The 65,106-nt window shown below is 42.8% G+C and overlaps 2 protein-coding genes across 2 annotated transcripts; both read left to right on the top strand.

Annotated features, from left to right (window-relative positions):
- Window positions 1–15,801: 15,801 nt before the first annotated feature.
- On the top strand, window positions 15,802–18,042 carry tmem97 (transmembrane protein 97). The gene is made up of 3 exons (XM_079246779.1): window positions 15,802–15,922; window positions 15,991–16,135; window positions 17,718–18,042. The coding sequence occupies exons 1-3, from the start codon at window positions 15,809–15,811 to the stop codon at window positions 17,990–17,992; spliced, it is 534 nt and encodes a 177-aa protein (XP_079102905.1). The 5' UTR covers window positions 15,802–15,808; the 3' UTR covers window positions 17,993–18,042.
- Window positions 18,043–22,869: 4,827 nt separating this feature from the next.
- ulk2 (unc-51 like autophagy activating kinase 2) lies at window positions 22,870–60,677 on the top strand. The gene is made up of 27 exons (XM_079246334.1): window positions 22,870–23,878; window positions 26,749–26,841; window positions 27,221–27,262; window positions 36,784–36,816; window positions 39,019–39,055; window positions 40,992–41,165; window positions 42,279–42,352; window positions 42,436–42,537; window positions 42,613–42,671; window positions 44,167–44,249; window positions 44,347–44,397; window positions 44,486–44,574; window positions 45,333–45,501; window positions 48,257–48,314; window positions 50,450–50,599; window positions 52,845–52,990; window positions 53,066–53,146; window positions 53,552–53,823; window positions 53,891–54,069; window positions 54,246–54,355; window positions 55,058–55,186; window positions 55,272–55,513; window positions 55,598–55,776; window positions 55,868–55,986; window positions 56,804–56,961; window positions 57,039–57,174; window positions 58,544–60,677. The coding sequence occupies exons 1-27, from the start codon at window positions 23,789–23,791 to the stop codon at window positions 58,606–58,608; spliced, it is 3,120 nt and encodes a 1,039-aa protein (XP_079102460.1). The 5' UTR covers window positions 22,870–23,788; the 3' UTR covers window positions 58,609–60,677.
- Window positions 60,678–65,106: the final 4,429 nt, after the last annotated feature.

Below are 65,106 nucleotides of genomic sequence, written 5' to 3' on the forward strand. Positions count from 1 at the left end.
ACTAACAGGAAGCCAGTGCAGAGAGGGATGAGATCATGTCGTCTCCTCCGTGTAAGCAGCCGAGCAGCTGCATTCTGAGCTGCAGCTCATCTTCCAGGTGGAGTTTTATCTCGCCAAGCAGCCACTAATCAAGATACGAGCTGACCTGCTGATGGATGTTAAAAGAGCCAACAATCACACCAGGATTTATTAGATGATGGTGTGATGGAAGCAGACCTGCAGCATCGTTCATTCATTAACCTAACCGCTTAGTCCACCAAAGGGTCACGGGGAAGCTGGAGCCTATCTCAACAGTCTTTGGGCGAAAGGCAGGGTACACCCTGGACAGCTCGCCAGTCCATTGCAGGGCCACACGGAGATGAACAACCACTCACGCTCACACTCACTCCTATGGGCAATTTTAGTGTAACCAATCAACCTAACATGCATGTCTTTGGATGGTGGGAGGAAGCCGGAGTACCCAGAGAGAACCCACACATAGATGGGTAGAACATGCAAACTCCACACAGAAAGGCCACTGACCAAGCCTCGCCCCAGTCATGGATTGAACCAGCGACCTTCTTGCTGGGAGAACAAAGTTCCATGCCACCGTGCAGCCCCACAGCATCATTCAGTTTTAGCTTTTTCCTCATTTGAAAGGACAAAGTTTTATTCCTGCAAAGCAATGACGGGAAACTTTATCCTTTTTAAACATGGACGCTAAAGCAGCACACAAGGAGAAGAGTAGTGGATCTGAAATGGATCCTTGTGGGACACCACAACTGAGACAGGCTGCAGTCGAGAAATACATATCAAGAGGTCCCAAAATGTTGTTTTCTTTTTAAAACATGAATATTAGCCTAAATTATTTCACATAGACACTGTTTGGAGTAATGTTTTGATCCTTTAGTCCCAATTTTTGCTGTAAAACTTGTTTTAAAACCTCCAAACTCACACACAGTGTAGAAACAAGCTGTTAATGGAAGAAACTAAACCTAACTTGAGATTATTCAGAGTAAAATCCAGTGAAAAAATCTGCCAGTACAGGAAGACAATGACGCTTGGTAAGATTTCCTGAAGTATGAAACAATATCTCATCTTTTGACAAGTTATAAAAGATGAAACTCTCATTTCAAGTCTTTTCTGAAGAAAAATCAAACCTCATAACCATTCCGCCATGAATATTTCTGGTTTCGCTGTTTCTCACTTCAAGGGAAAAGATCTTAAAACATGAGAAACTAAGAGTTCAAGAACTGATTCAAGAAAACCGTTCAGTCAGAGTAGTTTAGTAACTGGAGGGTTGGTGGTCCGTCTGCGAGAAACTTCACCCACCGGGCCAACGTTTGGGTGTATTAATGATGGTCCACGATCAGAGGTCTGCAGCCCAGGCCCGCTCCGGACCCTCCACAACTGCTGTCGATAACGCTGGTTACAAAGATGTAGAACCATCAATTGATACCTAAATGTTGATATAAAAACACAAGCAGGTTTTTACCAGTTTCTCTGTTTTGTTTGGTTTCTATGGAATAATTTAATTGAATTTTCAACAACATAAGCACACTAAGATCGAAAATAGAAATAAAATTGCGGTTCTGAATATAGAAAATAATAAGATATTAATCAAAAATGATCAGCTGTGCTTTTTTTAAAGGCCATTTGCAGTTTTAAACAAGTTTTATTTAGCTGGGCTATGGGCAAAATGACTGCATTGTAAAGGCTGCAGATGCCTGTCCATGGTGGGCTGGACTGGTACTTCACCACTACCACCATTTATGGTGGGCTGGACTGGTACTTCACCAACACTACCAGACTGGTACTTCATGACTACCACCGTTTATGGTGGGCCGAACTGGTACTTCACCACTACCACCATGAAGAGCAGTGAATATATGATGGATTTCATTTAGAACACATTCGGTGCCTTTGGTGTCTTTTCTGTACGTGTCCTCCTGCAGACGGTGTCTTTTCTGTACGTGTCCTACTGCAGATATCGCTCCTTGGTGAGGATTGTCCAGGACCTGAGGAGGAGTAGGTTCATTTATCCTCAGGAAGCTCCCATCCAGACCAGGCCGGCTCCAGTGGCCGAAGCAGAACAGGTGGAGGTGGAGGAACCATCTCCACAAACTCCTCTGCAGCACAACATCATGCTCAGATCCTCCTCCAAGAAGCTGTGGAAAGGCCAGCAGCAGGTACTGCAGAGCCACCTGACCATGCACAAGTTAGAGCTAAAGCAGCTTCCTGGTGTTTCCACTTCTGCTGTTCATATTTCAGTCTGAGAGTCGTCGTTTCAGCAAGTCAGACCTGAACCTGCTGCAGCTGATCAAAGCGGGGAAGGAAGGGGTTTTCTACAAGGCCAGGATGACCAGAGGCACCTGCAAGGGTCACAGCATGCTCACCTGCAAAATCTGCAAGAAAGGTACAGTACACGTTTCTGCTGCTTTAAAGAGGAAATATGATGCAAAATGCATCTTTCTGCTGCGGTTCTCAGTCTGCCAGGAGATCTCCTCATTCATCTTTTCTACTGAAAAGACTATTTATTATTTTCCTTGGAACAGCAGCTTCTAACTAGATTATAAAGTTATTATAAACACAGTGATGCAAAATCTGAAATAAGAAGTTTTACTCTAGAATCTGTTTCTAGCTCAGTTCAGGTGATCCTTGATTGGTCGAAACAATCTTGTCTTAATTTAAATGTTAATAAAACACTAAGTTTGTTCTTTTATAAAACCAGAGATCAGGTTTTAACACCATTTTATAACATTAAGATTACAAACTTAATCTACTGATACACATTTAAATATACAGAGAAATATACTCAGTTCAGAAACACATCAGTAAAATACATAAAAAAATATGTCTTTCTTATCTCAGATGGAAATGATGATGATTTGGGTTTTATTTGTTGAATATAATTATTCATATATAGAATAAAATAAATTTTATAAAGATTTAAATAATTGAACACTTAATAAAAAGTAATAAGATAAATAAGTAAATAAAATAAAATAATTTAATATAAATTTGTAATTTGTTTTTTGCTTTTTTTTAAAACTACATATCCGACATGATGCATTTTACTGTTTTGTGATGTTTTGTTTAGTTATTACTCCTTGGTTTTCATGTTTTGTGTGTCTACCTCGAGGTGTGCGGCTCAAGCATGTCGACATGGAGGTTTCCATCATGAGGAAATTGGTGCACCACAAGAACATCCTCCAGTTACTGGACTGTAACACCAGTGAAGGTGAGAGACTGCTGCTACTCTTCATCCTTTCATAAATACAATCGTCTCAGGCTGGATCAGGACACAGACTGAACTACAACACATATAAATATGAAATATCTCTCCTGATTCAGTTTTGTCTTTTAGATTTGCTTTATTTCTACAAACAAGCTCTAAATATGTGCCCAGATCCACCAGGTTGTGAATAAGTTTGGCAAAATATTTTATTAACAGAGGTTTCCGAGGAACTGATACTCATCAGAACAAGGCAAAAAACATTGTCAGGGAGTCTGAACAGAAACTTTAGGCACAAAAAGAGGGAATTCACCATGTTTCCTGGGACTAAAAGAAAAAATGGTGAATTCAGAATGAATAAGAGTGACATCCATAAGTCCACAAGCAGGAAAACGCTGCAACTCAGTAAGAACATTGCTGCCTTTTTTAATGTTTAAACTGGGTGGAAGATTGAATTATTAAATAATTTGTGGGTGAGTGAGTTCAAAAATAAAAGTTTTAATATGAATTAGAAAAATAATTTAAGGAGAAATTAAACGTCTGATGCAGGAATTATAAAAAAGAAAAAAAAAAAACAATGCCACATTTTTTTACATGCGATATTTTACTCCTGCAGACAAGTACAGAAACACTTTCATTTGTCTTTCAGATTATTTCACTTTTAATTAGTTTGTATCATCTATTCTGTAGAAATGTTTATAAAATAACATATAGTCACATTTATATAATATTCTATAAAAATAGACTGGTATCATTTTCTCATCCTGTTCATCACTCAGGTAACGTTATTAATTACATGTACACATATATAGGAAATGTTATACTAAAGTAGTTTATTCTGCTGTGAGGGGCAGTGTGTTGAGTGACTCTATAATGTCCAATGAAGTGATAAGATTGCAAATATACCATCCTGACTTATACGAGAAACAGCAAATCAAAGAATTTAAATACTTTCCAGCTAAGTACGATGACGGTTTGGGTCTGGATGTGGTAATCAAATAAATGTTATGAAAACTAGCAGGTCATACCCACAGATATCAGCAGAAAGTTGTTCATGCAGTATAGATGTTTACATCATGTGACCAGAAAATGGTTAAAGAAAAGGATAAATGAATATTTGGGTAGAAGCTCTGACATTTATCATACAGAGATGATGTTAGAGACGTAAATCTGGCAGTTTTACAAGCGTCTTCACCGTATTCTAATGAGTTGTAGTTACTCCAAGCAATGAGGATGGCACCAGATCCTGAACTCCCATGCTATGTTGTTCTTAGTAAATAAATGACTACATGCAACATTTAGTTATTTCTATCAAAGTAAATGTAGAATATCAACAAGCAGACCAGCCAGCAGAGCATCATATCTTTTCCTCAAACTTATTTAACCGAAACATCTTCTACAGAGCCATACATCCTGATCATGGAGTATGTCAGCTACGGCACACTGAGGACCTTCCTCCAGACCAACAGAGCTCACCTGGTTGGAAACCCGGAGCTGCAGAGTCTCCTGACCATCGCTTCCTACCACATCGCTCTGGCCATGCAGCACCTGCGCTCCAAAATGGTAACCACTCTGATTTATACTGCTTATCTTCCTGCTTTTATATCTACATTTGTAAAATTTATGCCATATACGACACGCCTGGTCACATTGTGACGTCATATATTGTTCCTGGTTATACTGGGATTTGGTTCCACTTTGGTCAAACAGATATATAGTGATTTACACATGATACAAACTGATGTAAACAGGAAATAACTTATTCATATCCATCCATCCATCCATCCATCCATCCATCCATCCATCCATCCATCCATCCACCCACTCATCCATCCATCCAACCATTCACCCATCCACCCACCCATCCATTTATCCATCAATCCATCCATCCATCCATCCATTTCCTGCCTTTATCTGGGTTCGGGACGTGGGGCAAGCATCTCTCTTCTTTCCCCGGCCTCTTTTCCATTTCATCCGGGGGGATCTTGAGGCGTTCCCAGGCAATTTGAGAGATGTCATTCATTCATTCATTCATGATCTTAACCGTTTAGTCTGATGAAGGATCACGGGAAGCTGGAGCCTATCCCAGCAGACTCTGGGCGAAAGACAGGGTACACCCTGGACAGTTCGCCAGTCCATTGCAGGAGTTGAAAGATGTAATCCCTCCAACGTCCTTGTGGTGTCCTCCCAGTGACAGGTGCCCAAAATAAATCACCATGGAGGCATCCAGGAGGCATCCTGACCAGATGCCCGAGCCACCTCAACTGGTTCCTCTTGATGCGGAGGAGCAGCGGCTCTACTCTGATCTCCTCCCGGATGACCGAGCTCCTCACCCTATCTCTAAGGGAGAGCCCGGCCACCCTGCTGAGGAAACTCATTTCAGCCGCCTGTATACGAGATCTCCTTCTTTCGGTCACGACCCACAGCTCATGACCATAGGTGAGGGAAGGAACGTAGATCGACTGGTAAATCGAGAGCTTCTTCACCATGACAGACCGGCGCAGAGTCCGCATTACTGCAGATGCCACACTGATCCACCTGTCAATCTCGCCTGTCTCTCACTTGTGGAAAGCCAGAGAAACTTGAACTCCTCCACTTGGGGGCAGGACTCCTAACCCAAAGAGGACACTCCACCCTTTTCTGGCTGAGTTGTACCCTCATCCAGGTGCTTCAGTTGCTCGGGCGAGATCTGGAGCTCACAAGGCCAACAGAACCCCATCTGCGAAGAACAGAAATCCAATCCTGAGGTCACCAAACTGGATCAACACCTCGGCTGCACCTAGAAATTCTGTCTATAAAAGTTATGAACAGAATCAGAGAAAAAGGGCAGCCCCGGCGTAGTCCAACTCTCACTGGAAACTAATCTAAACTACTTCCAGCCATACAGGGACTGGACAGCTCGTACAAGGTGGTCCGGTACATTATATTCTCTGAAGAAACCCCACAGGAGTCACAGGGGGACTCTGGTTCCCCTTCTTGAAGAGTTGAACGCCTTCTCCATGTCCAATCTGCCCAGTGTTTTGCATCGCCCAGCTGGTGTATTTTAGGAAGACCAGAAATAGAATTAAATCCATCTTGACTGCTACTTGTTATTCAATAAATCAAATTAATGAAGTTAAGTTTCCTCCTGAGGGAAATTACAATGTGAGGACATGATGTGTGATGTTTGTTTGAAAAACATCTTAGCAAATAGTTTTAAGAAGGACTGAAGACCATATTTCTTTAAATGAACGGTTGATAAAAGAGGCACAGTCAATTCAGGCTGTACATTTATTTAGGGGAAGAAAATTCTCAAACTGGCACAAACTAAGGTGTGTCTGGGGCTAAAAACCCCCTATTATGATGTATAAATAGAGCTGAGTGTCATCAGCATAAATATGATCAGATATTTGGTTTGTTTCCATCAACTAAATTAACAGGAGAATGTCGATGCTGAACAGAAGGGGCCGAACATGGAGCCTTGGGGAACACCATGTCTTCTCTGTAAGAGTCTAGTAACTACAGTTAGCAAATGAGAGTGAAGATATTTTATGCAGACCTTTTTTTATATATTGTTTCTCTCTTTGGGATAAATATTTCTATTTCATTTGGTTTTTAAAAATAAATGTGATTTTTTTTTTCTAAGAAAAACAGACCTGACCATCCAGGTAAACAAATTCACATCACATCATCTTTTGGACTGACTGAAGCTCAGAATGGAGCTGCTTGGTTGCTTAAATCATCTCATCACTCTTTGCTCTTGCTTCCTGGTAGTTTTACAGTTTTATTACTTGTTTTGAAAGGTTTAAACGGAACGTCTTCCTCTTATGTGTCTGATCTGCTGCTCCAGGTTCCAGTCAAGCCTTTAAAGATGCATTACGTAACTTTCTGACCTTAAAACTCTGCGTCCCGGACTTGTTTGATGACACAGCGACATCTATCATGTATATTTCTAGATCTGCTGCTGCCCAGCAGCGTCCTAAGGCTGAGAAACCAACACTATACAACTTTTACATCCAGGACGTTGCGTGATGTTGTGGCATAGTTTTGCTTCACAACATAATAAGGAACTGGCTGTTTTAAATACGCAATGTAGCTGATTCAGCAAAGAAATGTAAGAAGATTAAAAGCGAAAAAGACAAAACAACAGTCATCGCAAGATCATCTTCTGCTGACTGGAGAGAGCTAACAGGTCAGGTAGGTAGTAGATGCTGGATTAGCCGTCGATAAGAGGGGCGCGTGAAAAATGGCAAAAGTTCTGTAGTGTGTCTTTAAAGGCAGGAGATCCTGGGAAAACATTTGAGCAAGCTACATTTTGAAAATACACAATTAAAAAGTCCAAACCCATTTCTTCAGCTGTCCTCCTGAAGCCACACCTTCAAAGCACAGAAACGTGCCATGCTTGTTCCTGAGGGGAGGGGCGAGGGTTAAATGAGTTTGATAGACATCTCACCATCCAGTTGTTTAGATCAGGTTGTTGTTTTCAGTCCTGTTCCACAGGCAATTAAATATTTTCATTTCTGTGTTAATGCATTTAATTAATTGGCTGCAGTCGAGGTGCGAAGGGGATTTTAAGCAGTGTAGTAAAAATTCTTTTGATTTCAAGGGACAAATGAATATGAACATTTAAAGGTCAGAGTCCACCTTAGAAAACAAAGGAAGGAAAGAGGAGAAACATAAAAGGTCTTCAGATTTATCATCTCTCTAAGTGTCATGGATGTAATTAAACATTATTACAAGCCTTGATGTGTGTGTTTGGTGCAGATCATGCACTGTGACTTGGCTCTGAGGAACATCATGGTCAACAAGTTTCCCTGGGAGGTGAAGGTAGCGGAGTTTGGCTTGGCCCGAGACCTGAGCCGCATAGCAAGCCGTCGAAGCAGCCGTTGCAAAAGTTTACGGGTAAGATCATAGATTTCTATAGTTTCTACACCTCTGTTAACTAAACACCATTAGAACATGTGACTCCTCCAACAAGCTTTCAGTAATGATCAATTAATCTGCCTGCTGATCAGCCTGCAACCAGATCTGCTGGACAAGTAGAAAGAGGTGGATGTTTTCATGTTTCTCACATTTCATTCTGTAAATATTAAAGTGTGATGTCTGTCAGTACACAGATACATAGATGGAACGGTGCTTGAAATGGAAAATGAATCATTTGTTTGTACGTGCGGTTAGTGACATCCTCCTCAACAGGAAAGAGCCATTTTAGAAACATCTGAAACTGCTGCTGCTTGTTTTGATCTCCAGAAAGACCCACAGTGTTTCTCATTTCCACCACCAGCTCATCATCCACTGAACTGTCACCAAAAATACACAAATGTTTTAAAATGTCCGTGTTTCGCCCATCAGTATGCTGTTTGTGTTGAGATGTGAAGACTTTGTCACAATGTGGGTGTAAAATCAGATTTTCCATAACAGCAGCGGGTGCCACTGCGCTGGTACCCCCCTGAGTACTTCAAGAGCAACTACTACGGCTTTAAAGGGGATGTGTGGGCATTTGGCATCGTGCTGTGGGAGATGCAGACGTTTGGTAAGCTGGTGACTCTTTGCTAAACTGCCTCGTATAAAGAATAGATAAAACGATCCATCTTTATTTCCCACAAGTTTAAAACAGTGACTCAGATTTAACACAAAACAGCAAAGAAAGAAAATTAATATGTGTGTTCACAAAGGAGAAGTCAAACCTAATCAATATGATCAATTTTCCAAGGCTGATTGTTATATTTAATACTGATCAAATAAAAATTAATCTATGAATATAAAAGTAAATAAATAAGCAACTATAAATACACACGATTAACCATGCAAGGACAAATATATAAAGTACATATAGAAGTAATTAAGAAACCATTTATGTACATTCACTTGCCGCCAGTATAACTTTTATATATGTTAACTCTGTGTATTACATGAAAAGGAAATTACAGGTAAGAGACCCCTTTTGCCTGAACCTCATGAAATCAATTTATTTGTTTCAAGAAATAAATTTGTCATTATGTAAGTTTCAAGTAGAATGTATGTAAAATTGTTACAGTGGCTGGAGGGAGGTGGACCCAAATGCAGGAGTCGGGGCGCCAGTCTACAGAACTCAGGTTTATTCCCAGGGCAGAGCAACAAAATGACAACTGACAGAATGACAATTAACAGAATGGCAATGAACCAACACACACAACTGAAACCGAGGGGTATAAATACACAGAAAAACCAAACAAGAAACAGGTGAAGCAAATTAACTAAGTGAACGCAGGTGAACTCAATGACCAGGAAATCAATAAAGCTAAACAAACAAACAAGGGAACCAAACAGGAAATACTACCAAAATAAAACAGGAACCCAGAACCAAGGAAAAAGCAAACCACCACATCATAACAGTACTACATCATAACAGTACCCCCCCCTCAAGGGCCAGCCACCGGATGGCCCCAAAAACGTCCAGAGTCCCGAGACGGGCGGGAGGAGGGGGCCCGGAGGAGGGACCAGGGGAAAAAACAAAGTCCAGGGGCACAGGGCCGGGGAAAGAGTCCAAAGGGCCTAGCTCTGGAGGGCGGCCGGGAGGCCGAGACGACGAAGGCAGGCCAGGCGCTGGAGGACGGCCGGGAGGCCGAGACGACGAAGGCAGGCCAGGCTCTGGAGCCCCCACGTTGGACACTGGAGACGGGGGAGAAGGAGCGACCTCCTCGCCGGACACTGGAGACGGGGGAGAAGGAGCGACCTCCTCGCCGGACACTGGAGACGGGGGAGAAGGAGCGACCTCCTCGCCGGACACTGGAGACGGGGGAGAAGCGTCCCGACCTGGGACCCCCTCGGGAACTCGGGACAGAGGGGGAGCGTCCCGTCCTGGGACCCCCTCGGGAACATGGAGCAAGGGAGGAGCGTCCCGACCCGGGACCCCCTCGGGAACATGGAGCAGGGGAGGAGCGTCCCGACCCGGGACCCCCTCTGTTACAGTGGCTGGAGGGAGGTGGACCCAAATGCAGGAGTCGGGGCGCCAGTCTACAGAACTCAGGTTTATTCCCAGGGCAGAGCAACAAAATGACAACTGACAGAATGACAATTAACAGAATGGCAATGAACCAACACACACAACTGAAACCGAGGGGTATAAATACACAGAAAAACCAAACAAGAAACAGGTGAAGCAAATTAACTAAGTGAACGCAGGTGAACTCAATGACCAGGAAATCAATAAAGCTAAACAAACAAACAAGGGAACCAAACAGGAAATACTACCAAAATAAAACAGGAACCCAGAACCAAGGAAAAAGCAAACCACCACATCATAACAGTACTACATCATAACAAAAATAGTTTAATCCATGAAACTTTAAAGTATGATTTTAGTGAAGAAAATTGAATTATTCTGATGTATTTTGTAAACTGAACATATCAAGATGAAAACACATGATTTTCAGGGACTTTGCCATACCCAAACCTGGAGAGGTCAGAGGAAGTGATTTACCACATCTGCATGGGTCATAAGAACAGAAATCCTGACAGCTGCAGGCCAGAGATGTAAGTAAAACACACAAAATTATCCCTCATCTCACATCACAGCAAACAAATTCACCTGCAATCTGCAGGGAAGATGCTGCAGATGCAGCATCAGATCAATCAGAAGGTAAGACACCTGCAGCAAGTTCATCTCTATCCAACCCTGATGATGTAGAACTCCACCCTCTGCAGCAGCAAACGCCCCCAAACTTTATATAAAGACCAAAGACCTTTTTGTCTTCACCTTTCTGTAGCGTGACCTCAACGCCTCCCAACATTGACGTGGACATTCCTGATGGCACACCAAGCTGTCCACAGCGTCTTGCAGTTGGAGCGATGCTTTTACAGTTTCAGATCTACTGAAATTCATCAAACCAGATTTTGTTTACAAAGAACTTTTCACTTCTAAGAGCTGTGCAGAGCGCAACAACAATAACATAGAAAATCAAAATCATTTCAGCATCGTATGACCTAACCCAATACAAAATATACACTTAATCATTCATTATTTTTCACACACTCGTACACATAGAGCACACAAAGCCCCCCACACACACTCACCCATCAATCTTATTTTCCCCAAACCTCAGTCCTAAATCTCAGTCTTGATCCTGCTGTGAAACATACCTTTGGGATCAGTCCACACCGCAAGAACAAATGACTGCAGAGACCCCAACGGCACCCAGACCAGGGTAATCTCCATGGCAACAACTGTGCAGATGAGCAGGCTGTAAACCTGTTTATTTCTGCTGTAAACATGTTTATTTCTGCTGTAACGTGTTTATTTCTACTGTAAGCATGTTTATTTCTACTGTAAGCATGTTTATTCCTGCTGTGAAGTTGGTCTTTTGAACATAGGAGTAACAGTTCATAAAACCAAACAAACAGAATAGAGAAAACTAAATAAATAGGTTAAATTATTAATTCTTTAAAAGTTATTACTTTCTGAGCTTGGCGATTAACCTAGTTTTTAGCATTCCTGTTAGCATGACTGTTGGTCTGGTTTTTAGCAATAAGCTTGGATGTTAGCATGACTGTTAGAATGGCTGTTGACCTGGGCTGTGCCCGAATGTCCACACTATTCCCTAACCCCCCACTTACTACAAAGGGCAACACCATACAGCACACTACATAGTGAACTTATTTTGTTGGCGATTCAGACAAGAAGCTAGCTCTCTTTCCTCATATGAAAAATTTTATCTTCTTATATTAGATTTTATCCTTTCTTTGTTGTTCTATTTATTTATTTAACAAATAAGGATATAAACTGAATTATCTAAAGTTCTTAACCTACTCTGACGTTTGCGTCACTTGCACCATCTTAAGCTCCTGCCCACAGTGCATTGTGGTCTATATTGACCCATCTAGAGACCATCGATGCTCGCTGCTTTTCAAGATGCATTCTGGGTAATTTTGAGTGCTCTACTTTTTTTTCCTGCCTGGACATTCAGACACCCCTACAAATTGGCGTGAGAAATATATAGGGCACTATGTAAGGAATAGGGTGCACATTCAGGCACAGCCCTGGTTTTTAGCAATGAGCTTGGATGTTAGCATGACTGTTAGCCTGGTTTTAACATTGTGATTAGCCTGGTATTTAGCCAGACTGTAAGTTTGACTGTAAGCATGGCTGTCATCCTTGTTGTTAGCGTGACAATTGGCCTGGATGTAATTTGCTGGTTAGTGTGTCTATTAGCATTACTGCTAACACAGCTGTTAGCTTTGTCTGGGGCAGGCTAGCTGCACAGAATACATCTCCAAGCCAAGTTAAGGATAAATCTAGCTAGCGGTAAACCTGGCTCCAGCTACTTTTACATGTCCGCATCAGATAGTCGGTGATAGAGGGGCTCTGGTCTGGTTGTTAGGTTTGCTAGATCTTGGCCAGAGAGGATGGTATAACTTTATGTTTGTGCAGAATGTCCAATACTAGTCACAGTTTTGCAACATGCTAATTTCAGTATTTTGGCACTTGACATTAAAGTGGGGGAACTATTGTATTTCATACCAATGTGTGACTTCTCCGTTTTTCATTGTTCCTCTTCTAAATCTGTTACACATTGTGTTTATAATTAAATACTTACTACCACATAAAAGTATATAAGGGTAAGCAGGTTATAGGTTTTTTTCTTTACCAGATGATAGCATGTGCTTACTAGCTCATAATGGGGATGTTTGTTATGTGACGTGTGTCACATGAAGTTTTTTTTACTAAAATGTAAAATTGAAGAAAAAAAATTTTTTTTTTTTTTTTTTATAAGAATGCTTCTTTTACGTTTTTTTCTTATTTACTTTGGAACAACTTGGGAATGGTTGTCACTAAAGCACAACTTGTATTTTACATTCTGCATCCATTGAATAGATTTATATTGAGGAGTGAAAAGTTCTTCCATCACCATCTTAAATTTTAAACTTCCATTAAATGTAAATAACTGAAATGTGAGCCGGTCTTCCTACACCTAATGGTCTGTAGAGGAACATTTACAGACTCCTGGATGGACTCAGTCGCTCCTCCTCAGTCTGGCTTGGTGTACTGGAAACCAGTTAAACCAGGATGCTCTGATAAGGCTTGATCAAGCCTCACTTTCTTCTCTAATCCTCAAAACCTTCATTCTGTTTTGTAAAACAGGCTCCTGAACTGACTGCAGGCTGTTTGTTTGTGTTGATCTTGTGACCAGTCACCTGATGTGTTAGTGTCCAGGGTCCACCCCATCTCTCCTCCAATAGCAGCTAAAAAAAAACAAGTTAAATTGGCTTATTTCTTTTAGAAATCTTTAATTAAATAGTAATTTCTGCTCTGCAGCGGATCAGCTGACTGTCTGTTGAGCGGCTTCATGACGTGTACAGTTTCTTGACGCACCGTCTGGATTTAATGACTGAATTTCCACATTTTTAATCTCAGGTGATGAACTTTGAGTCTTTCTGTCTAAACAGACTTCACATCATGCGAGATTGCTGGCAGGATCCTCACAGCCTGAGACCTGCGTTCACAAACATCGTCACCATGCTGGAGGACATCATAGAAAATGATGCAGTAAGTGTGGTGGCAAACGTGTGGCCTGGGGGCCAAATATGGCCCACTACAGTTAGTTAGTAACAGCAAACATAAGAAAACACAACATTGTCTGAATAAAAAATAAATTAAAATAACTCAATCCAAATTCATCCACATTAGGTTTTGTTTTATAATATTTAAATGTAAAGCATTTCCAAGGCAGGACGATCACGACACACATGTGTAAATGTACATGTGTGTACATTTAAAACTTCTTGCTCTTTAGACTAATCAAAATGTAATTAACTTTTGTTTCAGTTCCAGATAGCTTGGTATATTAAATTAAATTAAATTAAATTAAATTAAATTAAATTAAATTAAATTAAATTAAATTAAATTAAATTAAATTAGATTAAATTAAATTAAATTAAATTAAATTAAATTAAATTAAATTGAAACTTCTTGCCCGAAGGCTGCTGGGATAGGCTCCAGCTCCGCCGTGACCCTTACTTGAATTAAGCGGGTTCAGAAAATTAAAATTTTATAACATTGTAAAAATATTTTTTTAAAAATGATAAAATAAAAAACTATGATATGACTGTGTTTGTGTGTATATATATATATATGTATATATAATATACATATATATATATATATATATATATATATATATATATATATATATATATATATATATATATATATATATATATATATTTATAAATAGATAGATAGATAGATAGATATATTTGAAGTCTATATACACACACACACACACATACATATATATATATATATATATATATATATATATATATATATATATATATATATATATGTATGTGTGTTTATACTGCATATAATATATAAAACTACATTTCAAAATAAAATAACATTTAAACAGATTATGACAAATATTGTCAAAACTTCCCCTTTTTCTTGTAAATTTCAGGTTCTTTTGAATATTTTCCTAAGGTACAGTTTATCAGTCATTTATTCACTTTATTTTTTTCTTTTCTTGTATTTCATTCAATTAATTTCTTTTCAGTTGGTTTTAATTCTGGAGTTTCTGAAGTTTGAAGAATCACTTTAACTCCTGATGAACTAAATTCTCTGTTTCCAGGATTATGTGGACGTGGTGAGTCCGCAGGGGACAGATGAAGTGGAATATCATGAAGCCCAGAGTCGTCGAACAGCCAGCGTCAACGATGAGGAACATCCTGTTTGACTGCAACTCTGATCTGTTGTCGTATTTAAATCATCACTCATCAGACTATTTTTCTCTTATTTATCTGCACAGAGACAGCAGTGGAAAACCAGCCGTTTTACAGAATATCAAACTATTTTTTGTACCAACTACTCTCCATGTTTTAAAATTCATGTTTTTAAATAAAAACTTTGATTACACACACGACCTGTTTCTGTTCACTGCCTTACAGCTAAAACCTTCAGGTTCAGACCTCGGATCAGAACCCGGCATTTTGTGTATTACTTATATTATTACATATCTAAACAGTTGGAATTTATTTTGTTTGCAGATGACACAACTTTGTGTTATACTGGTGATGATATGACCTGACTCTGATCATCCATTCATAAGTTGCTGGATCCATTAAATGTAGGTCAGGAGAGTTGGAGCAGGGACACATCAAAAACCTGCAGGACTGTGGTCCTCAAGGACGACTTTGGAAACCTTTGATATGGAGTTTGAGAAAAAAGAGGTCCAGAAAAAAATCGGAAAATTCTTGTTGCATGAAAACAACATTTATTGGTATTTAGTAATAAAGGTAACATTTTATTGTCAGTTGCTGTATTTTTATAAGGTATAAATTTGTTTATTATTCCCAAATTATTAAAAGAAAACTATATAACCCAGTATTATACCAACAACAAAGCCTTTTGAACAGGAAAACTGTAAAGGAAAGAGGAAGAGAGACGTGTTTTGAGTTGTGACATTTACAAGGAGCAGTGAAGTATCCGCGGCTCCTGTAGGATGTGAATGGTGCGTTCAGGGAACGCCCGCCTCTCTCTGGGCCAGCCAATGGGAAGGAGCGTGGAACGGGCGTTTTTGCGACATATCTCTGCTGTGTGAACTTGGACCTGGTTCTTGGACTGAAGGAGCTGGAGCCATGGCCATCCGCGTGCTGGAAATCATCTTTTTCTTTTACTTTGCTTCTCACATTCCGATCACTTTATTTATTGATCTACAAGCCCTGCTCCCCGCAGACGTTTATCCCGAGCCGGTAAGTGTTTTAAACGCTTCCTTGTTTTTCTTCCATAGGATAAGTTCTCACACCAGTGTTCCCATCAGCTCAAAGACCTCCTGAGATGGTACGCTGAGGCGTTCAAAGACCCGATGGTGCTGGATCCCCCGGAATGGTTCAAGTCCTTCATTTTTTGTGAGGCTTTGCTTCAAACTCCGTTTTTCCCCGTTGCAGCTTATGCTTTTATGAAAGGTCAGTAGAACCTGTTGGATGATATAAAACTCCACATCCAGAGATAAAAGTCAGGACTGTGTGTGAAATGTAAACAGAATCCGGTGATTTCTAGACCTCAGCTTGTATTTTATTCCCAGTAGAAGATAAACGTCATGTCAGATGATGGAACTGAGACATTTTATGGAAAATATGATGCAGAAAACATATCTGTAAACAGCTGGAACAAAAGACTGGAAGGTAACTGGAACCAGTGTTGCCACCACAGTCCCAGTCCAGGTGGTTTGGGCGCCCAGCAGTGGTGGGTTTAGTCCTAAAGGAATGATCATCTAATCAATTACTAAAACCTAAAGACTGAAATGCTTTAATGAAAACGTTCTTGTGCAACATTGTTGGATATAAAGTGTTGTTAATATGGCAGCATAAAGCTGTGATTACATGGATCTCTGCTAACATATGAGGGAATATAGAATAAAGTGTCATGTGCACAATATTTAGCTATTGTATAATTAATTAACCTAATTAGTACTGTGTGATTAATCACATAGTGGCACTTAAAGGAGGTTGTGTGTGTGTGTGTGTGTGTGTGTGTGTGTGTGTGTGTGTGTGTGTGTGTGTGTGTGTGTGGAGTGTGTAACACTGTGTCGCTTCGCCATGCGGTAACATAGAGGGGAGGAGGGGGAAATGGTTCATATCATTTATACCGTGGTCACTAAAAGTTCAGCAAGTTAAATGACAGTTTCATCATTCTGTTACAGCGTTACCATGGCAACACATTGCCATGGCGACGGGATGTGAAATACACATTGAACTGTATTTGTTTGCTGCCTGTCTCCAGATTTGAAGGTAATTCATGTCATCATAACGGTTTATCAGTACGAATAAAATAATTCACCGAACACGGATTCACGGATTCCTTTAAAAAATGACAGAAGAAACTTATAAAGATCTAAAAGCAGCCGTTGGGCAAGAGGCGGGTACATCCTGGACCTTATATCGGCTGATACAGCATATATATAAATAATCCCACTCTCCTGTTAGATGCAGGCTGATAACAAGCTGGATGCTCCCTCTCCTCTTTAGTCTGCAGGACACGCCGTCCATGCTGTCCACAAACTATTCCACATCTTCATCCAGGTTTCCACTCAGAACATTTTAAATGAGCTTTGGTCCAGAGAAGACGGCGTGTTTCTGGATCCTCTTCACATATGATGGAGCTTTAACCTGCATGAACTGGGTTCACACTGGTTTCTGGAAGCTTCCTGAGTCCATGCACTGGTTTCCAGTAGAGAATCATGTCTGGTTTTATTGCAGAAGATCCCCAGCCTCCAGCCTTGTCCCATGCATACAGAGATTCCTTCTGATTCTTTGAATTCGTTGAAGTGTTGCTGCATCAGATTCACAGTCAGCTCATTTTTCCATCAGATGATAAAATGTCTCCATTTCATCGTCTGACATGATGTTTATCTTCTACTGGGATAAAATGTGGCTTTGGGAAATTTGGGAATGACTTCATTTTCTAATATCCTTGAAGGATTTGAAGATTTTTTTGTTGTTTCTCATTGTGTTGTCACTCCCTATCCGGAGCACTTGTAAATTCCAGGTGGCTGTAAATGGATCCGAACTCCTGCCATTCTTTATTCCACACACGTTGCCACCACGCTGATCCCCATTCTGGCCCACATCCTCCTCCATCAGTTCCCTATGAAACCCCACCCTGGTCCCCAGACCCCACAGGAGCGCTGGCTGCTGGTTTCCATATATGCACCGTACCTGCTGGTTCCAGTGCTGCTGCTCCTCACCATGCTGCTGTCCTCCACATACAGCTCCCCATCCAGGTCTGCAGCCGCCTCAGCCAAAGCCAAGAAGAAGAAGTGAAACCGCGACGGAAGAGAACTTTACTCAGATTTTAGCAGAAGTTTACAGTTTTGCACTATATTTGTACTCTGGATGTGTGAGTAAGAACAGCTTCATCGTGTTGTAAGACTAAAAATAGCCTCTTTATTAACAATAAAGTTCTGCGGGAAAAAGTCTTCCTCGTGTCCTGGAGCTGCTGTCGACAAACCATCGATATCCAAACTGAAGTGTGAGACTCAAAGTTTAATAAAAAACCAAAGCAAATAAAAAAAAAGTTAAAAAGGCTCAGAAACTGAACCTTGTTCCTGCTGTGCACAAGCTGCCATGTTGGAGTGCAGTCCGGGTTCACGACACGTCTGAGGCGCCATATGGAGGGGAACAGTTAGGCTGATGCTAAGGGCCCCACGACTTGATAGGGGCTCAAAAAGATGTACAAACTATATAAGAAAATCATTAAACCTTTATTAAAAACAATAAATACTTTATTCAAAAAGTGTAATAACATATAGCAGTAATATAAACTGATAAACCATTTATATTAAAATAACTTAGTTAGATGTCCGCACTGTGATTTAACCCTTTATAGGGGCTCAATTAAATACCTTCAAATTAGAAATTTTAACCTAAAATTGTCCTTCTGGTATGAACCAAGACCTCCATTCTGTTGTTAAAAATATAGTTTCATGCTGAATATGAAAGAAAACAAAGTGATCATAAATAATCACTTCTCCCATAAAGGGTTAAACAGCCCTAGATCTTTATTATTCCCATGAAAAGCCCACCAAGTGAAGGGGTCCATGCCGTTGTCTTTCATAGGACCCAAAATACCTGGCGACGCTGCTGCTAGACGTCCATCAGGTGAGCTGTTCCACCGTCATCTAGCAGCCGCTCTCCTCCACAGCCAGTCATATCTGAGTGTGAGAAACCACTGAAGTGATGGGACGTAGTCCTCGTGTGAAGCTGTCTCCAGACAGGAGTCGTTGCCTTGTGAAGGAGAGGCACCAGCTGGTGCCTTCATGTGCCGATTGAACTTGTGTGGATGAAGACGGTAACGGATGTCAACACATCAGTGCAGCTTCTGTTTCTAAAGATGAAACCTTGTCAGCGGGACGTCTGTGTTTTCTGCCAGCGGTCTGAAATCCCAATCCCAAAGTAAATCTAGTAAATCTCCACATCTACACGTGATGCACGTATGATCAGGTCTCTACTGCACGATGAGATGTGAGTTTATTACATACATGTCAGGATAAAGATCTGTCTAAATTCACCTGGAACCCAGTAACAATGTGAATCAAGATGTCCCTCGAGGGCCCTGTCCTGCAGGTCCTGGATGTTTGCTGCATGTTGAATGGGTCAACATGTTTGGGTAGAAGGTGACAACAAGGCGACGAGGAGTCATTTCATTTGATTCAAGTGTTTTGTAGCACAGAGACTTCTCAAACCTGGAGGACCAGAGCTGGACTCTCCTGATAATTGTGATCTCCTCCTAAAGGAAAACCACATCACTTTTAGTTAAACCAGAGGATAGTTCTTCTAGGAATAAGTAAAGTCATCCTAGAAACGAGTAAAGTAGACAGACGTCTGTGTAACCAGCAGAGTCTCTGCTTTCATGTGACGCCTTGTTTGTGTGGAGAAATGATCAGACAGTGATGTTCTCATGTTTTCTGTTTGGGGTTTGAACTGTGTTTGGTTTGGATGCTGATGCTGGTGGAGTCTTTTAGCTTTTATGTTTATGCATTTATGCATAAAGTATGCATTTCTGCTATGCTACATGTTAGCATTGCTGCTACACTACATATTAAAATGTCATGCTATGCTACATGTTAATATTTCTGCTATGCTACATGTTGACATTTCTCCTATTCTACATGTTAGTAAAAGTTATGCAAAGGGTGAAAGTTGGTATCTGTCAGATATCTGCAGAAACAGGTCAGAAGAACCACTGAAGGTCAGTGTGACCCACAGCAACAGATAAAACTCTGATAAGTTTAATGTGTTTCCATTTGTAAAGCAGCAAACACAGCTTGAGCCTCAACCCAACACGTTGCCGTGACGACTGATGTTTCATCATCTAAAGCTGGAAACTGTCATGAATAAAGACATCCAGATGCAGAAATTCAGCCTCACCAGACCAAATGGAACAAACTGGTGCTGTTGATGTGTTGCAGCAGGGATCCTCAGTCCTGGTCCTCCAGGTTTTCCATGTGTCCCTGCTGCAACACACCTGACTCAGACAAGCTCTGCACATGTCTGCTAAATACAGACTGATCTCAATCAGGTGTGTTGCAGCAGAAGACTCAGAAAGCCTGCAGGACCAGGATAACCCCTGCGTTACAACATGTTCACGTTAACAATGACAATAAAAATCCCAAAATTATTTGATAAATTGGCTTTTTTTTCAACAACGATGTGAGAACCCCTGATATTATCAGAGGTGTTCAATCCAGATGCCACAAAGTAAAGTCCTGTCCAGCCATCACTAAACCAGCTGAGTTTAATCAGCTCAGCTCCACTGTAGGTAGACGAGCCTGTTTGTGAAAATACCTGTTCTAAATGCAGGTAGATCCAACAACACTTTACGTTATGGGACCCCCGATTATACATGGGACCCCAAGGGAGGTCAAGACCTGCTCTTTTCAGACCACTGATCCATAAAACCCTCAAATGAAGCTAAACTACACCTGAACATGAATGTTTTCATAATGTGACGTATCACAGCAGATTCTCTGGAGGTTTCAGAGTCCGCGTCCTGGTTTTGTATAATCAGCCTTCTCTGGAAAACGTCTCAAGTCCAAACTCTGATAATAATCACAATGACGTCGCCGGAGTTTCAACAGACAACTTGCAGCCACAGATCTGTTTCACTGCAGGTAAGAGAAACCAAATCAGCCATCATGAGTGTCACCAACAGCCCCCCCCCCCCCCCCCCCAAACCAGGAGTTAGTCTGCATTATTTCAGTGTTTAGTCCAGCTATTGTGCTGGATACAACCAACACTTACAGGTATGTTCCAGAAAATTACAACATTATAAAAAAGTCCAATATTTTTCATCTCTCATTTCAGAATGTGAAACCCAGATATTATATAGATTTATTACACTGAAAATTAGAATATCACATAAGATCAATGAAAAAAAAAGGATATTTTGAACAGAAATGTCACACTTCTGAAAAGTATGTTCATTTCCATGCACTCAGCCAACAATCCCATAAAGCTGCATAAAACCATCTCAAGTGTTACGATGCGCCAAACAGAGATAATACTTTGTTTTTTTATGTGCATAAAACACAATAAAGTTTAGAAAAAAAAATCTTTTAGAATTATGGAAAGTTTGCTTTAAGTTATCTGGCTGATTCTGAATATTTTCCCTTTTAGAAATGATTATAAACAAACTCCATTTATCAACATTTACCTTGAATAAAAGTCCCTGATCTTCAGTTCAGATGTGTTTTTTTTACACCACTACAGAAAAAAACACACTCTGCTAAATTCCACTTTCCAAGGATTACGGTTTCCAGTCCAGAAGAAGTTCGATGCAGATGTAAACTGTCCCTCATATAATCTGTATCAGGACAGTTACTCTGCACATGATCAGCATAACCTGGCAGATTTGGCGTATGGATTAACTGATTACTGACCCAATAACAGCCTAAATAAGGCTGGTTTACTGATGATGTGCAAAGCAAATCCCTCGGCAGGTTTTGGGTCAGTTGTTGCACTCATCTTCTCAATTCCTGAATTTATTTATTTATAATTATATTAAAAAAAACATAAATGCAGTTTTAAAAAAAATGTGGCCAAAAAACAAAAAGAAAAACTGGAATACAAAGTAAATAGAACTGAAATATTTAAATCAAATAAGTTAGGATAAATAATTTAAATTAAATACATAACAGAAGGTTAATATGAAAAAATAAAATCAACCAGATAAAAATAAATAAAACTGAAGATTTAGCAGATTTTGTGGGTATAATTCACAGACACAAGACTGTTGTTCAAGCCACAAATCTGCTTTCCTTCCACATGTGGTTCCATTCAAAAGAAATAAACTCTTTCCATCAGCATGAACATTATCCTTCGTCACAACAAAGATATTTCCCTGCAAACACTCATTTATTCACTTTGTGTGGAAAGTTTGTTTATATCTACTGCAACTTTGCATCAGTTGTATCCATCTTTAAGAGACAAGAAAACCACCCGGAGTTTGTTTTAAATGAGAAAAAGTGAAGTTTATTTGGCATTTTCAGACACTGAAAAGAAGCTTTCAGCAGTGAAAATGTCGCAGGAAACTATAGAGCAACATTTACAGCCAGCAGAGGGTGTTAAGTCCAAACAGAGGAGCTTCATGTGCAGCTTGTTACTGTTTGCTGCATTACAAAACGCTTTTTTATATTATGAATATGTTTAAATACTGAAGAACATTTAAACTGCGCAGCTTTAGAGATTATGACTTGTTGTAAACAGTCTGAGTGGACTTTAATCGTTTTGGCCAAATTTATAACTAACTTGCATTCTATAGTTAATCATATATAATCCTCCATTTATATCTAAAATTAAAAATCAATAATAATCTGGCCAAACAGGAAACAACAAAGCCGTCTGAAAATGAAATGAAATAAAAATGAAATAAAAAGTTAATAGAAAGTCATATAATAAGAAACGAGGAAGACTTGAAATAAATTTGAATAATCCAACTATTCAAATATACTCAAAATTATACAAATATTTAAGTGAGTATTATTTAAAACATGATAATGCGTAAAAAATAGCATTAGCCGAGGGGACTAACCTATGTGGCGGAAGGGTAGTCTGGTCTGGACTCGGCGGAGGAATCGCCTATAAAAGCAGAACATGGCTCCGGCTTTCTGTATTGTTTCAGTCTGTAGCGTCACAGTGTGCGTCGCTTCCACAGCTAAAACGCAAAAACAGAGAAAAATACCGCGTAGTTTATATCAGCAGATTAATATCCGGCTGAATTAGGAAGTTAATGTAAAAGAAAAGCTGACAGTTGCTTCAGTCACCGACGTTAAAACGAAGGAAACGTGTTTTTCGAAGCGCTCCCACGGATAAAATGGTCCTCTTGGGGAAACATCAGTGATTTTTCCCAGAAGGAAGAAATGTTTTATGGACTAAAACGTTTTGTGGAAGATGGCAGATAACGTGGACTGACGTCTCATCTTGAACACCTGCACAGTGTTGTCATGTTTGACATTGCATCCTTGTGATGTTTTAAGCTAACACCTCTCTGAGGACTGGCGGATGTTTGCTGCAACTCCTGTTTTCTGCATGAAGTAAATTCTCATTTTCAGACCAGATAAACCCATGTTAGAGGATTGGTGGGGTGTTTGCATTGAGCTAGTATGTGTAGCAGCTATGAGGCTGGGTGTAGCCTCAGTGTTATGTCATGCTAACAGAGGGGTCTGCAGCAGCAGCTCCAGGGTTTGCATGGGGACGTCCACCCAGCTTGGCATCATGTAGACACTCCGTCGGAACAGCTTAGTTTTCTGGGCATGTGTGTGTGTTAGAGAGCTTCCTTGGAGTGTGATGCAAAGCTGGACAGCTGGCACTGATTCAGTTTTAGCTCAGGTTTGTTGCTAGTCGTGCTCCAAGCCATTTGATCAGTAAATATTGCAAACATCCCAGCCAGTTTGGAGGACAAGTGAACGCACCATGTCCTGCCTGCATCTTTTATATTCACCATAAAAGCACATGAGAGCAACCTAAATGAAAATAGTCCTGCAGTAAGAGGAGCAGGATTGGGACTGAGTGGATTTTTCTCTGAGAAGACCCAGCATCACCACCAGTGGACCCATCGCAATGGAAACTGTGGGAGACTTTGAGTACAGCAGAAAGGACCTGGTGGGACATGGAGCCTTTGCTGTGGTGTTCAAAGGAAGGCACAGGAAGGTAAACACATAGTCTGAAGAGTTGTCTGCTTTCTTCTGCTGCAAAAGAGGTCAAGTAGGAGGTTAATCTGGAAATCTGGGTCAGGCAGTGGAGAGAGCAGCTCTGCAGCCACATACATGCCTGTCCACCGTCTCTTTTTACGATTAAACATTTCAATCCAGACTCATTCACTGCAAAGTAGCAGGTAGTTTAATTGCATTACCATTAACTTGTGTTAATCCTGCAAAATGCATGTATGTTGTTGAGTCCATTCATGAAAAGGATGAGTCAGGCTCCAGTGAATGACTTGCTGACGTATGAAGGCAGGAGGGAGGATTGGCTGCAGTGTTTTTCCTTTTGCCTTTTTAACAACAAGCTTCTCTTATGTAAGAGCTGAATTAAATCACATCCAAACACGGCAACATATTTCATTTCAGATGCTCAGAGTTGAATCATTCATTTTGGATGGTTTGTGCATGTTTAGAGATGCAGAAGGTGATGTCATGCCGTCTCCCTTACAGCTGGTATAACATACATGGTCTTAAACTCCTCAATGAAAGCCAGCCCCCCCCCCCCCCCCCCCCCCCACGCTCCCTACTACCATCTATTAATAAAGATTGATTACTAGCACAGCACCTGAGTCATGAAGCAAGTTCAGACCTGCAGATGTTCTGTTTATCACTGGAAGCTGCACATCTGTGTTACATCACAGCAAACCTGACATGTGATTGCTTTATTTTCTCTAAAGTCTTCGCTGCTCAGAGCCTATTTATAGAAATGCTTCCGTCCCACGGGAGATGAAAATATGCAGCCTTTTAGATGCAGAATACTCTGTGGATTTCTTTATTATCCTCCATGTTGCTTCATGTGACGTCCTCATTCAAAGTAGCATCATTTTATGTGATGAAAGACTGACGAATGCTTTGTCATGAAAATAAAAACGACCAAGAATTTATGTATATTTTAAACATTAAAAAAAGAAAATTAAATATATCCAGGATAAATCCACATCTGTACCTATAGGCTGAAATAAATTTAAAAAATGACAGAAAATATTAAGGAAATTTTGTTGTGATGAATTCTTTCTGCTTCAGACCATTTCTAGATATCTAGCCAGATGAGAAATAAGGTAATCTGATTACATTCTGCAGATCACAAGGCCAGGCTTGACTCTTAAACTAATGAAAGTGTTTGTAAACAAGACAAAGTAAAGTTTGCAGCTGAGAGACGGTTCGGTCATCAGTCCAACCAGCATGCCGGTCCGCTCCAAACACTTCATGGTCGTGCTCATCTGCATGTTTTTCAGGGCTTTAAAATATCCTGAACTCTTCCCTGCCGAGGCGATCTCCTCCCAGCCGTCTGCTGCCGCCTCCTGCCTCGGTCTGACTGACGCTAATCGCGCCGTAATCAGCCATGATTCATAAATGAGATCATGCGTTATTCCGGCACGTGAAGGCATCATCCGGTGGATGAGCAGGAAATAAGAACTGCTTAGTTTGCGCTGCTTAACGATGATGAGGCGCAGCGGCGTGCCATTTTGTTGGATAGAAACACACACACCCTCGCTTTCCTGTCATATATTTGTGGACCATCAGGGTCACCCACCCTCCTTCCCTCTGTTTGGTGGATGTGCTGGCAGCCCGGACACACTTGGCTGGGCAGGCTGTCGGTGAGCTGGGGGGTGGATACAGCTCGGTTGGCTGTGTGTTGCTGCATAATGCATGCTCACAGAGATACATGCCACTATGCAGTCTCACTGCACTCGCTGGCCTCTCTGCCTGGCTCCAGGCGGGTTGCACCCACAGAATAAGAACATCTCCTATTAACCTAGATTCATTTGAGAAGCATGTCCTGTTATTGGTAGGAATCTTGGCCTCCAGTCTATCTGGTCATGCAGGCTTCTTTCTCCAAACACTTGTTTGTGTTTGTCAGAGGGATGTATTGTGTTGATTTCTGTTATTACTGGGGTGATTCCAGTTTCACACTCGCTCCATGAGCCTGTCTGGAAAATGTCATCTCAGCTGAGAGGGAGGAAAAAATAGGTGCCTTTGCTCTCACGTGGCTTCCTGAGTAAATCGGATGGCAGCTGTCATCTGAGTTCCTCGTCATTCAGCGTGTCATTCAGAAGACTTAAAGTCAGGTGACCTGATGCACCTTCATCCAAATGTTATACCATCATACTAACTGCAACTTTACACCAAAGGACATGGCTGGTGCATTTACACACGCCTCCTACCAACTGATGCAATTTATCACATTTCCATCCTAAAAAACATCACCATCACTACCATGTTGCTAAGAGACCTCTATTTTCACCTGGAAATGATGATGAAGACACTTTCTGTCAGAGCTTAAACTGAGTTTCTACATCAAACGACACGTCTGCATGGAAACATCATGTTACCATGGAAACGTCCCGTCTGCACGGAAACATAATGTTACCATGGAAACGTCCCGTCTGCACGGAAACGTAATGTTACCATGGAAACATCCCGTCTGCACAGGAAACGTCATGTTACCATGGAAACATCCCGTCTGCATGGAAACGTCCCGTCTGCACGGAAACGTCATGTTACCATGGAAACATCCCATCTGCATGGAAACGTCCCGTCTGCACGGAAACGTCATGTTACCATGGAAACATCACGTCTGCATCCTGACTGGGAGTAAAAGCTTCAGCTTCTGCATGAAGGTTTACATTAAAGAGCAGAAATAGCCAAAATGACTTGCAGTTATAAGGGTTAAACAAAGTTAACAGCTGCAGGTGCAGCTGATGAGCAGAAATGGAGGAATAACTGCACCAAACACTGGACCTGGATGTTTTCACAGGGAAAGTTGGATAAAGCTGTAACTGAAAATGTTTTTGTTCCTCCTGTTTTTTGCATGTGAAGAAAACCGACTGGGAGGTGGCCATTAAGAGCATCAATAAGAAGAACCTATCCAAGTCCCAGATCCTGCTTGGCAAGGAAATCAAGATCCTGAAGGTGAGCCGGATGGTTAATTACCTTCACTGTGTTCTGTAAAGAATATTCTGGTATTTGTGAGGAAAAAGGTCCTGACGCTTGTTAACCTTTGACGACTTAAATCCTCCATAAAACAGCTTTTAAACCCTGAGGGTTTCTGGGAAACTTGCAGCTAAAACCTTTTCTCTGTTAGCATCTGGAGAAACTAGAAACATGAAATAAAAGCCACGTGAGAGATCAGACTTGCTGTTTTTACTGTAAATAAGGACTTTGGCTTCATATGTATCTGTTTGAGAGCATGGCAGTAGTTTGTGTTGCTCTTCAGGCATTATTAGGTTGCCAATGGTGACGCCATCAGCTCCTCTGCTCAAACGTCCCTTTTTCTGCTGCTTTTATTCAGGAGCTGCAGCATGAAAACATCGTGGCGCTTTATGACGTCCAGGTAAGCTTTTCTTAAACCTCTCTTTAACCCTCGAAACGCCATCGCTTAAATCATCATTATTGTCTCAGGAAGGGTAGTGTGGAACTCTGTGGGCTGAATTGTGATGGATGTCTTTATTCAGAGACTCTAGATGGTAAATCCACCATTATTTATCACATCTTCATCACCATCACTACCATGTTGCTAAGAGACCTCTATTTCCACCTGGACATGATGATGAAGACACTTCCTGTCAGACTTTCCACCAATCAGAGAGCTTAAACTGACGGTAACGTCCAATCAGGAGCAGCCAAAGATCAACAAGTGATGAGAAAAGCAGGAAAATAATGATCCTCTATGGCTGGAATAAAGCCAGGAAGACGTTTGGGATGCAGCTGAGGTGGAGGTGCTGCAGTGAGGACAGCAGGTAGATAGTAGCAGGAAGAAGGAAAAACATCTGGAGAAAAAGGTGTTAATGTCAATTTAATGGCTCTTTATGCTGCTATTTGTATTGATACATTAATTTTCCATCATTTCAGCCCAATAATCTGACAACTGAGGCTGAAACATCATGTCTGCATGCTGACTGGGATTAAAAGGATTGAATTTAACAAAAAAAAAAAAAAAAAATCTGGTGAACCCTTGTATCATAAACGGCCTTGATTCTTGTGATAGCAGCCCGATGTTCCGTCTGTGTGTTTAAAAAGAAAACAACCTCTCCAGACATCTCTTAACTCTCTCAACTCTGCGCATTTCTGCATTGCTATTGTTCAGTGTTGAATAAAAGTATTTTTGTTTTGATATTTAAAGGATTTGATGATGATTGTTTCTGTTTTTAGTAAAAACACCAGCTGAGACTTGGGCCTGTCAGTAAACAGTTAGTGTTGACTATTTTGACGTGCCGTTGCTCCACAGCAGTGGGATACCAATGCCAGATCATCTTTTCAGGATCTTGGCCAGGGTTTCCAGATATAGCTGACAACTTGTAAAACACCTGATGACTGGCTAAAACACACACTGCCGGCTCTGACGCTGCGAGATTTGTTCGCTGAGGTGGAGAAATGAAAGATCCACCAGCTGTTTATATGAAGAAATACACCAGTATACGCTGTTTAAACTGTTCACACTGTAACACACTGCAGTCATGTGTCTCAGCTGTCAGGGTGCAAATCTGCCTTTCTGGGCCTCCTCTGCACACTGAGGCTGCAGAAAGCTGGACGGGAAGCTTTATATTATCCTGTGTTGTCGTCTGTTAACACTCCCAGACTTTCTGACTGAAGTCGCGCTGCTGCTTCCTGACTGACGGGTGGGCGATGTGAGAGGCTCGTCCAGCATTTATGCAGTGGCCTGCTTCCAGATGGACCGCTCACTTACTGAAAACGTCACTGATTCTAGTCAGTAGTTTGTTTATAAAACAAATGCAAATAAAGATGTAACAGGCTGGCAGGAGGAAGACTATACAGGCAGCTGAATATCCTGCTAAATAAGAGAAGTTTGTAGTGGAGGAACCAAGCTATGATGTGGATCAAAGAAGTGAAGTCTGGTCCACTTACAGGTCTCGGTTCGCTTCAAGTGAACCAAATTCAGGAAGCAGACTACAACATAAAGGAGCATTGTGGGTAAACAAAACCAAAACGTAAGCATGTGTAAGTTGGCAACCAGGAGAAATGACTGGCGGTCAGACGTAGAAGAACTCGGTATAAGTTTGGATGGAATCTGATTAACCGCTAGGATCCGATGCAGCTCCATGTTTTCCTCTGCTGAAACACAAATTGTCCTGCATTTACCAACCAGGTTTATGCACTGTGGATCTTTTCTTCTTCTGCAGTGACTTTTCATGCAGCACCGTAGTGGTATGGAAACGTTTTCACATCACGGTTTTATTAAAAATCACACCGGTTTTACAGTATTTGACATAAATACAAAAGTTATTTTCTATCATAAAAAGAATTACTGCACTTTATTACCATCAGGGACGGTAGCCTAGTCGGTCTGTAATTTTCCCCCTGTGTTCCGACTACATGGCGGGTATGGAGGTGTTAACTGGGATGCCGTTTTCACCATCGTCTTCAAGCCGTCTTTCTCTGCGGTATTTATAGGAACCATATCCTTCACAAGGTGGAATGTTACTGCGTTAGTTGTCTCGACCCACTGCTTGCTTTTTTTTTTTCCCATATCCAGTTGCTTCAGGAGACGCGTCTGACTGCTACTTGCAGGTGTAGCCGTGGACGTTGCGGATCTTAGCTTAAGACATTCTTGGTACTCTAAAACATGTTTTTGGCCAAGGTGGTGAAGCAAGTTACTGGTGTTACCACCGCCGGCTACCCCTTTTACTCTGCAGCAAAAGATCGCTGTTGGGTCCACGTCGGACCTTTAAAGTCGAAGAACCTCGAAACCACAGATGTGGCTCCTCTTTTTGGAATTAGCTCCTCCGGGTGTTGTTTGAGCCGGTAGAGCGGTATATGAAAAATTGATATCATACCGAAAATAAACATCGGTTGCTGGGATGCACCGGTACACCGCACACTCCTACAAAGACAACTTGGCTATTTAAGATCAGGTTCCTTTGGCCTGGTGCAGTGTGAAAGCAAACAGAAAGAATGTCCCCTCCTCAACTTGACTGAGTCTAGTGGACTGTTAAGTCCAGCTTGAGACACAATGGTTCGGTGAACCTGATCTGTAGTTTTCACAGCAACCGTACTTTTACCTGGTAGTAGTTGGGTAACAATAGATGTGTCAGCTATGTATTAGCATGATGTCATGACGGTGTGATGCCTTCCTTGGTGGAAATAAAAAAACCATCCAGAGAAGGGTGGACGTCCAGCAGTTTCTTTCTTCTTGTCATGACTCTTTAAACAACAATAAATCCACCGTATAACTAAACATAGAGCTGTTTCTGCTCTGTTCTTGTTGTTAAATCTCACAGAAAGTGATCATTCTTCCTACCAGGAAGTGGATTTTAGTGCATCATGCTCCACTCTTTACTGTCTGATAAGATTGGGACCCCTATGTAGGAACCCAAAACATGGGATGGTTTGGTGGGATGCTTTGATGCTGAGGTTTTGCCTACAAAGATGTATCCCGTCCCCATTGGTGGAAGCGAGGTTTTAGGTGTGATTGCACTCTAACAGGAGTTGACATTTATCCTGACTGATTCACACCAAGCTGTGTGTGATGAAGATCTTGGTCTGAGGAAGCAAATGGAACCACATCATCTGCAAAAAAAAAGTGGAGATTAAACCCTGAGTTTTCCCAAACTAGACCCTCTTCTCTCTGCAACTGCACCTTGAGATCCCGTCCAACCAGGACTGGTGACAAAGGGCAGCCATGGAGGAGTCCACCATGAAGTGGGAACAAGTTTCACTGTGTAACAACTTTTTTTTTTTTGTTTAAAAAAAAAAAAAAAAGATAATAAAGTACACTTAAATGAATACGTTTGACGGTCTCCATGCCTTTTGGCGGTGCGTTTATTAAGGTAGTTGAAAAAGGTAAAATCCTTCCAAAGGAATTCTGGGACCTTTGCGTTTTTTAAATCCACCCCAACCCCACCTCTTGTTTAGCTTGGCACAAAGACTGAACTGAAACCCAAACGTCCAGACTATAAATACATCCTTTTTTTCATCTTTTGACAGCAAAGTCTCATGTTCTGCTGAGCTAATGTCAAGGTTTTTCCGTAGACAGAGTTCAGCTCTCTTCCTTGTTTCTGATATCCCCTATAATAAACAGGAGGATTACATGTCATCTCTTTCTGCAGGACAGAAGCAGTCTTTCTTAATGCAACGTTGAGCTGGTGTCAGTTTAACCAGAGAGTGGTTATCTGCCTTTGTTTTAGATACTTTATACAAACAAAAAGTGGCTTATTTAGCAGAGAAAGAAGTGCAGAAATCAGTAGCGGACTTTGTCCAGTCACCTCACAGGAACACAACGAACTCTGAGATTACGGTCATGTTTGTCCTGGGAGCTTTGCATCTTTGTTTTACTCAAACTTCTTTCTGTCCCCTTTGCCTGGCCTGACATTAGCAGAGCTTTACTGTTTTTATGGCATCTGCCTCAACCAGTCGAGGCAGATAGCTCCCCTCCCTGAGCCGGGTTCTGCCGGAGGTTTTCTTGCTGTTAAAAGGGAGTTCTTTCCTTCCCACTGCCGCCTGGTGCATGGTCAGGATGGGGGATTGGATTGAAGTCATTATTTGATGCAATCAGTTGGTTTCTATTACAGGCTATGTATGAATTAGCTTGAAATGATGTGTATGTAAAGTGGCGCTACACAAATAAAGACGAATTAAATTGAATTGTGTTTGCAAGTGTTGGACTGGATTTCATTACTTTTCGTCCTCTTTGCATTTGAAAACACTTCTCACCTGGGCTTGTGTTTACAGTTGGACTCGTCCCAGCTTCCTTAACTGTGTCTGCTGGAAGCACAGCGTGGTGTAAGAGTGAGTTCACCATGCAGAACAGGAAATGTAACGTGATCTTGCTTTTGCAGATCTCCGTGCAGGCCAAGCCTCCTTTCCTCATGGACCATTGATCTCTGCTCACTTTCATTTGAAGACATTGACTAGTATGTTGGACACAGGCTTTTGTAGATGTTTTAATCCATTAAAGCTGCATTATCATATTGTCTGTGATAATCCTCCTCTTGGGATTAATAAAACGTTATTCCATTTCCTTTTTAGTTTTATTTTATTGTTAGTCTGTTAAACATGGACAAAACTCTGACAGCTGATGCAGACTGTGTTCACGTTGCTATTAAATGTGGCAGAAGTACTTTTTAGAAAGAATCTAGCTGAAATCTGAACACGCAAATGGAAATAGGTTTCTTGTTTGTGTGACCCAGAAACTGGTCCTTTGTGAGCTGTGTATTAAAGATCTTTAGCATATTACTAATGACTGATTGTTGCCAAGAAATAGAAAATCTTCAAGTATCTAGGAGTCTCATAAGGTGGTGAGAGTGTTCTTTTTTATAAACATGACTTCTTGAAATCACAGTACAGTTAGTCTTTCCTAACGACGCCTAATCCAGCATTATCTTCACCCCGTCTCTTCACTGAGGTCTCTTCAGCCAGTAAAAGTCACTATGATGTTGACTCTAGTGTTCTGTCTTTATTTTCCTCTCTTTCTGCAATAATTTCCTGTTGCATTTCTTTTATGAATAAGTCATGGTAATGTTCAAGACATCCATTGTGTTGATACCCAGTTGCTAGTGTGTAATGTGGGAGTGTAAAGTATGTGGAGTCATAGTAACGAGAAATTTGTTAAGATGGCATGGGCAACAATACTAGACCACCATTTTAATCACAGATACATTTAAAAGTACACAAAAAAAATTATCTGTGCACTCTGCACCTGGAGCTCTACCTTGTTCAGGAAAGGTGAACTTAAATAATGTTTGGAACCATTTCTTCTCAGCGTCCTCAAATTTAGGGACCTCAGCTTTCCAACTTATTCACTCAGCTTCCTTCTCAGATATTTATAGTTTCCTTATTAGTTCCTTAATGTTAAGTTAGTTCCTGGGTAAGTCAGCCAAGTTTATAACCACTATAATATCATTGTTATCACACCTAGATGTTCTTGAATTCAGTGTGTTCCTGTGAGAACCCTCTAGCACCATTCATTCATTCATAATCCTAACTGTTTAGTCCGATTAAGGGTTGCAAGGAAGGAGAAGCCTATCCCAACAGCCTTTTGGGCGAAAAGTGGGGTACACCCTGGACAGCTCGCCAGTCCAACGCAGAGCCACACAGAGACACTTACTCCTATTAGCAATTTAGAGTAACCAATCAACCTAACATGCATGTCTTTGGATGGTGGGAGGAAGCCAGAGTACTCAGAGAGAACCCTACACATAGAAAGGCCACTGTCCAAACCTCGCCCCAGCCGAGGATGGAACCAGCAGCTTTCTTGCTGGGAGGCCATAATGCTAACCAATATGCCACTGTGCAGCCCCCTCTTGCACCCGTTAGCATTAATCAGCTGACTGCTGGTTTTTATGGGCTTGTTTTCATTGTTAAAGTGAAAATCAGCTCCTGAGATGCAAACTTTTGCTGACTGATTCTTTTCACACGACTCCTTTCTATACCAGCTTCATACAGACTACACACCATTGTGTTGGTCTTAACTCTGAATAAACAGAGCAGAAACCCTTAGACCCCTTTGTATGCGTTAACGTCCACAATGGATCCTTTTATTCAACCTACATCCAAACTAACTAATTTACTTGCAAATAGTTGGAGAATGATAATTCTCATTGTGAATTGAGGGAAAATGTAGATTGCTGTAGTTTTTATACCATTTTAAAGGTCCGTATTCCCAGTTTTAAAGGTTTAAATAGTGCTTTTATCTGGTGCATTTAATAACAGTCTTAAAGTAGAGAATTGGGCAGCTCATCCTGGTTCCTCTTCACAGCCGTGTTAACACTGAAAAAGATGCCGAAGTGGGAAGTAGATGGGTCTAATTATACGGTGTCCTGTGTCAAGGCTCTGGTTTGAACCCACAGTTGATGCCCAACATAGATCCAGTATATGTGATTCATAAAGACTAACCATTATCCAAAAACACAATTCACTTCTTTAAAATGTTGTACAAATGATCCTTAAATGAACGAGTCTTCTGACAAACTGCCTGTACTGACATTAAACAGCTGTTTTATTCAGAATACCGTAAACAGAAGTCATGTTTGCATTTTCTGAACCCTTTAAACAATATAAAAAAATACAAACAAAAACACAGTTGTTAGCAGTTTACTAGGCCGTTAGATAGCATTACGTAACTTTCTGACCTTAAAACTCTGCTATTGGTGGCACAGTGACGTTTATTTTATGGTTTCTGGAGCCGTTGTCAGATAACATGTTTTTGCTTTATTCACCGCATTGCTTGCTAGCAAGCAGATATAAACACACCAGACATTTTGAACTTGAACTGTGGCTATTTCAGCAAAGAAATGTAAGAAAACATTATTGGAGAAAGAAAGGGGGAAAAAAAAAAAAAAAAAGGAGTAAGGAATAAGACAATAGATAAGACTGATTTTTACTGGATGGCGAGATGTGAGAGAAGAGACAGGATAAGAATTGTGCTGGATTAGCTGCCAATGGGGAGTATTTCACCCAGATAATCTGCTTTTGTTCCATTAAGTCTTCAAAGTGAATGTCATTATTGAGGGTGTTTTTCAGACGTTTTGATACAGAAACATATGGTGAAAGTATAATGGAAACTTGTTTTTCGCATTTACTTACTTTTTTTTCGGACATGACGTAGGGGTCATGTGACCAGTTTATATCCAGTAAGGATAGCGCAGTGTGGAACAAACAACAGCAAATTTCAGAGCAAAATTCTTCTCACAAGAATAACAAGATTTTACGAGACTAAACGCTGTTCAATGGAAATGGAAATCGCAATTATTGTTTGTCAAAACTTACAAATATCGCTTTTATTTTGTGACAAAATGTAATTGAAACGCAGCTAAGATGGACAGAGCTTCACCAGTCTGAGACAAACTGGATCTAAACATTCAGAAAAATGTTCCTCCAACTTAGAAGCGCCACAATCTACAGTGTAGAACATCATCAGTCCAGAGCGGACCCTCTGGTGGGCGGGTTTGGACACCATGTGTATGATCTGATCAAAACATTCAGCTTACACGTGTGAGAAGTCTGTTGGAGGCTTGTTTTTGTTTTGTTTCTCAGAAAGGCGTGCAGTCTATAAGGAAGCAAACGTTACGACTTGATTGACGAGCGGGGGGCTGAAAAGAACAGGATAAACATTCAGCCAGGGTTCGTAGAGCTCAGCTGGCTTTTCCTAGAAAACGTGCATCTGTCTGCATTCCTTCATGGAGTTTTGCTTTCCAGACATTAAACTGGGTGTTGAGGGGAGAACTGAGCCACCCTCCCATCATGTGCTTCATGCCTGACTTGTTGGATCACCACATGCTTGCATAAAGACACTCACATGATCTGCAGGAAGCGACTCCTTACAGGCTTTAGTCATGTTTCTCATGAAATGAGTTGCATGCATGTGCACTTTTTTCCTTTTATGTGAACTGTCTTATAGCTGTTATCCTTGAGTCAGCCATGCTAGCTGTGACCCTGACCTTTCTTCTTCTGACACAGTCGCCGTTGTGTCCTGCCGTTGCTGAGAATACTCCGGATTATGCTTGCGTGACACAGATGCATTGACTCTGTAAACTAATCTGCTCCCTTCCCAGTACACTGGCGTGTGCATACCAGTGCATGCACCCATCATCTCCACTCGGCAGTTCAGCCGTTTCCCATCCCCCCACATTGTTACATAACCCTTCACTCCTGTAGTCGGAGTGACGCAATAACGGAGCAGCCAACCAGAAGTCCTGACAGTCCACTCTGTTTTCATGTTTTTCTATTTTTTTTGTCTTCGGTTTGAAGATCCCAGCACAACCACACGCTTCCACCCCTTTCGTTCAGCCCTCAGATTGCAGATCTTGTGAAACCTCTAACCGTTACATGGCACGTTGTGATGAAACAGGAGCTATTTATATCTCGGTTGTTTTGGAATATTTGTGCTGGAGAGGATTGTTTTTGGATCCCTGCCCTCCAAAGGCAGCGAGCCACTGATGTCCACAGATCACAAGATGTAAAACTGCAGCCAGAAAAGCAACGTCCAGGCAGCTGTCTCTTTCCTAACTTCCCTTTCAACACTTGCAAAACAAAAGCTGCCCTGTGCACGTCAGTCACCACCTGCCTCTTAAAATTTATGAATCTCCTCGGCAACGACGCCTGGAAGTGACAAACGCTGAATTAAATGGAAAGCCTTTCTGAGAAGTAACTTCACTCCTGTTATTTGCTGACCTCTGTTGTCTCTGACGTTAGTTTGCAGACGTTCGAGCTCGTGGTTTTGTGAGTGTGATGGTCGGCCATCGCTCTGACGCTTTAGTTCACCCTTGTTTGCCAAGATTTGTGGCGATTGCCCTCCCATTCCCCCCCTTCATCTCCAGATTGTGAAGCAGAATAAACATTATTATGCAACTTCCCCCCCAAATAGTCCCCCTGAGCACACTAACATAGACTTAGAACAGTTAGAAGTGGTTTAATGGTTTCAACATGAATATGTGGAAATTAGGGCCTTAGCCCTTAAACCTTCACTTAGATCTTCATCACCTCCAAAAGCCATCACTTAAATCATCACCAGTGTCTCAGGAACGGTAGTTTGTAACTCTGTGGTGTTAAAGGGTCAGATATCCATCACAATGAAGTAATCCACACAAGTTGTCCAGCATTTCTAGGAGGCTGACAATCCAGACACAACATGTAGTGTTTATTCAGAGACTCTAGATGGTAAATCCACAATGATCCATAACACAGGCAGAGCAGAAATGACTGAGTTAGAAGGATTAATATATCCTTATTCCACCAAGAAAACCTGCTTTAAGGCAAGAATTTGATTTAATCTGGAAATTAACTCAAGTCATATGTGTAAAATCAAAAGTTAAAAACAGAAGTGTGTTGTGTTGTTGAACTGATTGCTGCTTCTGAAATAATGACTTCCTGACTAATTCTCTGTCTCCTCTCTTGCAGGAAACTCCCAACTCTGTTTTTCTGGTCATGGAAGTAAGTATAGAAACACGTGTCTGGATCTTTAATGTTTCATCACTACCTTCTATCTACTAAAACATTTGTTTTCTTCTACTTCTGAACTGCTTGAAATCCTGAGCTGTTATAAACTGTGATGTAAAGATGTGGACTTGATTGACTCAAGCCATTTCCACTCGTAAAATCTGAGGATTTTTCAGTGAAAATTCGATCCGAACGTTTCCTCCGCAGCTCTCTCAACAGATGTTACACATTGGATATTTTTTCTCTGGAGATGAACTAGATGAAGAGCATGTATTGCAGTGTGAAAGTCACTGTTTTCTCTTAGTTAGAGTTAACGACTGGCATGGGAATTTAAGAGCTAGCAATTAGCATGTGAATTAAAGAGTTAGCAACTAGCATGTGAATTTAAGAATCAACAACTAGCATGTTAATTTAGGAGTTAGCAATTAGCATGTGAATTTGATGTCAACGACTAGCACGTGAATTTAAAAGTTAGCAATTAGCATGTGAATTTAAGAATCATCAACAAGCATGTTATTTTTAAGAGTTAGCAATTAGCATTTGAATTTAAGAATCAACAACTAGCATGTTAATTTAAGAATCAACGACTGGCACGTGATTTTCAGAGTTGGCAACTAGCACGTGAATTTAAGAGTTAGCAATTAGCATGTGAATTTAAGAATCAGCAACTAGCATGTGAATTAAAGAGTTAGCAATTAGCACGTGAATTTAAGAATCAACAACTAGCATGTTAATTTAAGAGTTAGCAATTAGCATGTGAATTTGATGTCAATGACTAGCACGTGAATTTAAAAGTTAGCAATTAGCATGTGAATTTAAGAATCATCAATAAGCATGTTATTTTTAAGAGTTAGCAATTAGCATTTGAATTTAAGAGTTAACAACTAGCATGTGAATTTAAGAGTTAGCAATTAGCATGTGAATTTAAGAATTAGCAATTATGTGAATTAAAGAGTTAGCAATTAGCATGTGAATTTAAGAGTTAACGACTAGCATGTGAATTTAAGAGTTAACAACTAGCATGTGAATTTAAGAGTTGGCAACTAGCACGTGAATTTAAGAGTTGGCAACTAGCACGTGAATTTAAGAGTGATCAATTAGCATGTGTATTTAAGAGTTAATGACTAGCATGTGAATTTGAGACTTAACGACTAGCATGTAGATTTAAGAGTTAACGACTAGCATGTAGATTTAAGATTTAGCAACTAGCATGTGAATTTAAGAGTTAACGACTAGCATGTGAATTTAAGAGTTAGCAACTAGCATGTAGATTTAAAAGTTAACGACTAGCATGTGATTTTAAGAGTTAACGACTAGCATGTAGATTTAAGAGTTAACGACTAGCATGTAGATTTAAGACTTAGCAACTAGCATGTGAATGTAAGAGTTAACGACTAGCATGTGAATTTAAGAGTTAGCAACTAGCATGTAGATTTAAAAGTTAACGACTAGCATGTGATTTTAAGAGTTAACGACTAGCATGTAGATTTAAGAGTTAACGACTAGCATGTAGATTTAAGACTTAGCAACTAGCATGTGAATTTAAGAGTTAACGACTAGCATGTGAATTTAAGAGTTAACGACTAACATGTAGATTTAAGAGTTAACGACTAGCATGTAGATTTAAGAGTCAACGACTAGCATGTAGATTTAAGAGGTAACGACTAACATGTAGATTTAAGACTTAGCAACTAGCATGTAAATTTAAGAGTTAACGACTAGCATGTGAATTTAAGAGTTAGCAACTAGCATATGAAAGTGTGTCAGCTGCTACGAAGATGAAGGAAAAACAAACTAAATTAGAATATCTCAGGAACATGTTGGATGTGCGATCAGCCTCACACGGAGATGCTTTCACAGTTGTTTTCCTAGCCGCATCACAGCCATCTGCATCATAATGAAATTATGGTGCATCCAAATCGTCCTACTGCTACCACACAACATCCTGGATGTTCTGAGTGTCTCACAGTGTGTTCATCATCATCATCATCTTCATCCTGAACATGAAGCGTCTTTGTGTTTCTTTCCTTCTTGCTGTGTTTTTGGGAACTTGGTGCTCTGCAGCTGATAAGACGGCAGCTGATTAACTGATGAATCAGCTGCTATCAGGAACACACATGAACCGCACACACCAACATGTCCTTCTGTTTGTTATTGTTGGACATTAATACAAACCGTTTCTCTCTCCACCTGCAGTACTGCAACGGAGGTGATCTGGCCGATTATTTGCAAGGTAAGCTCTGCACTAATCTGCCACACACATAAACACACAGATTATTGTTCATCATAACAGAGTTATTAAAGCGATCATGTGACCGCAGTGACAGTAATTACCTCTGTGTCATGGCTGTTTAAAGCGCATGTTTGTTTGGTACAAAGAGTTTCTTCTCTGCTTCGTCACTCTGTTATTATCATAGTTGATGAAGAAGTCATCCTCTCTGCTTGCAGAGGCCGAGTCACATAAAATGGCTCATAAGGATGTTTAAATGATGTTTATGAAATGATTATACTGACAAAACCAAAGAGCTGGAGCCCCTTTCTTGTATTACAATCCAGATTCAGCTGCTAGCTGAGCGTTACTGCAGGCGTAAAATCATCCTCATGTTAAAAAAAAAAAAAACAAAGAGGAAAAGAAAATAACCCCAAAAAATTCTGGAAAGAATAAAATGCAGTAAAAAATTAAATAACTAATTAATAAAATATATAAAGTAGATAAAGAATCTGTCACATCATGTTAGCAGCTTTGGTTTAAATTAGCAGAAAATTGAGTTTTTAACCGATTTAGGACCAGTTTTACAATCAATATAAACATGAGATCAATACATTTAAAACCTGGATATTTTTGATTTTTTAATGTTAAGCACTTCGAAATGCTTTTGTGTGAAAAGTGCTATACAAATAAAGTTTGATTTGATTTGAATAACAGACTGAAATCAGATAAACTAAATAGGAAAATAATAATAGTTAAATAAAACAATCAATAAACATTCATATGTGTAACAATAGATAATTAATGAATAATAAAAAAATAAAGATAAATAATAGTATATAAAATAAATCATGTATAAAATGTTGCAACAGCTTGTAAATATTTTTAATATCAATAGTTTTCTTTAGCGGTCACAGGTTTGAGCCTATTTGACCTTCAAATATCACATTAATAATAAAAAGAATTTATTAACCTGTTGGACTCACAAATTCACAGAAATCATAATATCAAAAAATCCAGCGAGTATAATCGGCTTTTATTTTATTATATTTTTAATTGTGGTTTTTTTAAAAAAAAAAAATTTATTTTTTATTTATTTAATCATAATTAAAAAAATAATACATTTATTTTTCTGTTTTAATTATTAGAAATGAGTGAGTGCATCTGTAATGGTCTGTTCGGGGTGAAGCTGACCTCGGCCTCCAGGTCACCCAGTTGTTTTTGTGAGAAGCCAGTGATTGGTCACTTTGTCTCAGTGTTTACTCGCTGTCTAAACGTCCCTCAGACTGAGCTGGAAACTCTGGATCAGAGTTGGATGTGAACATTATAGTCCAGTTTGAATCCTCCACCCAGCCCAGCCCTGACTGGGATGAAACCAGTTCACTGGCCACTTGCCAGTCCGTCTTTTCGATAATCACCTTTCATGAAAACAGACATTCTGTTGTCGGAGCTGCGTCCTTATCTCTGTACTGTTGCATGATGTACTGGTGACACACATCTCCAGTTTGCAGTCAGACGAAGCCATGGGATGGAGTGGGAAGGGGGGTGTCTGTACTGGATCATGGTGTACACATCACAGCAGGGTTTCTTATATAAGAGGTTCTCTCTGGTAAATGATTGCAGGACTTGCACAAGTCTTCTGGTCCACTGGTCCACTGTGGAAGGCCGGCCCCTCCCAGAGTAATCCTGATCGGATTAGACTTGTTTCACTGGGACCTTCATTACCTCAGTTTACATTCTTTATCCCAGGATTATCACTGTGACATGCTAACTGTTAGCTCAAATCAGCTCGGCCTAATAAGAACCTTCTGGGTTTTCAGTTCCTGTTCATGCCTCATCAACGACCTGAATGAAACCATCATCTCATCAATAAATGATCAGATTTCCTTAAACGGGCTGTCTTTAAACAGTGACGTCTATTCCTGAGTAACTAGCATCCTCTGTCTTCTGTTTTGGTTAGCTAAGGGGACATTAAGAGAGGACACGCTGAGGGTTTTCCTCCAGCAGATCGCTGCTGCCATGCGCATCCTTAACAGCAAAGGAATCATCCACCGCGACCTCAAGCCGCAAAACATCCTGCTGTCGTATGCGGGCCGCAAGAAGTCCAACGTCAGCGGCATCCGCATCAAGATAGGTAAGAGAAGAACGCGGTTTCCTATCGATAACAAGCTTTATGTGATAATCTCTCAGCGGATGGAAGAGGGAAGGCTAACAACAAACCCATGATAGTAGAACTTCTCATTTTCGTTAGTTAGGTCATACCTTTAAGCTCAGAGACCAAACTAATGCCACTTGTGGAATAAACATAGACTGTATATAAAGAGATGGGCGGAGCCTCCGTGACGTCACCCATAGTTTTCTGAAGAGCTGAATTGAAGCTCGGTGGGCGGTTCCTACCATCGCCATCTTGGCAGGGGCATGCACGTCGTCTCGCCCGGAAAATACAAATATGGGCAGAGAGGTGGAGCTGAGAGGGGGGCTGTGAGCGTCATGGTGGATGATTGACATCAAGAAAACTCCGTGCTGCCTGTAGCTAAGCGCTAACCAAGCTAACCCGGAGGTGACAGGAGCTAACCAGCTAACGGAGGTAAGCGGTATAAAGCTAAGTCACGTTGTTAACCGGCTAAAAACCGCGGTTGTTCTACGTTCTTCTGACTTGAAGCGGGAGATCGGGTACCTGTCAATCAAAAGGACACGCCCCTAAATATGCCGAACTTTGAGATTAAATTACTTTTAAACGGGCGAGTTAGAAAAAAGTTCACTCCCCCGATAGTTGTCATGAAGGTAAACCTGACCTATTAAACCTAAAATGGATTTTTGTACCAGGCTGTAAACATGTTTATTTCTGCCGTAAACATGTTTATTCCTGCCGTAAACATGTTTATTCCTGCTGTAAACATGTTTATTTCTGCTGTGAAGTTGGTCTTTTTAACATGGGAGTCTATGGGGATTTGCTCTGTTTCGCAGCCCCTAGTGGATGAAGGGGGAACTGCAGTTTTACACATCTGCATAGGCTACACTTTTAACCGCCGGAGGCTCCGTCCATCTTTCATATCCAGTCTATGGGAATAAAAGAGCAGAAGCAGGAAAACATGATCGAATGTTTTGGCCTTGAAGAAAACCAGATATGTTTCCAGCGAGTTATTTTCATGCTATAATTTGGGATTTGCTACATTTCTGGGAGTGTTTTATCCGTGTTGTTGCCAGTGTGTTTTCCAGACATTCTTCTCATTCTTCTGTCCTACAGCTGACTTTGGCTTTGCGCGATACCTGCAGAGCAACATGATGGCCGCCACGCTGTGTGGGTCCCCCATGTACATGGTCAGTGTGCTGCTTATAAGTTTAGTAATGATGGCCGTAGTGAGGAAAGGATTCACTCAGTCATTCCCCCGCTTCCCTTACAGGCCCCAGAGGTCATCATGTCGCAGAACTATGACGCCAAGGCCGACCTGTGGAGCATCGGAACCGTCATCTATCAGTGTCTGGTTGGAAAGCCGCCATTCCAGGTAAAAACTGGCCTCAACAAACTGGTTGCCATCATGTCTGTTTAACTACGTTTAACCTCATTTTGCCATTTTCAGGCCAACAGCCCACAAGATTTGAGGATGTTTTACGAGAAGAACAAGAATCTGCAGCCCATGTGAGTCAGCTGGGGGGGGCTTCATCAACGCCTAAACGTATTAAAAAGAGTTCAACTCCTCTGATAGTGATGATGGTAAATAAAAGAATTCTCCGCTTCAGCTGTAGTTCGGCGGCTGCAGCAGGAAGATGAATCCCGCTGCTTTCATGGTTTTGTTTTACTGGCTTCTGATCATCAGAATAATCACATTGTCGATACCTAAACACACACTCCCACCCAAATATTATAAGAATTATTAAAAATATGTCTATACTTGCTTACACACCTTCATCCATACAAGAATACAAGCAAGACGTTATAGATGATAAGAGAAGAGTGTTCATCGTCATCGTTGTCTTTTCTTCTGTACTGGTGCAGATAACAAGCTCCAGTTCCCGTCTAATTCCACATCTCATTCCAGGTGTTTATGTTGTTTATAACACAAAAGAAAAACGTGTAAGTTACAGATTTTAATGCCAGACTACAAGACGTCTCCCTAGGCCTGTCGCATTAAGCAATAAATCGATTAATCGCACGATAAGAAAAAATGTGCGCAATGAATGTACTGCAATTTTCAGCTGTGAAAAAAGACTAACGACCAGGCTAGCTCCGACTTCCCGACAGTCCACGATCACTGAGGTGTTTAAGCGGCAGATTAAATACAAACAGGATGATGCAACATGGTGTAGACTCAGACAGCGTGGTTGGTAAAGTGATGCTGTCATTTAATGTTATTAAAAAGGCGACATTTTGAAAAATCCAGTATGAATCACCTGGATGAATAAACATGTTACAAACAGCATTTCCACAACTTTACAATGACATGAAAAATGACATTTTACCATTCCACCTCTGGTCCAGTCCAAACATGTCCCCTTATATGAGCTTTACCATAGACTATGTAACTGTGTTACGTGGTGTTTAGAGACCAGATGTTCCAGATAAACACGTTCCCAAAGCCCCGGGAGAAATCCTGATCTGTTTCAGCAGACTGGGGACTGGATGAGTCTAGTCTGCACATCATGCTAAATGTTCTTTAGAAATTAAAGTATGTAGATATTTGAATTGGTGTACTTGCATTGTTATGGCATTATTTTTATTTTAGTTGAAAATGGTCTCAAAATTACAACAATAATCGCTTAGCACAATATTATCGTCTATCGCAATAATTTCTGAGACGATTAATTGCATGGCAAAATTAGTTACCGTGATGGGCCTATGTCTCCCTCATCTGAGGTTGTGTCTGTAGGCTTAAAGTCATTACTTTAAACTCACCTTCAGCAGAAATCAGCTGGTAATAAACACGTTTTATTCTCCGTGGAGACGGGACCAGTAAGCTCTCGGAGCTCCTTCCAGAACGCCGACTCTGAACATGTTGAGTGTGTTAATGTTAAACAGGAGTAAAATCAGTCCAGAGTGACCAGTTTTACTGCCTGTTTGCATCACTTCTTACAGTGTTCAGCAGGTTTTCACAGGACCACGTGATTTTCTGTTAAAGCTGTTTTCCTCCTCGCAGAATCCCGAGGGAGACGTCCCCGCCGCTCAGCGACCTGCTGCTCGGCTTGCTGCAGAGGAACCAGAAGGATAGGATGGACTTTGGTGAGTGTTTTTAAAGCAAACGCTGTCAGAGATCAGCTCTGGGTTCTGAGTTAATGTGTAAAACAAAGACAAACCCCCTGTCGTCCTCCATCTGCAGATGCATTTTTCAGCCATCCTTTCCTGGAGGCGACGACCACCATTAAAAAATGTAAGAAGCACAAACGTTTCTGTAACTTTTCATCTTTCTCATCATCCGAGCTGAAACCCTGACTGGTGGTCACTTTTCCCTTCTTCAGCGTGTCCAGTGCCGGTGCCCAGTGCCTCCGGCGCCGTGACGGACAGCTCCTGTGGCAGCTCGCCATGCATCCGCTACAGCTCCCCCCCTGTGAGTTTGATGTGACTGGATCCGTCCTCATTTAGGAGGGATTACACCTACACTGCAAAGCAGCTAATAAGATATTAACCATGCCTCCGAGTGTTGTGCTTTCCTGAACACCGAGAGGGAGAAAAAGAAAAGCAGAAATTTCAGTAAATTTCTCTGTTTACCGTTAGCATAGGTTAGCCTACTCTGGCCTAGCGTAGGTTAGTCTGGCCTAGCCTAGCCTAGCCTACCATAGGTTAGCCTAGCCTGGCCTAGCGTAGGTTAGCCGAGCCTGGCCTAGCATATGTTAGCCTAGCCTGGCCTACCATAGGTTAGCCTAGCCTGGCCTAGCGTAGGTTAGTTTGGCCTAGCCTAGCATATCTTATCCTAGCCTAGCCTACCATAGGTTAGCCTAGCCTGGCCCAGCATAGGTTAGCCTAGCCTGGCCTAGAGTAAGTTAGCCTGGCCTAGGGTAAGTTAGCCTAGCCTGGCCTAGCGTAAGTTAGCCTAGCCTGGCCTAGCGTAAATTAGCCTAGCCTGGCCTAGCGTCGCTTAGCCTAGCCTGGCCTAGCGTAGGTTAGCCTAGCCTGGCATAGCATAGCTTAGCCTAGCCTGGCCCAGCGTAGGTTAGCCTAGCCTAGCATAGGTTAGCCTAGCCTGGCCCAGTGTAGGTTAGTGTATCCTGGCCTAGCATAGGTTAGCCCACGCACGTTAGCCCACACTCCCTGCTTGTTCAGACACGTAAACACTCCTCTTCTCCGTTTGTCTTCCTGCGTGAACAGTCTCTTCCTGACATGCAGACTCTGGCCGAGGATGGCCTGTCATCACCTCCGCTCGGACCTCCCAACTTCCTGCAGCTGTCCAAAGAGTCTGCAGGAAGCACCAGTAGTAAGAACTCCTCCTGCGACACCGACGATTTCGTCCTGGTGCCTCACATCTCCACTGACAGCTGTGAGTATCGCAGTGCGCACAAACCTTCCCTTAGTTCCTCCAAATTCACTCTATATGGCGCATGTTTCATCAGAAGAGGCGGTAAAAGCCTGGCGCCATCACCAGGATGCCCTCCTGGTTTTTATCCCCACATTAAAGCTGATACATCTTCCTACGAGTCTTCTGAGATGTTGTGCTTAAATAAACCAAGTTTTATAGGATCAAAATGTGCTCTGCCTGGAAAACGATCTGAACACTGGATTAATCCAGATTCACATCTCTTTTTTCATTCTGTTGAAAGTTGAAATGTTGGAGTCGAGTTTTTCTTTACAGACAAGGATTAAAATGGTCCATTTATCACTTCACAGTTTACAAAACCAAACAGAAAAAGCTCAACTTTCATCATGTTTTCTTTAGATGAGATGTTCTTTAGATCAGGATGTGAATGGGATTTTAAATAAAATCTGTAAAAACTGTAAAAAACACAAATAGGTGTCACTTTAGAGTTTAGTGGATATAAATCCTGCTGAAAACAGCTTCAGATCACAGGTCACTTCACCAAAATGAAGCTAATTTACATATATTTCTAGAAAAACGACCACAGATTTAATCCAGATTTGAGGTTTTATTCTTACGTGTTCATTTCAAAGGTTTTTGCCGATTTTAGATTTCTCTATTTCTCAGTCCCAGGCAACCAGAAAAACTGATGTTTTCTCCATGTTTTCAGAACAAAATGTTCTATAAATCAAACTTTAAATGAGATATTACATAAATCTTGTGTCAAAACCTTTAAAAACACAGAGAGAACAGGACTGAGGAGTTTGGTTTGGTGAACGGTTGCTGAAGTGGAGTTTCCCCTCCCAGAATAAACTCTCTATGAGAAACAGGCCCACATTGACAGAAATATGCTTATTCGTAAATATTTCTCCAGGAAGAAATCCAAACGCTCAAGTCGAGTCAAAATCTGTGTTTATCACTTCACAACGTAGAAAGCTGGTCTACAACCAGAGAAACCATCGTTTTGAGATGAGATGGAAACCAGGAGGTGGATGACATATTACACCGTCTGTAAAAACACAAAAAGAAGCTGCTGGAGGGTGATTTTACACACAGTGTCTAAAACATCCTCTAAAGTTTTAGGTTGTAAAACTCAACAAACACGACCTGCAGTTTGGATGAGATGACGTCGCTCAGGAGAGCGATGCTGTGCATCACAGGGACAACCATAGACTGTATGTAAAAAGATGGGTGGAGCCTCCGTGACGTCATCCCAACCTCCGGCGGTAAAAAGTGAAGCCTGTGTGGAGGTGCATAAAACTGCAGTTCCCCCTTCATCCACTAGGGGCTGCAAAACAGAGCAAATCCCCATAGACTCCCATGTTAAAAAGACCAACTTCACAGCAGAAATAAACATGTTTACAGCAGGAATAAACATATTTACAGCAGGAATAAACATGTTTACAGCAGGAATAAACATGTTTACAGCAGAAATAAACATGTTTACAGCCTGGTTCAAAAATCCATTTTAGGTTTAATAGGTCAGGTTTACCTTCATGACAACAGTGGGGGAAGTGAATTTTTTTCTAACTCGCCCGTTTGAAAGTAATTTAATCTCGAAGTTCGGCATATTTAGGGGCGTGTCCTTTTGATTGACAGGTTCCCGATCTCCGGATTCAAGTCAGAAGAACGTAGAACAACCGCGGTTTTTAGCCGGTTAACAACGTGACTTAGCTTTAGCCCGCTTACCTCCGTTAGCTGGTTAGCTCCTGTTATCTCCGGGTTAGCTCGGTTAGCTCTTAGCTACAGAAAGCTTGGATGTCAATCATCCGCCATGATGCTCACGGCGCCCCGCCTCTTTGCCCATATTTGTATTTTCCGGGCGAGACGATGCTCCTGCCAAGATGATGCTTCAAATCACTGAGCTTCAATTCAGCTCTTCAGAAACCTACAGGTGACATCATGGAGGCTCCGCCCATCTTTTATATTCAGTCTATGCGTCACCCGTAGGCTCAATAGGACACGCCCCTAAATATACCGAATTTTGAGATTAAATTACTTTTAAACGGGCGAGTTAGGAAAAATATTCACTCCCCCCACAGTTATGAAGGTAATTCTGACCTATTAAACCTAAAATTGATTTTTGAACCAGGCTGTAAACATGTTTATTTCTGCTGTAAACATGTTTATTTCTGCTGTAAACATGTTTATTCCTGCTGTAAACATGTTTATTTCGGCTGTAAACATGTTTATTTCTGCTCTAAACATGTTTATTTCTGCTGTAAACATATTTATTCCTGCTGTGAAGTTGGTCTTTTTAACATTGGGGTCTATGGGGATTTGCTCTGTTTTGCAGCCCCTAGTGGATGAAGGGGGAACTGCAGTTTTATGCACTTCAGCATATTCTTCACTTTTAACCGCCAGAGGCTCCGTCCATCTTTCATATACTTGCTATGGTTGCAGCTGTCGACTGCACTGTGGTGCTGGGCTACGTCCAAACCAGCAAAGATCAGAAAATAAACACTTAAAAGTGAAATTTTCTTTCCTTCCGTTTGGAGGAGGAAAAAAAACTGAGTCCACAGGCAGTAAATCTGCCAGCTGCCGTCGGCTGTAACTCCACGGTCACACACACTCGCCCCACTCGGCTGGTAAAACCAGCTCTGCTCAAACACACTCCTCCTCGCCGCTCTTCCACCTGCCAATCCCTGAACAATGAACAGTGAACCTCGCTGGAGACGGTTCATAACAACTCGAATCACTTTGCTCTCTTTGTTGGCAGATGACCAGCCGGTGGCAGCAGGTCGCCGCCCGTCCAACGAGTTCCTGACGTGTGGAGGGTAAGCGCGACTTCTTTCCTCCAGTAGAAACCTGCTGCAGTTCATCCTGAAGATGGTTCTCCTGTAATCTCACATCATTAGTCACCTTTAACAGCTGATCGGCAAGCTCAGATGTCCAGACGATGCATGTTTCACATCTAAAGCTTTGCTTCTAAAACATCCAAAAACTACTTTGGAGCAAGTCTTTTAGCTAACGTTCCTGTGGAAAAGTGCAGCTTGTTGGTCTATGGAGACCCGTCACATGTTCCCCAGTCTGAGACGAACTGGTTTTAAAAGTTGTGACACGATGTCAGAACAATGTTCCCCAGACTCTGAGGATTCTGCTACAGTGTAGAGAATGAGGAGGAATCTCTGTATGCTGGGGACGAGGCTGGTAAAGCTCAGCACCGCTGCCTCATCAGCCAGTTTGAGGTTTCATCTGGCTTTCAGCCTGAAGGTCGCGTTGATGTAAGATCCATTCTGTGTGTGTCAGTGACACCTTTGTTTCTTTGTGTGGCTATTTCCGTCTCCCAGACCGCCAGGAAAAGATCCTCCGCTCTGGATTGGGTCAGATATCACATATGTGCTGTTTTGTCATGCTGCCCACATCCAGATGCGATGATGAGAGTCACGGCAAGGTGGTGATGCTAAAAACGGCATCTGCACCGCAGAGTGGTGTGTGGATAAGAATAGCCTTGATCGCTCACCAGACGCTGGCCTGGATCAGCAAACAGCAGCTGATTCTCTGCATCCGCTGTGTGATGATGGTGGTTGACACGGGGAGCTTGAAGTTTTTATCCTGGCTGTTTTTGTGCTTCGTGATGCCAGACAGGGTTTTCCACGTCCTCCCACCTTCCTGTTGCCACGCCATCACTTCCAACATAGCGACATATTTATCCAGTCTTCACAGCAGCAACTCTTTTATTTCTAAGAGAAAAGGGCTAGCAACAAACTTAGCTACTTTTCTTAGTTTCTATAGTTCATTTCTTCAGGGTGAGGAGTTATTATTACCCTGCAAATGCTATGAGCAGGTCTGCTCACACACACTGGATTTAATGTGTGTTCAGCGCTGTGTAACGTTTTCTACAGCAGGCTGAATCAGCGTAGCCGAGACCGACTTGAGCTCAGTTTTTAGCTGCTCTCCCCACCTTTGTTTACTCCCTACTTCCCTCCAGGAACACCTCTCTGCTTACATAACCGAGTTAATCATTGCTTGTTGATTTACAGGAGCTGCTTGTTGCAGGTTGAGAGCTGTTTGACCTTCTCAGACACATTTATTTTCTAGCTTTATGTTCTTTGTGCAGCTTGTTCTACATTGATTGAGGGGAGGGAGTGTAGGCTCGGAGAGGGATTATCATGTAAAGAGGACCAGAGACAAAGCCAGTCAATTGGTGGGATGAGTTTGAGGCTGTGATAGTTAGTCAGACCCCGTCTCTGTTTAAACCAGGTTGGCAGAAAGCCTTGTAGTCATGTAGAGAAAAAGGAACTGTTTAGATTTACACCTTTACACATCTCTCTCCATTATGAGCTGGATCAGTAAAAGCTTTGAGCAGGGGAACGAAGCTTCGCCAGCCGTGTCCTGATGGCTGGTAAACATGTGAAGAAAGACGGTATGAGTTCACGTTTCTGTCCCAGAGCTGCAGACATCTGCGGTTCTTTGTCTGGACTAGTTTTTCAGTCACATGTCCTCCTCTTCCTCCCTTTCCAACTGCTCCAACCTGGCAAACCCCTCCCCCTCCTCCTCCTACTGTGTTTTTGTTTCTATATGTTGCTCGACGCCTCTGGGACGGCCGCCGTCATGGCTTCGAACATTTTGTCTCTTTGGGAAAAGCAGAACAATGTAAATGAGTTGTGTCTCTCTGCACTTCCCCTCCTGTGTCCGATGAACACAGGGGCCCTCTCCAACACGTGCTGGTGGCGGCCCCTCCCCCTGGCCCGGCCCCCAGCAGGACCAGCTGGAAGCTGATTGGTCGAGCCTCAGTGTTTACATGCAGGCCCAGTCCCCTTTTTCACCCAGCCTCTCGTTTATTCAACCAGACCAGCTTAAGTTGGAGAACCTGCCTCCTCTCAGCGTAAACAAAGAGCACGAGGCGGTGGAAGCAGCAGCCTGAAGCAGAGTGGCTAACTGGACTCCTCTCCCTCTTCTGCTCCTCCAGGCAGCCTCAGCCCACACAGGGACAGACTCTGATGGTGTCCCCGAGGGCCGAGACCACCCCCATCCCTGTTCCCACCCAGGTCCGCAACTACCAGCGCATTAAGCAGAACCTCTCCAGCAGCCCGACCACCACGCTCTACAGCTCCCCCAGGTAACGGGCTAACTTTGGCTAGCGGCTGTTAGCATGTAGCAACCGGTCAGTCATGCCTAACTTCAGCTGATGAAATCCGGCTGATCTGACGTCAGCCATAAGGTTTCTCTGACGTCACGTCAGCCGTACGGTTTCTCTGACATTAACGTTACATCAGCCGTAAGGTTTCTCTGACGTTACGTCAGCCGTAAGGTTTCTCTGACGTTACGTCAGCCGTACGGTTTCTCTGACATTAACGTTACGTCAGCCGTAAGGTTTCTCTGACGTTACGTCAGCCGTAAGGTTTCTCTGACGTTACGTCAGCCGTACGGTTTCTCTGACATTAACGTTACGTCAGCCGTAAGGTTTCTCTGACGTTACGTCAGCCGTACGGTTTCTCTGACATTAACGTTACGTCAGCCGTGAGGTTTCTCTGACGTTACGTCATCCGTGAGGTTTCTCTGACGTTACGTCAGCCGTAAGGTTTCTCTGACGTTACGTCAGCCGTACGGTTTCTCTGACATTAACGTTACGTCAGCCGTAAGGTTTCTCTGACATTAACGTTACGTCAGCCGTGAGGTTTCTCTGACGTTACGTCAGCCGTGAAGTTTCTCTGACGTTACGTCATCCGTGAGGTTTCTCTGACGTTACGTCAGCCGTGAGGTTTCTCTGACGTTACGTCAGCCGTGAGGTTTCTCTGACGTTACGTCAGCCGTGAGGTTTCTCTGACGTTACGTCAGCCGTGAGGTTTCTCTGACGTTACGTCATCCGTGAGGTTTCTCTGACGTTACGTCAGCCGTAAGGTTTCTCTGACGTTACGTCAGCCGTACGGTTTCTCTGACATTAACGTTACGTCAGCCGTAAGGTTTCTCTGACATTAACGTTACGTCAGCCGTGAGGTTTCTCTGACGTTACGTCAGCCGTGAAGTTTCTCTGACGTTACGTCATCCGTGAGGTTTCTCTGACGTTACGTCAGCCGTGAGGTTTCTCTGACGTTACGTCAGCCGTGAGGTTTCTCTGACGTTACGTCAGCCGTGAGGTTTCTCTGACGTTACGTCATCCGTGAGGTTTCTCTGACGTTACGTCAGCCGTGAAGTTTCTCTGACGTTACGTCATCCGTGAGGTTTCTCTGACGTTACGTCATCTGTGAGGTTTCTCTGACATTACGTCAGCCGTGAGGTTTCTCTGACGTTACGTCAGCCGTGAAGTTTCTCTGACGTTACGTCATCCGTGAGGTTTCTCTGACGTTACGTCATCCGTGAGGTTTCTCTGACGTTACGTCATCCGTGAGGTTTCTCTGACGTTACGTCATCCGTGAAGTTTCTCTGACGTTACGTCATCCGTGAGGTTTCTCTGACGTTACGTCATCCGTGAGGTTTCTCTGACGTTACGTCATCCGTGAGGTTTCTCTGACGTTACGTCATCCGTGAGGTTTCTCTGACGTTACGTCAGCCGTGAGGTTTCTCTGACATTAACGTTATGTCAGCCGTAAGGTTTCTCTGACGTTACGTCAGCAAGTCTGCTAAACTCTTTCAGGGTGCTTTGGTTACAAAACCCTCCAGTTCAGGATTAACTGTGGATTTCTGTGACTGTGCTGTGGTCTAAAGCACCAGATTTCCAGCTGCTGAGAGAAGTTTCGATGAAAGTTTCGTTAATTATTACCTCATAATGACTTATTGTGCGAGGAAGACGTATCAGACATGTTGCTGAATCCAGTCGTAGAAAACCCATACTTGCTGTTTATCAGGTGGAAGTCTGAAGACCTGATCAATTTAAAAATGATGTATGGAGTTCAAATGATCAATTACCAAACAGAATCCATGAGTTGCTCTTATTTAGAGTAAATTAAACTCATTAAACTTCTCTGTTTGTCTAGAAATGGCGTCATCTGCAGCATCGGTGGAGACATGACACATGAGCATTTAAACAAATCATAGACACAGTTATAAGATATGAATGAAGGAGATTTACAGAAAGCAGGACATGTTGTGTGTGTGGGAATATTTATCATTGTGTGTGTTATGTCTGGTGATGAAATGGCAACGCTTGTCATGAGATGGGGGGTGGTATCCTCTGTCACTGGAAGGTTGGACTGGTATGACCTGAAGGTTTCAGGAGACGCCTCTGCTATGTGTTTTTATTAAAACTCATCCTCTGTGTTGTTTGTTGTCCTGTGTTTATTTAACTAAAGTTCCTTTCACCTACTTCCTGTCCAACCATTCATCCTCTGACACGTCCTTTCCTGCACGTCCTGCATCCTGTGCAGGTCTGGAACAGTAAGGCGTTCCAACACCAGCCCCATGGGGTTTCCCAAGGTGTGCTCGGGGTCTCCCAGCTCCGCCGACGCCCCTCAGACGGTGAGCCGGCGCCTCTCCACAGGCAGCTCTCGGCCCTACTCGCCCTCGCCTCTCGGTAAGGATGCGTCCTGACGTGTTGTGGTGTTCCTGCAGCGGTGGTGGAAGGTAACCGAGGTGGTTGTGTTTGCAGTGGGCACCATCCCCGAGCAGCTGGGTCACTGCTGCTGCCACGTGCAGAACCAGGAGTGTCGCAGCCGGAGCTCGTCAGGAGGTCAGTTCAGGTTCAGCTGCTCTTTAACGTGTTTCAGCCGCGGCGTCTGGAGCTGCTGCAGCAGTTCTCCGTCATGTAGCTGCTAAAGCCGCCAGAACTGGCTGGAATTCCATGTTTTCCAGGCTTCGGAGTTGTCCTGCTGGCCTAAGTCCTGAAACAGGGAAGCTTGTTTAGTCCTGAGTCTCAGCCAGACCAGCTGGTTCCAGTTCCTTTCAAGGCTCCAGGATTATTTTTCTGCTAGAAACGGCATGAAAACCCGAATGAAGCAGCATCTTTGCATCTTTTGCTGCTCTGCTGCGGTGTGAAGGACAGAGCCGAGCTGGGACAGGAATCATTCCCAGTCAGGTTCTGTGCATTCGGAGGAAGATATTCTGTTGTTCTAACCCGTTCCCTCCCCTCCTCCAGGCTCTCCCGTCCCGTCCTCCCAGCTCCTGGGGGCTCGCCTGCAGAGCGCTCCCACCCTGACCGAGTTCTACCAGACGAAGCAGAAGCTCCACAAGCAGCTGTCAGACCCCGTCCAGCCTTCCTCCTCTTCTTCCTCCTGCAGCCACTCCCCTCAGCTCGGCCGTCCCGCCAATCTGGGCTCCTCCCCCACCAAGCTGCTGGGCTCCTCCCCCCGCACCTCTGACTGGCTGCAGAAGTCCCCGCTGCCCACCATCATCGGTTCCCCCACCAAGGTGGGAGCAGTTTGCAGAAAGTCGACGCTCCGTCGGCTCGTCTAAATGTTTGTTTGTTTCATTCCAGCCGATTTCGGCGCCATTCAAGATCCCTAAAACCCAGGCTTCCTGTAACCTCATGGCTCTGGCCGACAGTCCCCTTCCCAGCAAGATGCTGGCGGATACCCGCGAGATCTGCAGCCACCACAGCAGCCCGTACCTCGCTGGGCGGGCCGCGGCCCCCGAAGGCAGCAGGACCTTTGGCAGGTGGGCCTCAGGACTCTGTTTGTCCACCAGGCGTCTCTTTACCTGTCCTCTCCTCTCAGCCGGCGCCGAACTGACCTCTGAAAGCGCTTTAAAGCAGAATGTCGTCATGCCAACGGAGGATGACAGCCAGCTTTGTTGTTTGAACGCCGCTGACGTTATCGTGGGCTTCCCCGCAGGTCCGTCAGCACAGGTCGTCTGTCTGAACAACCAATCAGGATCACTCTGGGCGGGCAGGCCTACCAGGGCAGCACGGACAGCCTGAACACAGAGCGACCCATGGACACAGGTACACATTAACCTGCCAGTTTTCACGCACAGCAAAGATCTGATCAGCTTGTAGGAATTACCAGCCGTTTTTTTCCTTCTTTCTCTTTCTATCTCTCTCTTTTTCTCTCTCTCTCTCTCTACGAGGGGATTTCTTTCTCTTTCTCTTTGTCTTTCTGTTGCTCCTATGCTCTCCGCTCTGGTCCAGCAGCAGAAACTCCAAAATTTACACAAAATAAATAAAGATATAAAATAAAAATCCAGAAAATCAAGGGGCTCATCACACCAGTAATGCTCGCCTTGGTAAAGTAAATGTGCTCAGCAGAACATCCAGACCATCATCCTGCTGCTTAAATGCTGGACAAGACATAAAAAAAGGAATTACCAGGCTGCGATGTTCCGCTAAAGGCTGACATCAGACGATGCGTTTCGGTTTATCCGCTGTTCTCCTGCATCCCGTGTGTCTGGTGTGTTAGAGTTGTTGCATCTGTGCGTGTGCAAAGCCACGTGAGCAGAGCGAAGAAGAAAAACAAAAAAGGACATGACATGTCGTCGAGTCAGACCGTGGTTCATAAAGTTTTGGAAAAAGCAGGAAGTTGATGTGAAATGTGGCGTTTGAGAAGCGGAAGCATGGCGGTGTCTCATTAAACCCGCTTCGGGATTCAGATGTTTGGTTTGAGGCGTCAGGAACTGGTCACCTGACCCTCCTCCTCCTCTGCTGCAGCCCCCAGCATGCTGACCCAGGGGGGGTCTGCCAGTCCCCGGGCCGTCCTGTTCACCGTGGGCTCGCCGCCCAGCAGCAGCACCCCTCCCACCTGCAGCCACCTGGGCACCCGACCACGCACCACCTCCGGTCAGGAACCTCCCACCATGCCAGCGAGTGGTCTGATGTAGGTGTGGGCGGGGTCAGTAATCGTCTCTTCTTCTTCTCCTCTCAGTGGGCTCCAACAGCTCAGCCGGGTCGCTGTGCTCCACCAGCGGGCGGGTTTACGTGGGATCCCCCCCCGGCATGACCATCGGCTCCTCTCCTCCTGGAAGTCTTGGTGCTGGGCAGGTGGTTACCGGTGCAGAGGGGGGGCCCAGCAGCCTGCGGTACGTCCCCTATGGGACCTCTCCCCCCAGCCTGGAGGGATTCATCACCTTTGAAGCCCCGGAGTTGCCGGAGGAGACCCTGATGGAGGTGAGATGGGAGGGGTGTGGCTCTCGGCGGCTCCACGCCGGCGTTTCTCTGCCTTCTAACCGTCTGGATGGGATGTGTTCGCAGCGGGAACACACAGACACCCTGATGCATCTCCGCATGATGCTTTCATTCACCGACTGCGTCCTGGAGATGGCGGCGGTCCGAGCCGGGGGCACGGAGCTCGGCGTGTCGGCGGCCTCTCTCTACCCCCCCCAGGACAGCGTGGTCGTAGATCAGATCAGCCAGCTCAGCAAAGAGTGGGGGTAAGACGCCGTTTCCAGTCTGACTGGATGGTTAAATTCCCGTTGGACGGTCAGAAAAGGACGTTTGTTGTGGCGTTGCTGCCCCCTGCAGGCAGGTGGAACAACTGGTGCTCTACATGAAGGCCGCGCAGCTCCTCGCCTCCTCCCTTCACCTCGCCAAGGCTCAGATCAAATCTGCCAAGCTCAACCCGTCCACTGCTGTCAAACAGGGTAAGGACGTCTCTGTGTTTATAAACATCAACATGATGAAGTTTCAGCAGTCGAACAAACCAGTTTGAAATTATTTTTTTACTTGATGAATCCTAAAAACTCCAGCAGATGTTCCAGGTAGCCGTCACTCATAACACCATCACTGTCTCAGTGTAACTCTGTGATGGTCATGTGACCCTCCAGCTGGTCTACGGAGGTTTTCCAGCGTTTCTATCCGTCCAGGAGGTTTACAATCCAGACACAACATGTAGTGTTTATTCAGAGACTCTAGATGGTAAATCCACCATTATTTATCACATCTTCATCACCATCACTACCATGTTGCTAAGAGACCTCTATTTCCACCTGGACATGATGATGAAGACACTTCCTGTCAGACTTTCCACCAATCAGAGAGCTTAAACTGACGGTAACGTCCAATCAGGAGCAGCCAAAGATCAACAAGTGATGAGAAAAGCAGGAGAATAATGATCCTCTATGGCTGGAATAAAGCCAGGAAGACGTTTGGGATGCAGCTGAGGTGGAGGTGCTGCAGTGATGAGAGCAGGTAGATAGTAGCAGGAATGAGGAAAAACATCTGGAGAAAAAGATGTTAATGTTGATTTAATGGCTCTTTATGCTGCTATTTGTATTGATACATTAATTTTCCATCTTCTAGCCTGATAGTCTGACAGCTCAGGCTGAAAACGTCACGTCTGCATGCAGATTTAAGGGTTCCGCTGGACTTTAGACTAAAGATAACAAAGGAAAAACTTTCCTGGAGCTTTAAGGGTTAAAAGGGAAGACGTGTGACGAGTGTCTCCTTTCCTTGTGTCAGTGGTGAAGAATCTGAACGAGCGCTACAAAAGCTGCATCTCCCTTTGCCGGCGGCTGACCGACAAACTCAACCACTTCTTCTCCGACAAGCAGCGCTTCGTCGATGAGATTAACAGCGTCACCGCCGAGAAGCTCATCTACAATCATGCAGTGGAGATGGTGAGTCACACAGAGGACGCTGAGCTCATCATCAGGATAAACTGGAACATGTGAGCCGATCAGTGTGTGTGTTGCAGGTTCAGTCAGCAGCTCTGGATGAGATGTTCAAACAAACGGAGGACATAGCTTACCGCTACAGCAAAGCCTCCATGCTGCTGGACGGCCTGTCCAAGATCCTGCAGGACCCCACCGACGTCGACAGCGTGGTGAAATGTAAGAAAACACGGCGATGCATTCACTGACACGGCAAAACGTCCAACATCACAGTACTGTCTGCTGAATGGAGTTCTTTGGCCTCAGTTCCAGAAAAGTTGGGTCTTTGTGTAAAATGTAAATAAAACCAAAACATTTCTGGATTTCTTCTTCCATGATGCTCCAGATGTTTGTACTGGTTAAAACATCTGGACTGCAGCAGACCAGTTCTCCTGTTCCACCATCAGGATGTGGTCCAGCATGGTGGAACCTGCAAGGTCTTCCCTGAAAGAGACGTCGTCTGGATGGGAGCAGATGTTTCAGCATTGATGGAGCTTCCCAGATGTGGAAGCTGCCCACGCCATCGGCACTAATGCAACCCCATCCCATCAGAGATGCAGGCTGATAACAAGCTGGATGCTCCCTCTCCTCTTTAGTCTGCAGGACACGCCGTCCATGCTGTCCACAAACTATTCCACATCTTCATCCAGGTTTCCACTCAGAACATTTTAAATGAGCTTTGGTCCAGAGAAGACGGCGTGTTTCTGGATCCTCTTCACATATGATGGAGCTTTAACCTGCATGAACTGGGTTCACACCGGTTTCTGGAAGCTTCCTGAGTCCATGCACTGGTTTCCAGTACAGAATCATGTCTGATTCATCCCCAGCATGCAGCCCTGTTCCCAGCATACAGAGATTCCTCCTGATTCTATGAGATCAGTGGTCACATTTTGTCTTGTCCAGCAATTAAGCAGCAGAATAATTTTCTGGATGCTGTGTTCTGCTGGGCAGATTGGATATAATACTCCCCTTGATATTCTGGATTTTTATTTTATTTTTCTATTTATTTTGCATAATTGTTTGTATTACGGATGGATCGGACCGGATCGGACCGGATCGGACTGGAGAGGGCAGAAGAGGGACAGAAAGAGAAATGAAAAGAAGAGAAAACAGAAAACACCTCATAGAGAGAAAAAGAGAGAAAGAAAAAAGAAAGAATGAGAAACATAAGCACACATACACACCCGCTTATACACACACACACCTATACACACTGGAGTCATGTTCCCCCTGCTGGAGGACGAAGCCGTCAACTATCAGGAGAACCTCGAGCTCACCGGCTAAATTAGACACACAGACAGAAAACGTCTCTGTTCCATCACCTGACAGGATGTTTATCTTCTACTGGGAGGAAAAAAATTCTGGTTTTATTCACATTTATTACAGCGTCCCAACTTTCTAGTCTGTAAATGGAAAAGAAACGTTTGAATGAATTTCTATTAATGATCAAATGTGAAACATTTTAATGAAGGATGAAAAGATCCGTTCAGATCATTTTAACGTCACAGATTTTGTTTTTAAAGCTTGTTTCTTTGTTTGCTTCCTGCAGACAAGGCCAGTGTGGACCGGCGGATCTCAGCTCTGTGTTACTGTACCGTCACTCTGTACGAGTAGCAGGCTGCACCTGAACGCACCACAGAGGGACCACATCCTGAGACTTCTGGACAACCATTCCCTCTCGTAGCACTTTCCATTCGTTAGCTTTCATCTGGATTCACCATCAGTTGGCTTTACGAGCCGCGTGGCGGCCTGAGCTGTGGTCCATGCACACATTTACAACCAAAGATGACGACAGATCTGGAAGAAGTCTGAAACATCCCAAGCTGCACTTTAAGCTGCAGAAATGTTCTGAACAACGTCTGTTTTCACCAGAAGAAGCGGAGGAAGCGCGGCGCTCTGACACGGTGTTGTGGACTCCTAACAGACTTGAAGCAAACCTTTTTAAACTCTCACTGGTTATTTACTCTGTTTGCTTTCTTATTGTGCTTATTTATTGGTTTAAACCAACATGGAGTCTCCTGCTGGCTTGAAAAGCTCAAGTACTGGAGTGAATGGAAAAGGAGAAAACTCTGGCAGAAGGCTGAAAGCCACACTGGAACAGACCTCAGAAGTTACATGGACTTCAGCAGAAATGTCCTCGTCCTACAGAGGCGAGGCAGCCGCCAGAACAAGACACCTTGTTGCTTTGGTTTTATATTTCTTCTGTAAGCTCAAGCACTTTATGGAGGAATGAGAGGACCGGACTCGTATGGAGGAAGAACCAAAAGGTTTGCAGCAACCAATAATCCACTACCTGCCAACACAGTACTGATGCTCATCACACGCCGACGTCGTTTCACCGCCGTTTGGTTCAGAAAGTGAAACAACTGCAGCTGATTATGCAAAACTTCCCAGAAAATCATTTGACTCTTGGTCCAAATGTCATCCTGTTGGCTGTTACTGCATCATTGGTTGCTACGAGGTTTCATCGCTCGCGCTCGTCAGCGGCTGCAGGTCAGAAGGGGGACCGGAGCTTCCGGGGCCCGACCGACACGCTGCGTGAACCAGACCTGATGAAGTTAGACGGAACAGAAATAATACTTTAATCCTACGAGGAAGAAAACAGACACTTTTCATGTTGAATCTGTAGCTACTTTTGTTTTTAAACTTGATGTTTGCAGACCTGTAAATATTCGAATGTTTCCCTTTTTATGGAAGGTGTGTGTGTGTGTGTGTGTGTGTGTGTGAGTGTGTGAGTGTGAGTGTGTGTTTGGGACGAAGAGCACAAATCTTCATATATAGATAGACGAATTTGTATTGATTTTATTCATTTCTGCCAAGGATTTAATAAGGAACCCTATTTTGGCACATGGTGTGTGTTTGTGTGTGTGTGTGTGTGAGTGTGTGCCTGTGTGTGTGTGTGTGTGTGTGTGTGTGTGTGGTGGGGGGGGTGCCAAACATGATCACAAAACTCATGGCAGCTCCAGAACTTTCCAGACAACTCTTATCTACCGGGATTGTTCCTCCTTCATCTTCATTAGCACCCGCTGGTGCACATGAACTGAGCTTAACCTCACATTGTCCACCCCCCTCCCCAACGTATGCGGCGCGGTCCCACCAGTGTTCGTACTGTATGTCTGATCTGCCATGTGTGCATTAAGGTCAGTAGTTTGTAGTTAGCGATGGGACAGGAGGTGCCTTCTCCTTGTGAACACAGGCCTGCTCCTCTGTACAGGTGTGAATACCTTCTTTGTTTTCTCTGTATAAACACATGGACAGGTGTTCTCTGGGCCTGTTCCTATGATGTACTGTTGTTTTTCTACACATATCTGGCCTCCCCTCCTCTTGGTCATGACTACTCTGAACCACACAAAGCCTTTTTCTGCACACAGAGTGAAGCTGAGAAAAACCCACCTGGATTTTTGCTCCGTATCGTTTTGGACTATAAAGGAACGTTTTGTTTATAAAGCATGGGTACCAAGTCTGCATTTTACCCCGTAGAATCTGTAGAGTATTGAATGTATGTACCCTGTTGTTTTGCACCTTTCCAGCTTGATCTAAATGCATTTGGAAGATCCCCGCTGTCCGTCACAGCCCTGATGATGCAACGTTTTTCCTCTGACAGAAGTGTTAACGTCGTGTCTCTCACTGAGGGGTGTCTCACTTGTTCTTTATGGAACTCAAATACTGTCTTTGTAATTAAATGAGGGGAAAATGAAGCTGTCCAAGAGTCCTTTTATTCTTATTCAGGTACAACCTTTCCAGACCTTTCTCCATCATGCTGGATTAGAACTGGATCCTACCCCGTGTCTGCTTCTAATATCTTAAAACATTATTTAGCCTCTTCATGTAGACGGTGTAACTTTCTGACCTTTTATTTCTCGTTCTGATGACACAGCGACGATCCATGCAGGAGTTGTTTGATAAACTTTTCTCCCATCCCGGAGCATTGTGTTGCAGAATTCAGAGGAGAACTGATAAATGTGAGAAATTGGTTTAACGAAGACAAACTATGGTTAACAAGAGTAATTATATGGTGTTTGGTAATCTGAGGAACAATGTTAATGTTAAAGGAGTTTGTATAGAAAGAGTTAATGAAGTCCTGGGTGTTGGATGAAAAATTAAGTTGGAAAGCTTGTGTTGAGTCCATAAAACAATAAGTTAGTAAAAGTATTAGTATTTTATTTAAAGTAAAAAATCTGATTGCAGCTTATTGTTTTACTGCTCTATGATTCTCCCATACTTCAGTTATTGTGCCGAGGTGTCGGGTAACATACTGTACCACCACTAAACCCTTGGTTCTGTTGCTAAAAAGAGCCATGAGGATTATCAACAAAAAGGGGTATAAAGAGCACACAAATTATTTGGTTTTGACAACTTAAATGTAAGGATCTGGTTGATTTAAAATGTGCACTTGTCATGTGGAAAGATAAACAGAATTTTACCTGATGCTGTTCAAAAACTTGTCACTTTCAGTTCACAGAGATTTTCTTACAGAGGGAGAGATGATTTTCAGACTTTGTTTGCTCCAACGACACAGAAGCAGAGGTGTGTGTCTGTTTATGGAGATAAGTTATGGAACTCCTTAAAGAGCTGCAATGTTGCACACGTGTTTTTATATTAAAAGAAACGTACAAGCATGGAGTTATGAAACTATATACACATTGCAAGTTTATTGAATCTATCTGCAGATACACAAGACAGATGTTCTTTTTTTGTTGGAGTTGTGTGGCGACCTGGTTAGGGTGGGGGTTAATTTAATTTAGTGAAGTCAACTCCACTTATTCTTATTTGAAAGGTGCTTTAAGGGGCAGATTATACAACATTTATTCTTCTATCTGTGCCTATTTATTCATGTACAACAATGTAAAGTTAAACTGAACATGAAATGAACAAATAAGTCTTATTTTACATCACATCATGTGTTAGCAACTGGATATCAACACACCGGCTTTTTTAAACGTCTACATGGCTGACTCAGAAAAGAAAACTAAGAGGACATTAAGGAGTGAGGGAGGACATAAAAGACAGAACAAGACATTATTAAGTCACGATCAGACTTTTACTGACTGGAGAGATCTCTGAGAAGAGACAAGACAATGCTAGAGTGTAAAATCAATAGAATATAAAACATATTTTAAAATTAATCTAGCTGTTAATATTAATCTGAAAGCAGATTAGCTTTCAGTGGAAAAGACTGAATAAATAAATGAATGTCCTGAAGATGAGGAGCAGAACTATGAAGGTTCTGACAACGTTCTTCACTGCTTAGAGCTGATTCATTTTATGTAACTTTGCACTTTTACTTTTGGAGCTCAGTAAAAGCTGTTATTACCTGGTACTTTTTCATATTTAATGTACTTTTTACATTTTTAAAATTTATCTATTTATGGGAAACTGTGATGTTGTGTATGTTTACAAACTAAAATGTGATAAAAAAAACATCACCTGTCAGTGACAATCTCCTGCTCCAGCAGTTTCTTCACATTTATCAGCTTTATCTAACTTTCCAAACTCGCATCACTGCTGTTCATTTAACTCATGCTCATGAAAACTGAACAAAATTAAAAAAGAGACCAAAACAAAAGTAGTTTATGTAAAAGTGCAGTTCAGCGCGTTTGCGTCAGCATTAATGTAGTACACACTGTATCCAGCAGGGGGCAGAAGACAGTATCAGATTGTATATAGAAACGTTCCTATATGATATTTAATCCACTTCAATTAAAGCTTCTTTATCGATTTATGTGTCACAATATAAACTTACCATCCGCCTCTTCAGCTTCTTGTTAACACAATATTCTAATCAGCCAATCACATGGCAGCAACTTATAGCACTGCTGGAAACATCATGTAAACATGAGTCCTCCAGCTAGTGGAATGACCTGGTTTAACCTCCACAGCCTACCGGAGTCCTGCTGCTGACCATGTCCATCCCTTTCTGAGCACAGTGTAGCATCTTCTGATGGAAACTTCCAGCAGGATGATGCACCATGTCACAAAGCTCACATCATCTCCACCATGACGATGAGTTCACTGTCCTCCAACGGCCTCCACAGTCACCAGATCTCAGTCCAGCAGAGCAGCTTTGGGATGTGGTGGAACGGGAGATTCTCATCATGATGAGGTGGAACGGGAGATTCTCATGGTGATGAGGTGGAACGGGAGATTCTCATCATGATGAGGTGGAACGGGAGATTCTCATGGTGATGAGGTGGAACGGGAGATTCTCATGGTGATGAGGTGGAACGGGAGATTGTCATGGTGATGTGGTGGAACGAGAGATTCTCATCATGATGAGGTGGAACGAGAGATTCTCATCATGATGAGGTGGAACGGGAGATTCTCATCATGATGAGGTGGAACGAGAGATTCTCATCATGATGAGGTGGAACGAGAGATTCTCATCATGATGAGGTGGAACGGGAGATTCTCTTCATGATGAGGTGGAACGGGAGATTATCATCATGATGCGGTGGAACGAGAGATTCTCATGGTGATGAGGTGGAACGGGAGATTCTCATGGTGATGAGGTGGAACGGCAGATTCTCATCATGATGAGGTGGAACGGGAGATTCTCATGGTGATGAGGTGGAACGGGAGATTCTCATCATGATGAGGTGGAACGGGAGATTCTCATGGTGATGAGGTGGAACGGCAGATTCTCATCATGATGAGGTGGAACGGGAGATTCTCATGGTGATGAGGTGGAACGGGAGATTCTCATCATGATGAGGTGGAACGGCAGATTCTCATCATGATGAGGTGGAACGGGAGATTCTCATGGTGATGATGTGGTGGAACGGGAGATTCTCTTCATGATGAGGTGGAACGAGAGATTCTCATCATGATGAGGTGGAACGGGAGATTCTCATCATGATGAGGTGGAACGAGAGATTCTCATCATGATGAGGTGGAACGGGAGATTCTCATGGTGATGAGGTGGAACGGGAGATTCTCATGGTGATGAGGTGGAACGGGAGATTCTCATCATGATGAGGTGGAACGGCAGATTCTCATCATGATGAGGTGGAACGGGAGATTGTCATGGTGATGTGGTGGAACGAGAGATTCTCATCATGATGAGGTGGAACGAGAGATTCTCATCATGATGAGGTGGAACGGGAGATTCTCATCATGATGAGGTGGAACGAGAGATTCTCATCATGATGAGGTGGAACGGGAGATTCTCATGGTGATGAGGTGGAACGGGAGATTCTCATGGTGATGAGGTGGAACGGGAGATTGTCATGGTGATGTGGTGGAACGAGAGATTCTCATCATGATGAGGTGGAACGAGAGATTCTCATCATGATGAGGTGGAACGGGAGATTCTCATCATGATGAGGTGGAACGAGAGATTCTCATCATGATGAGGTGGAACGAGAGATTCTCATCATGATGAGGTGGAACGGGAGATTCTCATCATGATGAGGTGGAACGAGAGATTCTCATCATGATGAGGTGGAACGGGAGATTCTCATGGTGATGAGGTGGAACGGGAGATTCTCTTCATGATGAGGTGGAACGGGAGATTATCATCATGATGCGGTGGAACGAGAGATTCTCATGGTGATGAGGTGGAACGGGAGATTCTCATGGTGATGAGGTGGAACGGCAGATTCTCATCATGATGAGGTGGAACGGGAGATTCTCATGGTGATGAGGTGGAACGGGAGATTCTCATCATGATGAGGTGGAACGGGAGATTCTCATGGTGATGAGGTGGAATGGCAGATTCTCATCATGATGAGGTGGAACGGGAGATTCTCATGGTGATGAGGTGGAACGGGAGACTCTCATCATGATGAGGTGGAACGGCAGATTCTCATCATGATGAGGTGGAACGGGAGATTCTCATGGTGATGATGTGGTGGAACGGGAGATTCTCATGGTGATGAGGTGGAACGGGAGATTCTCTTCATGATGAAGTGGAACGGGAGATTCTCATCATGATGAGGTGGAACGGGAGATTCTCATGGTGATGAGGTGGAACGGGAGATTCTCATCATGATGAGGTGGAACGGGAGATTCTCATCATGATGAGGTGGAACGGGAGATTGTCATGGTGATGAGGCAGAACGGGAGATTCTCATCGTGATGAGGCGGAACGGGAGATTCTCATCATGATGAGGT

This window comes from Telmatherina bonti, assembly GCF_933228915.1.
Source record: "Telmatherina bonti genome assembly, chromosome: 9".
Taxonomy (NCBI): domain Eukaryota; kingdom Metazoa; phylum Chordata; class Actinopteri; order Atheriniformes; family Telmatherinidae; genus Telmatherina; species Telmatherina bonti.

Excerpts from the sequence above, each read along its gene's own strand:
- tmem97 (XM_079246779.1), top strand. The coding sequence starts at position 15,809 with ATGGCCATCCGCGTGCTGGAAATCATCTTTTTCTTTTACTTTGCTTCT. Across the intron at positions 15,923-15,990 it reads CAGACGTTTATCCCGAGCCG|CTCAAAGACCTCCTGAGATG; the intron begins GTAAGTGTTTTA and ends TGTTCCCATCAG. Across the intron at positions 16,136-17,717 it reads AGCTTATGCTTTTATGAAAG|GTGGCTGTAAATGGATCCGA; the intron begins GTCAGTAGAACC and ends TGTAAATTCCAG.
- ulk2 (XM_079246334.1), top strand. The coding sequence starts at position 23,789 with ATGGAAACTGTGGGAGACTTTGAGTACAGCAGAAAGGACCTGGTGGGA. Across the intron at positions 41,166-42,278 it reads CGGCATCCGCATCAAGATAG|CTGACTTTGGCTTTGCGCGA; the intron begins GTAAGAGAAGAA and ends TCTGTCCTACAG. Across the intron at positions 55,514-55,597 it reads CGGAGGAGACCCTGATGGAG|CGGGAACACACAGACACCCT; the intron begins GTGAGATGGGAG and ends ATGTGTTCGCAG.